Source organism: Diabrotica undecimpunctata, chromosome 7 (assembly GCF_040954645.1).
Source record: "Diabrotica undecimpunctata isolate CICGRU chromosome 7, icDiaUnde3, whole genome shotgun sequence".
Taxonomy (NCBI): Eukaryota; Metazoa; Arthropoda; class Insecta; order Coleoptera; family Chrysomelidae; genus Diabrotica; species Diabrotica undecimpunctata.
Genome location: NC_092809.1, coordinates 346,428 through 418,516, shown reverse-complemented (window position 1 = coordinate 418,516; position 72,089 = coordinate 346,428). Strand labels below are relative to the sequence as shown.

The window sequence follows — 72,089 nt, the reverse complement described above, 5'->3', positions numbered from 1 at the left end:
TAAATTAACTTAAAAAATGGTTGATATTGGTTTGAGTAAAATGACTGCTCTAAATATATTACAATTATATTTCTCTCGATGTGTATATGTCAAAAACCATAGAAATGTATTACATTGTCTAAGAATTGTTTATCATGGTTTGCCACAGGGATCCGTACTTAGTCCTAAATTATTTTATATATATTCTTCCACAGGTATTTATTTGTATTTATCATATAAATACCTGTCATTCATCCCAGGTTTTAATTTACTTAATTGCATAACAAAACGAAGTTGAGGCGCAACTCCTAGTATAGCTTTAATGTTATATAGAGCCTATGTGTTATCCATCATTGACTAGGGATATTGTTTATACGGATATACAAGTAATACCAACCGTAAAAAAATAGATAGAGTTCAATATAAATGTCTTAGAACTTGCATCGGTGGGATGATATCCTCGCCAGTGAATGCAATACTGTCAGAATGTAATTTCTTTGGATTTACGCCGTCAATTATTATCACAAAAATATTCGTTAAAACTAAAAGCCCGGGAGTCAAACATGATCAACACATTGAAACACAACTTAACAAACCAGTATTACGAAATAAAAAATTCTTTCCCGCTCGCAGAAGCATATTTGATTGAGACCACTACAGTCCAAAGTTTGTTTGGTAATAACAAATTTCAATACATGTACACCATAACTTTTAAATCTTTAATAAAAACACACAGAATTATAATTCCCAAATATGCTGAATCTCATCAAATCCATACTAGGTGATTTCTATAACAAAACTCTTATATTTACAGCTGGATCTAAGATGAAGAAAGGTGTTGGTTGTGGGGTATTCATTCAAAATACAAACCAATCATTGATATATAAATTACCACCTGTTTTTAGCATTTATACTGCCCAGCTTTTTGCAATTATAAAAGGTGTTACCTGGTTAACATCCAATAACATACTCGAAGGAGTAATATTAACAGATTCTAAATCTGTATTAGACTCTATAAAAAATACAAAATTTGAAGGTATGAAATCTATGTTATGTTGTTTAAAAAACATAAGAGCAAATTTAAATATAACATTTATTTGACCATTTATATATACCAGGGAATGAAAAAGCTGATACTCTAGCTAAGGAAGCAATACAAAGTGGAGTCTTTTGCAATATTTATACACTAACGGATATATTTAACTTATTAAAAAATCAAATAAGGCTGAAATGGGAACAGAAATGGGAGAATATTTTTGAAAACTCGCAAGATATTTATTTTCATATACACCCCACTTTACTTACTACCACCCCAATACATATTCAATTACTCGAGTACCAAATTCTTCTCGGCAAGTGTATTTCGCCTAAAAACGAGTCATGGTCGATTTCCGTCACATTTATTTAAGCTTGGCATATTACTGGCACCATCCTGCAGTTGTGATATAAGTTCTTACGGAGATTCTAACCATATCTTTCTTTGGTTACAACAAATATTTAGAAAAATCTAATAAATTAGTTCAAACTCTTATCGAAATGAAATATTTGTTTCCGTTAAGTCTAGCACACATTTTGTCAACAACTGCTAATAAAGAAACTTTAGAATTGCTAATAAATAAGTAGAAATATAAATTAGTATAACTGTGACTTATATCAACTATAACTGAGCAGTTGACATTATGCACTGACAAACTTTGTGGTGTCGCTAGTCCTTAGACGAAGTACCCTACGCGGAGCCCCAGTGAAGTACTACATTACTTTACCCATGTATTTAGTGGTTTCAAACATGCAAGTCCAGATAGCACTGATGATGGAATAGTTATTCCGAAAACGTTCTGTAATGTAGCCCGATAGGAATATACCTTTTATAAAGGCAATTTTTTTATATAACAATGTTTGTGGTTCATGGTATTGATCCAACTACAGGAATTCAGTTTCCTTGTGGATTTATTAGTTATTTACTTGTGATCATCTTCATACTGATAAAATTTCTAAAATTGATGATTTCTTATAGTATTTACTTTTCGCGTTTACATATATATTTCTATAATTGTTAACCGAAAATTAATTTACTCCTTACTAAAGGATAAATAACTCGAATAATGAAAATAATATACTTTTATGCTTAATTTCTACTATTGTTCTTCGTTCTATTTAAATGCTACGACTTATATTTTCCCTTCTTATTAATGCCCAAATGAGAAATATTTCTATTATTCCCACAATTCTAGCATTGTCTCAATACGCAGTCGTAGCATTTTAATAGTCCAATATTGCCAATGTATTTATCAAATGTGAGGACAAAAACAGCCTCCCAAGATCTTTGCAGTGACAATATCATTTATTATTCACATTCTTGACCACTAGACTATCAGTTATATCGCATTTCGGAACCTATCAACCGTATTTACTACCTTTGGTCTGCATAAAGGTAACAATGTCAGTCCTTTTAAAGTCATTAAATTGATGATTGATGATGCTTCGTCAAATTGAGTCCAGATGTTTTCGTTGCAAGTAGTTTTTTTCAGTTAACGGAAATTTCTACAAAATCTGGTAAACTATGGTTCAGTTTGTGTTGATACAATCTGCGATTTAGTAAATTTTATATTTTTACCATGACAGTACACTATGGATAAAAGTATTTTTGGTTAATTTAAAAATAATTATTTATAATTATAAATATTGAATAAGATAAGTACGACAAAAGTAAAGCAATAAATTTTATTATTTTTTTTTATTTTATTTTTATTTTAAAAACTATTTTTGTTGAAAATAAGCCACAACTTTACTTTAAAATAAGTTTATTTGTCTTATTAGTGCTAAAAACACTGTCCACGATCAGAAAAAGGCCTAGAGTCTAAGTCAACTCCCACTGAGAAAGTCTACATAGTTAAGCTCATGAAAAAATTTATATTTGTAATGTGTATACTGCAGAAACCAAACAAGAATAAGCTTCTAGCTAATAATAACAAGTTTCGTTACTGCATGTGTCACAATCAAAGGACACTTTCATACAATATTGTTGTTTATGAAGACTTAAACTGCACATTTTGTAGCAGAGAACCTAAAACTGTCAACCATATTTTGCCTGACTGCTCACTACTAGAACACAGACAACAAATACCAAGAGACTCCAAAAATTATTTGGTATTCATCCACAAGACCTCTACAAGCTGATACAGGGCTCCAGAATTCTAGAATATAAGCTTCTCGAGAAGAAAAAGGATCCAAACTCAAGATAGGGTTCTTTGAATTAGAAAATACTATTACATTTTCTCCAAAATTAAATCGAAAGACAGCTTATGGTTGAGTGACTTAGAAAACCAATATGTCTTCAGTATTTCAGAGAAATTTGCTTAGGGGAACTACGTAATAAAAACCATTTGCTGTTTTGAGTGTTCGCCAGTTTTTTTTTTAATTTCGTTTAAGCAGTGTGAAATTTGGCCCTTTTTTTTTATATATTATACCATTTAGGTTTTATAAAAAATATAAATCTGATTTATATATCAACCAAGTTTTGTGACCCAGATTATATTACTAAAGAAAAGTCGCCTAATATCGAATACATTTTTTTCAATCGCTACTTTTTACAAAAAAATAATTCTAATGTTGTTTTGTTCTAGTAATTTATGAAAAGACTGATATGTTTTTATACACACTTATGAAAAATAAAAAAAATGAAAAAGAAAAGAATTTTTGAAGTCTGTAAAATTTATTTCCTAGCTGAGCGCTTTCGTCTTACAAAGCCATCCTCAGAGCTATGGTCAGGTTTAAAGAGCAAAAGAGATCCCATTTTGGTGAAATAATCTACAATTTTTTCTTTATAAAGGTTAAATTACTTCTTTGAAAAAACACGTAAAAGACACAACATTGGACTCGATAAAAAACACAATAAAAAATTCGACTATTCAAGAAAAGAGATAAACAACCAGAAAACTACAGAGGTATAAACTTGTTAAAAACCACCCTAGAACTTACAACTAAAATTTTACAAGTGGTAATAAATCAGAGGATAAGTTTAGCAGATGAACAAAAGGATTCTCGTAGTGGAAGATCGTGTACAGATGCAATATTCGTTATAAAGCAAATTACTGAGAAATTGGTAGAGTATAGTAGACCAGCATTTCTGTGTCAGATTGACGTAAAGAAAGCGTTTTACAGAGTAAGACTCACAGATGTTATCCATCTTCTGTATAATAGAGAAGTTCCCCTAAATATTATAAAAACTATCGAAAAGATTTACCAAAACAACAAAATGGAAGTCAGAATAGATGAACAACTTACAGAACGGAGCGGAATAAGACAAAGGGATTCATTGAGCCCAATGCTCTTCAATTTGATCATGGATGAAATCATCAAAAGCGTTAACAAAGAAATAGGATACAGAATGGGAAACAAAGAAATCAAAACACTCTGTTATGGAGAGTAGATTATAGCCCAAGATTAAGATAGTCTGCAAAGACTGGTCCACAGATTTAACATAAGAGCAAAAGCATTTAATATGACAATCTTATCTTAGAAAACTAAAAACAATTGTCAGCAAAGAACCTACCAGAAAAAATAGAAATGGAAATAAAATACCTGGGAATTACACTGCCTAGCTATGCAGACCTAGACAAAGAAGTGAGAGATCAAGTACAAAAAGCAAATAGACTGGCAAGATGCCTTAATGACACTATATGGCGAAACAGACACATTAACACTAAGATAAAGTGAAGAATTTATAAAGCTAGTGTAAGACCAATAATGACGTACGCCTCACAAACAAGACCAGACACATCATCATCACGTAGCGCTACAACCCTGGGTGGGTCTTGGCTGACTGTACAACTTTTTTCCAATTTGTTCGGTCTTCCATCAACCTAGGGTCAAATGGAATGTTCATTTTCCGGAGATCTGCTTGGATGTTATCTCTCCATCGCATTCTGGGACGTCCAAGTGGTCTTTTGCCTGTGGGAATCTCCTCCCATACCAGTTTTACAAGTCTCTCGTGATGCAGTCTGTGCACGTGGCCTGCCCATCTTAGTCGCTGTGATTTAATTTCTTGGATAATATTGGCGTCATTGTAGCTTTTAATTCGATATTGGTTCTGATCTTATACTGGTTTGTGGTGATGTCATGGTGAGGTCCGAAAATTGTAAGTATTTTTTATTCAAAGCGTCTGAGCTTTTCTTCGTTTGCTTTGGTCATGGTCCACGTTTCGCATCCGTATATTATTACAGGTCTGACGATGGATTTATAGATTTTGATCTTTGAACTTCTTGTAAGATTTTTTGATTTTATGAGCTTATCCAGTGCGAATAGACAGCGGTTTGCAGATTGGATTCTGTCTTTTATTTCTTCAGTAAAATCGTTGTCAGCTGTGATTACGGCCCCCATATACTTAAAACGTTGTACTCTTTCGAAATTGAAGGTGTTGACCGTCACATTTTGTCCTATTCTGTCTCTTCGTGTCGTTCTATTTATACACATATATTTCGTCTTCTCTTCATCAATCTTCAGCCCTACTTCACTTGTTGCTCCTTCCACCTTGTTGAAAATGTCTTTCGTGGGTATAAGACCCTACACAGCCACAATGCAGAGGCTACTGGAAACGGCAAATATGAGAGTACTGAGAAGAATGACAGGAAATACGCTGAGAGATCGAAAGAGAAATAAAGACATTAGAAGAAAATGTAACGTACAGTAAATAAATGAATGGACACAAAATAGAAAAAAAAAAGAATGGAATAGCCACATAACCAGAATGAAGGAGACCCGTGTCGTCAAAATAGCAAGAAATAAGTCATCAATCGGCAGAAGTAGTATCGGACGACCGCGCAAAAGATGGAGTGCAACATTCTATGGAGGTATTAATCCGCCAATGAACAAGTAGAATTGCTTGTAAAGAGGAAGAAGAAGAAGATGTAAGCAACTTAGAATCGATTAAGCATAGGAACCTTGACTACATATTATAATATATATTTCCAACTCAAGAAATAGATATTTAAGATGACGTGGATACTTACTGAGACAGAAATATTGTAAGCAATACAAGAAATTTTAACTTTATTCTTTTTTAAGAACTAAAAGTTAATTATTGGCAGTCCGCCATCAACTTTGCGACTGTTGCATGTTTAAGACCCTAGTAATAAATATTTTGTAATTACATTTTTTGAAAATACCACATGTTTCATAACCACCGTGACAAAAGGGAAGTAAATTAAAGTAAATTTGGAGAAATTAGCACTTTGACTGCTGTGTTCGTCATGCATTCGCTACACATGCTCACCAACCATGGGCGTGCAAGCGTGCATGTTCAAAATTTATCTCTTCACTAAAGAAACTTTATATAACTTCCAGAACCAATAACTGAGGAAAACATGGGAAAACGTATATTCCGCTTAAAGATACAAATAAATATTACTGAGGTCATAATTTTAAATTATATTATCATTAGCCGGTTTGGAGTCCACTGCTGAATATTTCTCGAAGTCCATCCCTTCTTGAGGAGTAATTACTATTTTTATTGGGAATCAGCCACAATTTAAATTTAAAATAAGTTTATTTATGCTTTAATTTCCATTTCAGAAATCGTTCCAAAATACAAATCATTAATAAATTAAACAAATTTGGTTTTTTTGTTACTTGGTGAAAAATTCTTCACGAATTTCAGAATATTAAAAACGTCGCAGAGATGCTGGTGTCGTACGTTTCGTCCGGAGAAGTACCCAAAGAAGCTTTAAGTTGACCAGATGAAGTAAGTTAAAGTAATCTAAACTAGTTTCATGTTTTAAAACAATATTTATTTTGGGTGCGTATTTGTAAATGTAAACAGTCTGCTCCGGGTTTTTCTGCTGAGTTATTAGTGGACAATTATGCAACTATTCAAAACGTTTAGAGAACTGAGTTACAATGGCCAATCAAAATTTTTATTTCGGTCACTTTCGCTGCAAGAGCCAAAAAGAAGAAGGATTGGGGAAGCAACATCTCGTCGTTAGTGTACAGTGAAATATAGAATATAAAACATGTATGTAAAGCAATGTTATTCTTCTTCTTCTTCCTTTGCCCTATCCGTTTCGGACATTGGCTATTAACAAGGCTATTTTGACTTTGTTTACGGCACCTCTGAACAGTTCGGTCGATGTTAGTCCGAACCATTGTCGCAGGTTATGCATCCATGAGAGTCGTCTTCTTTCCGGTCCTCTCCTACTGTCGATTCTTCCTTGGACTATTAACTGTAGCAGCCGGTACTTAGTATGCCTCATGACATGTCCGAAGTACTCAAGCTTCCGTTTCTTTACGGTGAAGATTATTTCTTTGCTTTTGCCTATTCTCTGCATTACTTCCACGTTAGTGATGTGGTCTGTCCAGGATATCCGAAGAATACGGCGATATATCCACAGCTCAAAGGATTCTAGTTTCTTCAGGATGGCTTCCGTTGTGGTCCATGCCTCTGCTCCATAGAACAAGACCGGGAAGACATAACTATTGACCAGTCTTAATTTTAGTTCCATTGAGATTTTGCTTGTGAACCACTTTTTCATATTGTTGAACGCGTTTCGCGCTTTTTCAATTCGTGATCTTATTTCTGTTGACTGGTCCCATTTTGTGTTGACTGTGGTTCCAAGGTATGTGTATGTCTCCACTTGTTCTATTTTTCGGTTGTTTAATGTCAGTTGCATCGGAGGTTGTTGTGTTCTGCTGATGAGCATGCATTTAGTTTTGGTTGTATTGAGTTCTAAACCATATTCTTGACTTGCTGTGTGTATGCTTTGCATGAGTCTTTGAAGCTCGTTGCAGTCATTTGCGATAATAACTGTGTCGTCAGCATATCTAATATATAAGCAATGTTATATATTTTCAATAACCGCTAGAAAACTCCTATACCTTATTGATAAATTGAAAGCAGGGGTAAATCTAAATGATCAACGAGGCAAACTAATAGTCCCAAAAAGCTCATGATAACAGATGCAGAGAAAATTTGGGAACATATTAGGTCGTTTCCGCAGCAAAAAATCATTATAGTAGTAATGCTGCTTCTTAAAGTTGACTTCCAGCTGATTTAAGCATCTCAAAAATGTACAGATTATTTTTAAAAATATACCCTGATACAAAAATCTCTCTACGAACCTACCACGACATTTTTCAAAGTAAATTCAACTTGCTTTCCCAGACTTCCCAGATCAGATATTTGTTTATATTGTGAAAAGCTCTATCAAACTTTCTTTCTGCTAGCGATAAATGTGAAAGAAAGAAAATAGAAATTGAAAGTAAAATTCATCATCTGCGAGCGGAAGCAGGTTACAAAACATTAAGACAAGATACTGAAATAGCAAAAGTAAATACTAATTAAGTCGATTTATGTATTGATTTGCAACAAATTCTTTTTTGTCCTAATCTAACTCACTCATCAATCTTCTACCAGCGAGGATTTTCTTCGTGTAACTACGCTGTTCATAATATGGGGAGTAATATTGCTACAATGATGCTGTGGAACGAAGTAATGGCGCATCGAGGCTCCACTAAAAACTTCTAACGTCTTGACCCAGGCCGTAAAAGAAAACTTGTTATTTGGTCAGATAGATGTGTCTCCAAAATAAAAATTGGAAAATCATAACATTACTGCGACTACTACTGTTAGAAAAATAATTTACAGATATTGAGCAAAAATTTCTAACTAGTGGGCACAACTTTCTGCCCTGTGATAGAGACTTTGCCCTCATAGAACGCAACAAGAAACTTTCATCGGTTTATATTCTGTTTCAGTGGACAGATGTAATGCAACAGCTTAAAAACCCATTTAAAGTTATCTAAATGCATCAAATATTTTTTTAAAATTTTATCAACGCTGAAAATGTATTATGGAAAGATCTAAAGTGCAAACTAACTCAGTCAGTGTGGGTACAAATTAGCTCAGATGATCTAAACACTATACGGTTAGGAAAATTCCACAACAATATTCAACCATGGTCACCTTTTCTTTAAAGTCAACTAAAACGCCTATAACTGAAGTCATTCTTGCTGAACTTACAGAATCCTATGAAGGGCTACTACCAATTAAAAAAGAAAAATATGCCAATTTATTAAATATTGCCGAATATATTCCACTACAGTGTTTAAATTGTTGATTTAAAGTGACTGGTCGCTGGTTAATCGTAGGGGTAAATAGTTGATCGATAGGGTGAAGAAATAACTTGTAAAATGAAATCTCTTCACACGTTTTTTACTGTGGCCTTATGGCAACATATGGAAACATACTCTTATTCTTCTTCTAATGGCGCTACAACCCTTTGTAAGTCTTGGCTTGCTTAACAATGTTCTTCCATTCTGCCCTGTCGGATATTTTCCTTCGCCACTGCCTGATGTTCATTGTTTTAAGATACCTCTCTACGTCATCTATCCATCTTTTACGGGGCCTACCTCTTGTTCTGTTTCCTTGGAGATTCCCAAATTTTAGTATGGGAACATACTAAAATTATAAAATTGTAACGACTTTGCCTAGGGCTGACAGGGTTGCCGTCTAGGCAAATTAAAATTTAGGGCTAGGAATTTACATATACATAGAATAAATTTTGAAACAATTTTAAACGCGTTTGGCGTTTACAACGTTGTTCGAGTATAGCATTATACTTAAAGTCTTTTCTAATGGCACATTTGTAAATAAACTAATGGTTGGATAATATTTAATAAAAATTTTGGCAGTTCACCACAAGATGAATTTATAGTACTACAAATAGGTCTAAGTTGTGTATTCGTTTTATGAACATTGGGTACTCCATAAAAATTAGGTGTCTTACTGTAATGAGGGGCAATTCATCTTCTTTGATAATTTGTTAAATAATCTTTAAACTTTAATACAATTCTATATATTTTGTTTTCCAAAGGCTTCGTTGGATCCTTTGTTAATTTTGTATAAGATCACAGTTGCATTCTCCTTGTCTGCTGGTTGAATAATTATGAAGTCTTAATTTTTTCTTGAGGCGTATTGGGTGCTTATGCGTTTCTTGGAAAAAATGTAAGATTGCCGACGGACCGGATCAGCGTATCTTCTTTCTTGTTTATTTTCTGGATAAACTGTGTACTAGTTCCTTCCATTCTCTTCTACTTATTACTCTGTTTTTAATTTTACCCCACCTTAGGCATATTTTTTCGTGATTTTTCGTTATAGTTCTTTTCCAGCTGCTGTCTAGTCGTTTTCTCTCGCTTTCTGCCTCTTTTTGGTATTCAAGTGCTTGTCTGGTTATGTTGCTTTTATCTTTTCTCAAGTTATGGTTAATCCATTTCCATTGTTTCCTTAACTATAGTAGATATGTTTGTTTGCTTTGTTCTTTCCCATAATTTTTGTTGAATATAATGTGGACAAAAAAATAATACAAAAAGAAACTAACTTTACGCATCCAGAATTCACAATCCTACAGATGTGAGAAAAAAGCCCTAAGAGTTACAAATATCAAATAAAATCTAAATCTAACATTTACGATATAATAAAAAGTCGTAAGAAATATTTTTTATGTACAAAAAAAACAATACATTTTAAGTTCATTATGTGAATACTATTGTTTCTCAATTAGGCCTAGAAAACACACAGTATAAAACTTTCAGAATCTTGACACAATTCTCGTAACTGAATAACTCCTACGAAATAAAGATTTCGAACTCTTAAACAATAGTCTACCGCTAACAAGTTTTCTACCCTTTTCATTCACTAATTGCTTCACGGATGTTCCAAATCCCCCGAAGTAAAGTCTCGGATTCAAGAACAAGTAAAAATAAGCTTCTCGCCAGCTGGAGCATTAATTGGTATGCTAATCAAGCATTAGTTGAGTAGGTTGGGTAGTGGTGAAGGGCCACGTGGCTGCTGCAATCGGAAGCTCATCTCTTCCTAGGGACGGTAATGACGAAATGTTACTTAGCAACGTATATTTTGTATTCGATACTTTGCATTTTTACAGGGAGACCTACTTATTAAATGTCGATGGTTTCAAGCGAAAAAGCTTTTTTTAAGTGTAGGAATGGTCACGTTAGAATAAAGAGTCAATCATTTTTATAGATATGTGGATACATCTTACAATTTTAATATCAAAATATACACAAACGTCTAAAGAGAACAAAACTCTTTAGGGGGATTTGTATACAGAAGAAGAAATGAAAGAGATGTTCTATTATTTGACTATTTAGCCTATTAAAGTCAATAAAAATATGTTTAATTATTTCTTTGTTTAAGAAAAAGCCTGTTACTTCATAACGAAAATGCCACTAAATCTCTTATACAAACAAGCTGAATTTTGCTGAGAATGTCAATTTTGTGACCCCAAAAAAGTTACAAAAAAAGCTTCTCCATAAAACTCCTATGGTTGGAACGAGAGAAATGTGAAACATTGATTTACCAAGACCTTGTACGCCGGAAAAAAATATTTTAAATAAAAACTGTAGCTGAGAAAATTTTGAACAAATGTCTAATTACCACTTTTTCTGTAGAATGAACTGTTTTCTCAGAAACAACTCTTGAAGCGACCGGCGATTTTGAATGTCAGTTACGCACGAATTTTTTTAAATAAAATTTGTATCAGGTCGACGGTAAAAATTTAATATTTATTGATCATAAGAATCGGTCATTTCAGAAACAACGTGAGTCAAAAATTATAGTTTTGAGTAAATCTCAAAAAACTGTTTAAAAGCGCTGTAGAAAAACTGCTTTAAGATTAATTGTTGCAATAAAAATTGTCTTTTCTTAAGTCATATTACGGTTTTAAAAACAGTGACTTATGTTGTTTCAGAACAGAAATAAAAAAATATTTTTTTTGGAAATTTTATTGTCTGCCAAACAAAGTATAGTAGTAGGCCATTGCATAATCTCTTTAAAAAATGATCTTTTCTCCTCTGGTACTTTACTATCCGGATAGGCCAGAACTGTTGGTAAAAAATTTTAAAGTTGTCGTCCCTGGTTGTGGCTGGTTTGAAGAATAAAAAAAATGGTAGTAGTTTGAAATCTGGAAAGTGATTTTTTATCCTTTTCTTTTCTGCCCATCGGGTCGGTAGACAAAAACGTTTTCTTGTAATGTTTAAGCCACCACTTTTTAAATTCAAAAATATTCAAAATATTAACAAGAAACTTTTTATGTCGCGTAGAATTTACTATCATTTCTGTATATTCTTTTTGGCGGTAAACACGGTCAAAGTGCTTTATCTGCTTCTTCTTCTTCCGCCTTCTTGTATGTAGGCTTTAAAGCCAGTTTCTTCTTCTTTATTAGCCTCCTAAATTGTATAAATTATCGCATCATCTTCTTGGTTTGCCAATACTTCTTCGTCCATTTGGTGACTTATCTCGTGCTATTGGTACTATGATATCCTCTGTCATTCTACAAATGTGTTCGTTCCACTCCTGTTTCCGCTTTATCTCCCATCCATTTATGTCTTCTATATTGCATGCTCTTCTTATGTTTTTGCTTCTCTCCCGATCCAACAGACTTTTCCCTGATATTCGTAGGAGTATTTTTGTGTTTCCACTGTTGTTTCTAGTATTCGTCTCGTTTTATATATGTCCGGTCTTGTCTCCGCCGTGTATGCTAATATAGGTCTAATTGCTGCTTTATAGATTCTTGTTTTCGTGTCTTGTCTTAGGTGTGTGTTCTTCCAGATTATGTCATTAAGAGATCCCGCAGCTTTACTTGCTTTTAAGCTTTGTTGTCCTATTTCTTTTTCAACATCTCCGTAACTAGTTATATCTATTTCCAGATATCTAAACCTTGCTTCCTGCTTTATTATTTTCCCATCAATTTTGATTTTACATGTGGATATTTAGTTGTTGTCACACATTTAGTTTTTTCTGCTGATATTATCATATTGTATTTCTTGGCTGTTGTATTGAAGATGTGTCTTAATCTTTGGAGCTCGTCTTCTGGCTCGGCCATTAATGCGATGCGATCGAAAGCCTTCGTTAGGTCTATAAAACATAGGCATGCTGGTTTATTGTACTCGATAGCCTTTTCTGTGATTTGTTTTAGTACAAATACAGCATCTACGTAGGATCTTTCGGATCTGAATCCTTGTTGTTCATCTGATAAAGTTGTTAGCTTATTGATTTTGTTGGTTATGAGCATGATAAAGTTTTTTATGACTCTTTTTATTGCCGCAAAGTTTCTATCGTTCGGCAAAAAGGAATGGCCACGTTGTGGAAAGTTTTGGTTTAGGGTTTTAAAACTTCCATTATCTAATAACGAAAGTAGAATTCTCACTACAGTATGATTCCGGTCTTGACCGGCACAGCTGTCAGAAAATAAGTGAAGGTGTTTCACAGCAGTAGGTACTTAAGACTTATATAATCCATAAGAAATTAAGCAACTTCATTGGGGCCCTTTCTGGCTTGACCCTGGTGGTAGGTGTAAAACATCCTTTGTTTTTTTGCATATTGTGAATTCCAAAGACTTTATAGGTTAGTTGACGTAAGTAAAAAGTCTTCTGTACAGGAAAAAGTGGAAATCGAAGATTTTGTATATAATCAAACGTTAGGCCACATACAGTGGCATCTGTCTTGCATGTCTCTGCAATTTCTGCCATCTTATTGTAGAACTTCTTGCACGTCTTTTATGTACAGACAATTCCGCAACGGCCACGCGCTTCGCTGTCTCGTTTAAAGATGGACACTTAATTTTTATTTCTAACTGTTCACATTCACAGCAAGTGTCTACCTGTGGACGTCCAAAAGATAGAGAAAAATGTTCCTGGAAAATCTTTAAATACACGTCACTCAATTATTATTATTATTATCAGGAAATTTGGCACAAAATAGGTCATACATAATTCGCATATTCAATTTTTTGTCTAAGTAATGCTTCTCTTTTTCTGTGTAATGTAAAATCTTGATGGGAAAACTCTCAATATGTGTCTTAACCTGTTCTATTAAATTTTCAGATTTAGCATTCTCTAAAATATTTTTTCCACGTTTATCTAGTGGTGCTTTTTCTTATACAAGAAGTTTAAAAATTCTTCGAATTCTTTCATGACTCACAGTGTGAATTCTCATGAAAGCTTTTTTGAAAACTATAATTTTGCCACCCGAACGTGTCAGGGAGTAACTAATGTTATATCTTCCATTCTTTGGATTTTCATTTCGAGATCGTCTCTTTTTTTTTCTTCACACTTTCCTATAAGCCCTTGTAATTATGAATCTTGTGCATTCTTGGTAAGCATGCTCCTGAATTTGGCAAGTATTTCAGTCCTTACATCCGCATTAACTTTTTCAAAGCAGTTCAAGCGACAACTACAAAAAATATAAAATAATTTTACGTTTTAAAACTATCTTAACCTTAAAACTTACCGACAATCTCCTCCTAGGTTTCTTGCAGGTACAACATTATTTATCCATTATATATAATCTTTATAATTTTCATATTCTTCCTCACACAGCCTTGCTTTCTTAATAATTTCTGACTTAATTAATTATTTTTTACCTCTCTTTTTAATTTTTTCCAAATCGAGATCATTATTCGCGCCATTTATTGCAGGTCGTTTTGTTTGCAAATGTCAATTTCGCGCCGAAACAACATCAGACGATGGCTCATGTGGTTTTCGAATGGAATGGGCTGTCGTTTATTACAGCAGAATTGGCGTTTCTGCTTAGAATGGTGCGTTGACGTATAAAAAACGAATTTATGAAGAAATGTGAATATTGCCAAAAATTGACTCATGGAATTTCTGAAAAGACCGATTTAATTTGGAATAATAGAAAAATGTAAAAATGCAACACTTGTACAAATAATTAATAACAGAGCTAAAAGCATAAATTCGCTTTATTTTTTACCTAAATAATATTAATACTCTAGGTGTATTCAAATTGAACAAAAAGAGTTAATAGAAAACAACTGAACGTCCATTCATTATTGCATAAAACCGTTGTTCCTTATTTTTATAAACCGTCTTTCCCAGTGCTTCTCGCACTCGTGGCACCTGTCATGCCAGCGCCTCCCGAGATACATTTTTACTAAGACGGAACGTAAAACAATTAAGAATCGCCGCAGCTTTGATCAATAACCTTCTCGACCGTAAAATTGGGTTATAAACGTTGCTTGCTAATTATAATTATATTATTCTTCTCTCGTCTCTCGTTTACTGTTTTTCTTTTTCGATGATGCTGCTACGTAGGTTTTTTAATTTCGGAAACCATGTGAAATCTGTTAACAAGCTAAATTTTCCGTCTGTTTTTTAATTGTTTCTTAGTGGATTTGTACACCAAGGCAGTATGCAATACGTAACATGAAACACGCACTATCCAATAAATATCGCCGGTTAACACATTCGCTGCTGACTTTTTTCGAGAGGTGTTACCTAGAAGCGGCAATAACTTTTTTTATAAAATATCATTGTAAAGAGTGTTTTTTTTTCGAGGTATAGAACTTTGAAATGGAATAAAATAAAGATGATTTTTATAAATTGACATGAAATTGACTTATATTCGAAAGATAGTCTTTTGGCATTATAATTTAAATATGATTTCTGGCATATGACCGTCATGGCTGGCTCTGATGTAGTCTAATCTGGAGGTCCAATTTTCGATCACTTTTTCCAATATTTTTCGCCATATATCGGCAATAACACGGCAAATGTTGTCTTTGAGTGGTCAATCGTTTCCTGCTTATCGGCATAGACTAGCACCTTCACATATCTCCACATACAACAGTCTAGCAGTGTCAAATCACACAATCTTGGAGGCCGATTCACGATCCTAAACGTGAAACTATGCGGTTGCTAAACATTTCCTTCAATAAATTAATTATGGCATGAGCTGTGTCAAATTTTGCGCCGTCTTATTGAAACGACAGCTCCTGCACATCCTGGTTGTTCAATCGGGGAATGAAAAAGGCAGTAATCATGGCTCTATAGCAGTCATCTTTGACTGTAGCGTTCTAGCCAGCATCGTTTTTGAAAAAGTACTGTCTAATTATTTCACCAGACGATAAAGCACACCAAACTGTCAGTTTTTCCAGATATACCTATATTTGAGGATTATCTTAACTCCAAATAGGGCAGTTTTGTTTGTTGACGTAGTCATTCAACCAAAAGTAAGCTTCATAGCTATACAAAATTCGCTTATGAGAATCGGAATCAACGTTAATCTCGTTTTGGATCCACTCACCTAATCTAGAATCTACGCCTTGGTAGGTGTTGACGTACTTTCAATTCTTGCATAAGTTGGATTTTTGAAGCACGCAAAGCAAGATCTTTCCGCAAAATCTTCCATAAAATGGATAGACACATATCTAACTGCTGTGCACGATGACAGGTAGACTGATTCGGCTCTTTCTGTATGCTACGCTCTACAGCAGTAACAACTTCTTCTGTACGCACTGTAAGACTTGTCTGTTCATGCATATTATCAGTTAGAGTAAACGTGGTGCAAAAACGTTCCATGGTTAATCGAATTACTTGCTCTGATGCACCATAAAATGGTGACCATAACGTACGTTTTTAACCATAGAGGTTTTAAATTTTTGATATAAAACAATCATGGATTAATTTAAGTTGATAAAGAGAGTTTCAAACTTCATTCTTCCATGACAAAAATCATAAATAAAGCTAGCATAAAGGTGATCTTTTAAAATTTTCTTATACGCAGTCAAGTGTAATTTTAAAATTCTTGTACCCTTATTTTTTCCGCCGAAAACTATCGCTCTCTAGCCGGCTTGAATACTACTTTAATCCAATCGTAGAGAGTTTGACCTTTAGGTTTTTTAATAAAACTGTGTGGAACAACTGACCACCCAGAGTTATCAAATCAGATCAAGATTTAGATGAAATAAAACGTATTTTTTGAATTTACTTTTTTAAAAAATTTTGAAAACAACTAACACGAGAATTACTACATAAAGTTAAATATCATAAGTTTTTCATGTCCAGATTTTAATTTTCTTGTTAAATACTAATTAAGTTAGATAGAGGGTAAATTTCCAAATTGTACCTGTTTAACAAACCATTTAGGCAAACAAATTTTGCCCACAACAGTGGAAACTTTCTGACTTAGTTGTAAAATTTACAATTTTTTGTCTTTGTCATTTTCTAATTAATTACATTAACTAATTACATTACATTTTGTGTAGGTATAGTAATCGTAAAATATTTCTTGCATTCCAACCATATAAGTTGACCAATAGTAAGTATTATGGGATTAAATTAATATCTGCTAATAATAATAAAATGGTAAATATTTCTATATTCTTTTTTGCTCTAATCTCCCCCAGCTAAGCTTCAGTTGTTGGCGCCATCTACAAAAATATGGCAGTATTAAAGTAGCGACAAAATCCTAAAATTTATTGATTTCTAAGTAGGTACTTAAGTAAGTATTTTTAGATTTTATTTATTTACTAAAAAATTAAAATACCGAATTAATTACAAAATAAAAATGTAATTTGTATATGTATAAATGTTATGATTATTATCTAAATATTTTCTAAAAGGTTTCTTTGCTGCAGAGTTATAAATACTGGTAGATGACAAAAGATGGCGAAACTATGTATATAAAATCTAAAGAATTATTGAGGGTAGTAGGGGAATCATAATAGAATTCATTTTGTTTTCTTACTACTTTTGTGTTGTATGTTCAAAAAACGGAAAAATAGCATTATAAACCAGGGAACTAACTATTTTCTAATGACACTCATTAATACGTAAACAATGTAAGATTGTTATTTGATTTTAAATACTAAAACCATTGTTAAAGACTAGTACATACATTATATTATGGAAAAGTGACGAAATTTTACTATAAAAGGAAAAAAATTACTTAAAATGAGGGTTTGCAAAGTTATTTTTGTTAATTATTTATTGCTTAATTATTGCAAAATGGCTGCGTAAGTCCATTTTTCGAAAAATTATTAATAGTTTTTTAAAAATGAACAAAAAATTGACTTTGCATGAGAGTAAAAACAATATTCAGCTCTAAAAATTTCAAGAAGTTTGACTTAATACATAGTTATTGCAAAATTGAAATTGTTTATTCCAAAAAGCTTTTGTCTACAACGTTATTATGTGCAAATTAATGGGTTGACATGAATTCTGAAAGCACCAACTTAATATAAAGGGCTTATTTTATTTAATTAAATTATTTAACGATTAAAAAGTTATATATTGTAAAATGGATTTGCAACATTTATGTGAACGTTAAGCTTCTCAGTAAAACTCAGAGGCAATAACATCTCTTTCTTCTTCATCTTTTTTTATAGACAAGAATGTTTGTTTTTCAATGTGCCTCCAGTAAATTGTCGTTCCATCGTTTTCGTGGTCTCTCTACTAATCGTCTTCTTATTGGGGAATCGTCCCCTGCCGTCTTTACTACTTTATTCGTTCTCATTCAGCTTATATGATCGTTCCATTCTACTCTTCTATTTCTTACCCAGTTCTTGATGGTCTCCACCTTGCGTGTACGTCGTATATCTGCACTTCTAGCTCTATCCCATAGTGTCTTACCATCAATTTTTCTAAGAGTTTTCATCTCTGCTATTTCTAACATCCTTTTTGTCCTCTCTGTGTCAGGTCATGTTTTTGCCGTGTAGGTATGTCATTATTGGTCTAATGACTGTTTTGTAAATTCTGCCTTTCATTTCTTTCCCGATATTTCTATTTCTTCATTTTGTCTGTCTTTTTAAAAACGAATCACATGTTATGATATTTCTGACATGTATTGTCAAGTTACCGATGATTTCATGTAATCGAATGAATTATCTTACAATAAAGTCGTCCCAGGAGCGCAACTCAACAATATTGGCAATATCATTTTAAACTCGTCGACTTTAAAATGTATAATATATATCTGAATTGTTAATACGCATGAGTCAGATCAATTATTAGAAGAATTTTTCACCGAGTATCAAAAAACAAAATTTGTTTAATTTATTAATTTTTGTATTTTGAGAATGATTTTCGAAGTACTAATCGAAACGTCAAATATTTTAAACTTAAATTGTGGCTTATTCTTAATAAATATAGTTATTGCTTTAAGATGCCACAAGAAAATAGCTTCAGAACAACATTAATGTAGGAAGTTAATTTTTATTCACCCTATTGACATTTTACACGAATTAAAAAAAACCTAATGTCCTACGAACCTTAAAACCCAACTTCTTTAAAAATGAGCTACTCATGATGCGCCAAAGATAAATGGTTTAAAAGCGAAGTAATCTAACTATTTCAAAAATTGAGTAGTCGAGTTTCAAAAAAAAAACAAAACCTAAACAATATAGCATTTTTTCTAATAATCATATTTCCATTGTTTATCAACACTAATAGTTAAAAATGGAACGGATTCTAAATGAAGATCTAAATTTTGTGATCCAACTTATTGATGGCATATACAGTAAAGAAGTAAAAAGTTATAACCCGTTAAAGTGACCCATTTTAAAAGGTTATAATTTTTTACTTCTATACTTTACATGGCATAATATATAGGTTGGATCATAAAATTTAGATCTTCGTTAAGAATCGTTTCAATTTTCAGCTCTTAATATTAATCAATAATCGATATATGATTTTAAGAAAAAAGATGCTATCTTGTTTCCAATTGGTCGTAGAAGGTTTTTTTTGGAAGTGATTTTTTTCACCAGCTTTTCATTCAGCCTACTTACAATTGTGTGACATTAAAAATGTCAGTTATTATAAATGTTTATAAGCTAAAAAGTCACTCCTTTTTTGGGAGTGTTTTTTATTAAAAAATTTAATAAACTGTTAAGGTTTTTTAAATGTACATCTGGTTCCTAAAAAAACTGATACGACTCTAAAAGCGTATTTTGTAGAAAATTGAGGAGCGTATTTTAAAGGATAAATACTTATTATTTACATACTGTCACTGTCACTGCCAAATCTTAAAATTTGTCAGGTAACTTATTCTGTTCAACCTCAAAAATGACTTCACATGCTAGCAAAGAACTAAAAGGAGGAATTGTAACGAAATTACCGAAGATGGTTGGTCACTATCTGCCGTAGCGAACCATTTTAACGTAAGCAGAACAACAGTTTTTAATATTAATATAAGATGGAGAGAACAAGAAACTCTCGAAAGAAAGCAAGGTTTTGGAAGACCAATAATATTTACCGCTCATAAAGATCATGCGGTTTTGGAGAGATTAGAAGAGAATCCTTTTGAAGATGCGAAAACTGCAAGAATTATGTTACAGTTTTCGGGAAGAAAGACAACGACTTGGCGCAGAATTAAAACATCGCGTCTTAGGTACAGTTATATTAAAAAAAAAGGGTACAAGTATTAGAAAGAAAAGTTAACGTCATCCTATTTGTGTAAAACCGGCTGGGATTTTTGGAGGTTATCAAATGTGACAGGTTATTAAAAATATAAATCATTGGCGTTGAGCATTAATTAGACGAAACCATTTATTCAACAATTATATAAAGAATAATTTTAATGACTGTTACAAATAGAATTTAGTATTTGGTGATAGAACCGTCTGCTTCTATAATTTTATTTAGTCTATTTGGCATACTTTGAATTATATTAGATATCATATTTGGATCAAGATCTTCCCAGCACTCTAAGATTTTATCCCACAATTGATCTGAATTTTGTGGCATAAAATTTCTTTTATATATTTTTTTAACAATTATGCCCCAAATGTTTTCAATTGGATTTATATCTGGACTGTGCGCAGGCCATGGCAATACTTCCAGGTTTTGCGTTTGAAACCAATTCCTTACGGCATGGGCAGTGTGGACTGAACAATTATCTTGTTGATATATAAAAGTATTATTAGGATACAATTGCTCAATAGAAGGGAGAATTACGTTTTCCAGAACGTTAATGTAATTGTCGGTAGTAAATCTTCCCTCTAATCGCCAACAAACACCAGGTCCATGTATACTAATCCAACCCCATACATTTACAGAAAAACGTCCAGATTTATTATGAGAATGAATATATCGTTCTTCAAACCTAGTATTGGCTGGACGATAAACACGGATTTAACCGTTATAGGTCGACTGAAAAGTCTTTTCATCAGTAAAAATGACGTTGTTCCAAGATTGTGGGTTGCGGTAAATATAGTTTAGTGCAAATATTACTCTTGCTTGCCGATGTTCAACAGTTACTAATGGTTTTTTAGCAGCTGGTCGTTTTTTAATTTCGAATTCATTGATCCTTACAGTAGGTTGGGCACCAGGAAATCCCGTATGAATCCTTGAATCCTTCGACGTCGCAAATTGATTATCTCTTAAGAATTGAACTAAAGCAGCATCTTGTTGAGGAGTGGATACTTTGGAACGCCCTGAACCAACTTTTCTTTTTAATGATTGTTGTTGGACCCATCGTTGCTTAATTCTGAAGATTGTTTTCAAATTTCTATTATAGAAATTTACTAGCGCACGAATTGACCATCCTTCTTCCATTTTCGTAATTATTTGAGCCTTTTCAATCTCACTTAAATGACGAGGCATATTAATTTTTTATTGTACGTAAAGTTAAACCTTCTATCAAATTAAACGTCTTTGACGTCTATGAGTTGCATTTTTGATCACTTATGACATTTGATAACCTCCAAAAATCCCAGCCGGTTTTACACAAATAGAATGACGTTAACTTCCCTTTCTAATACTTGTACCCTTTTTTTTAATATAACTGTACCGAACTGCAGCAAAAAACAAGCTCTTACACCACAAAAGAAGCAACCAAGACTTATATTTGCTTTAAACCATCAGCTACAAAATCAAGATTTTTGAGACAGAGTAATATTTACAGATAGGAAAATTTTTGAATCTTCTAAAAAGGGCAAAATTTGGATGTATAGACCAGATAATAATAGATTTAATCCACTATATGTTGATAGATATCGAGCAGCTGGTCATTATAGCGCCAATGTATGGGGATGGATTTCATCTAGAGGAATGGGAATGGTATGGCGTATTGATGGCAGGTTTGTTGGGCAGACTCATCTGAATATGCTAGAAAACATCATGTTTCGCAGTGTAAAACTAACAGTGGTATCCAGAAAATAATTTTATCTTCCAACAAGATAATTGCTCTGTTCACACTGCAAATATAATAAACCAATGGCTCTAGAATAACAACATCGAAACCTTACCATGGCCCAAACTACAGTCCAGATGTAAACTAAATCGAGAATGTGTGGGTAATGATTAAAAAACGATTGTATCGGCGTAATTTTATACCTCAAAATGCTGAAGAGCTGTGGCACGGTATACAACAGGTTTAGAAGACAATTTCATAGTACCTTTCACGCAGATGAACCGAAGACTATAAACTGTTATCAATACTGATGGAGATATTACAAAATATTAATTTTGTTTTTACATACCTAAATTTAGTATAGTTTTGGTCTTCAAGACCATCGCTTTCTTTCGAAAGTTTCTCGTTCCCTCCATTTTTTATTAATAGGAAAACTGTGGTTCTGCTTATGTTAAAATGTTTTGCTACCTCTGATAGTGCCCAGTTAGCTTTTAAATTGATTGTCATTCTTGCTTTAATATATTGTTGAGTTAAGTCGTTTGTTTTATTTCTTAATAATAATAATAATAATAACAGCAACCCTATTTTATGTAAAAACTATCATTTATATACTATTTATAAAATGCAGGAATTTAAAATAATATCAAAATTTAGATCTTAATAATTATTACAATTTATGAATTAACATTATGTAATTAATTGTTTGTTGTTTGTTTGATTTTTTCCTGTCATAATGAATATAATATAATGTCAGATCAAACAAATACACTGCTCAAAATGATCAAATCTTACCAAGAGTCTTATCAGTTTTTTTAGGAAGCAGCTGTACCTTCTACCTCTAGACTCTAGAGTGACTGTTTGGGCAAGTACATTTATTTAAATATTCGCTCCCCGGGAAAAATAAATTGAATAACCTATAAATTATTTGGAGCTACAGCACTTTATTAACTCATTGACTGCCACAATTTTGAGTAGTTATCTAACATGATATTATGCAAAAAACAAAGTTATTAACAATTACAAATTATTGAAAAAATTAAGATTTTTTGAAATTATCTCGCCGAATTTTTTATATATTTTAATTTTAAAACACTCAAGATCAAAGAGCTTTCTATGATCTGTGATTTTTAAATCAATTATTTTTTCTGAAATGTGTAAGAAGTTTTAAGGATAAAAAATATTTTCATATTAATATGTTTACTTTTTAAGATTGTTTAATAAAAAACAAAGCAAAATTAGTTGCACTTTTTCACGGACTTGTCTGTATATACCTATATATTCTATATGTATATATAGAAATACCTGTATAAGATTTTTCAGCTTTTTTTTTTCTTGACTGGGTCACCAGTCTTCTTTTCTTCACCAGTCTAATGTAAAAAACTGTAAAAAAATCATTGATTTCACGTAAAAATCTTATTTGAATGATCTAGAAGGCATATGAACTGTAGCTGATGAGAAATTCGGGAAGACGAACAGCTTTGATTTTTTTTTTTAAAGTCTTAAAAAGTGAAAAAATAGTTTTTGAAAACTTTCAAAACTAAAGAACTTTTTATGATCTACAAGTTTTATTTGAATAATTTTTCTCAGGAATGTATAAGACATTTTACGTTTTATAGACAAAAAATATTTTTTCCCTTTTAAGATTGTTTGAAACAAAAAAAACATAATCAGCTGAACCCTTTAGCATCTTCAAATATCTGTATAAGATTTTTACGTGAAATCAATGATTTTTTCATAGACAAACTGGTGAACTATCATTACATTCATTTTATTATTGTACCAAATTTGCCCGGTAGCCAGAAAGTTATGGATTTATTGAAAACTAAAGCACTTTTTGGGCGTTCTCCGCTGGCCTAAATAGTAGACTATTTAATATTTCTTTTGTGTATGATATCTGCTGCTGTTTTGTTAAATTATAAACGAGTTAATAAAACTTTCCAGTGTTGCAATATTTTTAATTACCTTACGTACATATTCAAAGTTTTCTCAAGCTTAATTGTTTAAAACATTAGAAAATAATTTAATAAATATGATCATTTCTTGAATGTTGCAATGAGTGAGTTGTTAAATGATGTTGCAGAGTACTTTGAAAATAGTAATTAAAGTTCTTTAATTACTTATATTATTTCGTTTTTTAAACGAGTGTCTAATAAAAACCGTTCATTCTATAGAACAACGTTATTATGCTAAAAATGAAGGTGCTAACATTGACTTTTGTGCTGTTCTTACCTTACGTAATTTCTCAGGTATGTATCAATGTTATTATTATTGTCTATACCATTGCCATATCTATAATTTGTCTTACCTTATACTCCAGTAAATGACCGTTTTAGGCTGTAATTTTCCTCGTTACAAAGGAATTGGCTTAAAAATTTTAATTTAGATTCCTCACCCTCTACTTCACTTTTGGGCTTAACCCGTGTTGCTTTTACTTGGATAGTGAAAGCGAGCTATTCTCGGGAGTGAAAAAACATTCGTTTAAAACAAGCAAAAATGAATAAATTGATTAATTCTAAGCAACTTTCATTCTAGAGTTTTTTCAATAAGTCAATACTTTTTGAGTTATTTGCGAGTGAAATTGTTCGTTTTATAAAATAAAAACCACGTTTTTAGATTTTTTTACAAATAACTCAAAAAGTAAGTATTTATCAAAGAAAATATTCTATAGAAAAAAATTGTGTACATATGAAGTCTACAAACCCAGTAGAAGCAGAGTTTTCGCTAATGAAAAGTAGGTTCTTATTTGTCAAATTCCAAATCGATTATTTCAACGTGAAACTTTCATTAAATTTTTTGAAAGTGTGTAAAAAAAGCTTTATTTTGTTTAGAATAAAAAGTTGATCACTTTTTTTTGGTAAAAACCTCGTGACAATTACCCCTAGTTAGCACCTCAAATAACATTAATCATTACTGCTTTAAAATTTGTTTAACTTATGTATCGTTTATATGATCTAAGTTTGGCCGGTTTAAAGTTATTATTTTTGAAAAAAAAAAATTGGTTTTAAAGTAAAGGAACAATTTTGAAATTTTGAAAACCATTTTTTTTCAAAATAACTTAAAAAGTATTAGTGATACGAAAAATCATGAAAAATAATAATTATAGGTTTTGCTTTTCTGAACATTTTGGTATTTTTTTTGTTTTTCTGTAGGGCAAAAATTGATTAAGATATTGCTGTTCAAAGTTTGCATACACTCGTGATTAATGACTCGTTCAAGCCCTTTCAACTACAACCCTTTTAAAGATCAGGGTTTGAAAAGAAATAATTTAAATGATTTTATTGCCCTTAAAAAAGCTAGAAAGTTAGTTTGAAGTACTTCATAGCTTAAAAGATAACCGATTTAGCAGTAAAAATCCAATTATATATTTTTCGAGATATATTTAGTAAGATAGACATAACGTGCTATTAAGGCACAGACATACATTCAAGCATCCTTACAAACTAATAAGGGTTGATTTTTAAGATGAAATTTAATAAATTCATACAATTTTGATTAAAAAAATCATTGTATTTATAATTTCAATGAAAATAACATTCTACAACTATTCGAATTTCTTCGCAAGGGGTGATTTTTATAAGGGTAGAAATGATGTGGTAAAAAATTAAAACTAAAATAATTTTTTATTAAAAATTAAAATAATTTTTTGTTATCTCCTATAGTAATAGATGTATCAGATTTCAATTAACGCACTCTTGCTGCACCGTGTATATAATTTTTTTCATATTCCATACCTATATTATTTTCTGTTCAGAATATCGCCCAGTTTACTCCACTGATAGCTGCTCATCAAGCATGTGCAGCAAGAACTGGAATACAACCCGATTTAGTTAGTGGAATGCTACAAGGAAGATTTCCAAATAATCCGGTTTTAGCACAACATTTGTTTTGTATACATCAACGACTTGGGGTCCAAAATGGTGATGGATCAATAAATAGAAACAGAGTAGAACAACTGGCTGGAACAATCGCTCCAAGTGCGTCTCCAGAAAGGATCCAACAGGTACTTAATATTTTTTAATACAAATTATGTGCATATTCACTTACTAGCATTCCCCTCGTTCTTAAGTAATCTCCATCCAATTCGTCACGTTCATAACTCTAGAGGAATTGGTATGACGTGGATACAAATTATACAACAGTTGGTTGTTTTTACTCAGCGAGCAAGGATCCTTTTTCGAGCTGGCAATTTGTACGTTCCCTTAAAAAATGTAATCCTTTATCATTGACCTAGTGTCTTAATAATTATAACATTTGTTACTTTACTTATGTAATTTAAGGATCTACTGACCTCATTATGTGGCTAGTTCCAATTGCTTTATAGACTGATGATGATCTCATAGAGTCGAAAACGTTCTGAAAAATTATAAATATTTTGGATAATTTTAAAATTTTAATAAAAATTTTAAACCATTTTATAACGGAAGGCTACTTTATTGTAAATTTTTTGTAAACTATGGTATACAGCCAACCACTGGGAATGTCCCTTTTAAAAAATAAGATAGATGATGATAACCAACGTTCTAAAAAGACATGGTATATGAAGAAGAATAGATATAAGTTTTTATTTACCAGCATTGCGTATGGAGCTCCATGTAACACAAATTAAAATATTGGTAAACATTTTTTTATTTACAAAAAACCCGCTTCAACCTAATAAAGTTATTAGCGAAAAAATAACTTTGCTTAGTAAATTAAAGTCTTTTAGAAACAAAAAAGTAGGTTATATATAGTGTTTTTTGAGTTTAAAATATCTTTAAGATTGTTTGGTAAATGGTATTTAATTCTGTGACGATTGAACTTTTCGCACTTTTCAACTAGCACACGTTTTACCGTAAGGAGTGAACCGCACTCATCACAAATTGGAAGTTCTTCTTTCTTAAATAAATGTTCATGAGAAAACTGGGTATGTCCAAGCCGTAAACGGGAAATAATTATTTGCTTTCGTCTGGATACCTCGGGTGGTTGCCATGGTCCAATCTTATTTTTTATCTCCTGAAGCTTTGATGGTGTGGATTTCCATTTATTGTTTCAGTTCTCTAAGTGGTGCTTTATAAAGTAGCTTTTTAGGCCCATACTTACAGATTGAGATAATATGGGGATACTGTTGTCGTTTATAGCTTCTTTAGCATTTTTGTCTGCTACTTCATTACCTGCTATTCCAACATGGGATGACCCCCAGAGAAACATGATGCTTGTATCTTTAGTATGCAGTTTATTTTCCATTCATCCCTGTTGTGTGCTAGGCGTTTCCACATTGGTCCTGCGACTCTTTTGATATCGTCGCTCCAGCGCATTTGAGGTCTTCCTCTTGGTCTCTTCGCATCGTACAGTCGCCAGTTTCCGACTTCTTTGTTCCATCTACCATCTTCGAGACGTTCGTTGTGTCCAGCCCATTTCCATTTTAATTTAGCTGCTTGTTTCGCGGCATCCTTTATTTTTGTTTTGTTCCGGATTGCTTCGTTCGTTTGCCGATCTATTAGTGAGATACCAAGCATCTGTCGTTCCATGGCTCGCTGAGTTTTTCGAATCTTGTCCATGTTCTTTTTTGTGAATGCAGTTTATTTAGTTCTTCCTTTATTAGCTGGTGCTATTTTTTTGAAATTGTAATAGACTGCAATTGACTCTTGGAATTTTCATAATTCAAGGTGAAGATGAATATATTTTTTTTTATTGATGCAAGGGTGAAAATTGCTTCCAGTTAAGTAGGTTCATTGCATAATAAATTCTACGGGAATGTGGGAGTTTGAACTTTGAAAAGTCATTAGTCATGGATATGTCTATAATGTTATTTGTTAGAATTCTTTTATTTCTAATTTTTAATTATACATCTTTATGTAGATTTATTCAATTGCATAAACATATTAACATGTTTAGTTTGTTCTGTCTGAATGAAAACAATACGTAACTAACTATTTTTCTCAATGTTTGAATGTGAAATTTTGTCAAAGTTTATAGAATTAAAAGCTTCCGTTGTGTCACAAAAACCAATCTGAACGTATTTAAATTTGGAAAAAATGTTACTAAAGATAACTTTGAACCCCGCGTAGAGATAAAGGAAGACAGAATGATGATGAGCCGTTTTTTGCTATGTTATTAATTTTATCCGTTAACATTGCAGGAACTGTACACTTTCTGCGATAAAATATATCATATTGGGGAACACACCATCGTCTTAACTTATGTAAAAGTTTTCAATAAAATGTTGCATTCCAGCCTTTTTCTTATATAAATGTTAAAACCCTAAGCTCTCTAAGTCCTACAAATGTTTAGAGAATTTTTAATGCAGCCTAATATGACACATAAACTGTAACATATATTTTTCTCTTGCAGGTTATCAATACTTGTGCAGTAGATAGAGGTAGCCCAGGAGCTACAGCCCTTGAAATGGATCGTTGTTTATACAACTCGGCAGGTGCAGCTCTGGGATAACTGTGATCTGAAATTGAGTCGTTTTTTCTTTTATATTTTTACTGTTACATTTAAGAGATAGTAAACTTAAAAAGAAATAATATCTTTTTTTATTATGAACTAGAAAGTATAATTCCATACGTCGTTGAGTTAGTACATTAAATGCGAATATTGCTACTCATGTGATTATAAAATTTCTAAAACCAAACTGGGCTTTAGTAACATCTTGTTCAAGCTTCTATTGGATAATCTAAGATATTTTTTGGATAAGTATCCAAATGGTAAGTATAATAAAGAAAGAGAAAAAAAGATTAAAAGAGTCAAAGCTGACAAAACCAGAAAAATATATGTCGGAAGGAATAATTGAATGTAAGAGATATATAATAATAGAGTTTATACCAGTATCAAAAGGCATTCAGATCAAGGAAAAATAACAAAAAATCACTTATTAATATACATGCTCCATTCGAAGAAAAAGATAACGACGTAAGAGAATACTTCGACAATGAATTAAACAAAATAATCAAAAGTATTTCAACATATACATATACAATATAATTTACAAAGGAGACTAATAAAAACGGGCAATTCCTAACAGATTTCGCCAGAGAAAATATGATTATAATGAGCACGTGGTGTCAGAGAAAGTAAACAAAGCAATTGTAAATTTTCAACCAATATCAGACAGAATACGTTACTTGAGAGTAAGAGGAAAGTATAAAAAGTATCATTAAACTACATGTGCCCACTGAAGATAAAGATTTAGAAACTAAGACAGAGTTTTATGAAAAGCTAAGCACCCTAAAAGGGAATATACAGAAATACGATATAAAGATAATCATTGGTGACATGAATGCGAAAGTTGGAAAAGAGGAATTATATAGAAGAATAACAGGGGGATGAAGTTTACATAAGGAATCAAATGACAACGGGAAAAAGTTAATACAATTTGTTACAGAGAACAAAATGAAGATAGCTAGCACAAAGATAAGATAACATGGACTTCTCCCGATGGAAAAATAAAAAATCAGATAGATCATGTCCTAATTGAAAGTAAAAATGATAAGGCAATAATCGATTGCAGAAATTACATAGGGGCATATACCAACAGTAACCATACACTAATAATAGCAAAACTAAAACAAGCACTACCAATAATTTTAAAAACTGTCGCTTTTAAGAGAAGCAGGTGTAAACATACTAGAGAAAGAAAGAAATAAATAACTAGAGAATCCAGTTAAACAGGATATAGAAGAAGAGTGGCAGACTATACACATAGCCATGTCGGAGCAGCGGAAAAGTGTATAGGAACAGAGCATATAAAAAAAGGCAAGATTGGTTCGATGAAGAATGTAGGGGTGCTTTGGTAAGAATGAAACAGGGCAAAACTACAAAGAGATAATGAAAATACCCGAAATGCGATCGAAAATTATGTGGCAAGAAGAAGAGAAGTGAAAAGAATTTGCAGAAAAAAGAAAAGAGAACAGCTAGAAAAGCAATTGAAAAACATAGAAGACGCCTACATAAAGAAAGAGGTAAAGAATTCCTACCAAGACGTTAAGAAATCCAGAGAAACTACAAAGAATATTCCACAGTATTGCAAAAACAAAGAAGGCTTACTTCTAGGAGAAACAACAGAAAAATTTAACATGTGGGCGGAATATTTCGAAGATTTATTAAATACAGACCCACAAGAGGAACTCGAGGGAAATGAGAATCGGCAAGAAGATGAAGAAGGGATGAGGAAGGGAAGAAGGCGAGAAACCAACCAATCCCTGCTATTTATAACTTTAGTTGTTATGGTAAAAAGTGTGTTTAATAGGTATTAATTAACATTAGATACTGAAATTAAGATTTATTAACACCAAAGTTATAACAATTATTAGAAAATTTTAAAATGTGCCTTATTCGTAACTTAAACTATAAAACTAAAGAAAACATTGCATCAACAAACGTTTTTATCAAAAAGTGTGTGTAAAATAAAAAAATTATAGAATTTTTACAAAAACAAGTCATTTACAACGTACACAAATGCTAAGGCATGTTCGGCGCATACACTTTTATGGCAATGTTCACATTTATTTCAAGCCTTTCTATTCTTTTTTCGGGGACAGAAGTCACATCGACCTAATAAATCATTTACGTTTTGAGCAGTTTCTTGTTCTTCTTCGCAATTAAGAAATTTACGAATACTATTCCTAATTTATTTTGGGAGGCGTGTATTGGTCATTATTTGTTTCAAATAATCTTCTACAAGGGAATATGATAAATCTTTCAGAAAAGCGGACCGTTTCTGTAATTTTGTTTTGCAGTTACATTTGTATATCACATAGGAATTGAATCCAGCAGTATCAATCATAGCATACAAAATTCGAAGTGGCCACCTGCGAGTTTTCGTCGAGACTGTCGTTAGATGACAAAGTTGATCAAAAGTATCAACGCCGCCTTTTGTTTCATTGAAGAACAAAATTATTTCAGTCTTGTTTTTCTTAGGCACGTAAGAAACTAACGTGCTGTTTTCGTCAAAAGCAAACAAAGATCAATAAATATGTTTTCCGTTTTTTGGTAATTACTTTGAAATATCAGATTTATTTTTTCTGATTGTTCCTACCAGCGTTAAATTATTTTCCTGTAATTTTTCTGCGGCTTCGTACGAGGCAAACCAATTGTCCATAGTGCAATTTCTATTTGTCCCATGAATATCTGTTGTAAGCTCAAGCACGTAGTGTGTTGGAATCCAACATTGACTTTTTCTTTTCTTCTTTCCAATATAAGGTTTAGCAGAGCACGTATAATATGTTTTCGCATCACACATCGTAACGAGTTTGAGACCATATTTGTCGGGCTTATTTGGGATATACATCTTGAAGGGACAACGGCCCCTAAATCCTAAAAGCGTCTCATCAATTGTTACATATTCCGATGAAGTGTACATTTGTCTATAGGATTTCTCGAACATATCCCAAATATCCCTGATAGCTGCAAATTTATCAATCTTTCTTCTGTCTTTTCTCGTTTCCTTATTATCAAACCGTAAACAGTTGATCAGAAGTTCAAAACGGGGTTTCTTCATGGTTGTCCCAAAGAAAACAGATCCAAAAATTGGTGACCATAAATCACTCAGTGTGATATGGGCATTTTTTAAAACACCGCTCAAATATAACAGTCCAAACAACGCTCGTATTTCGACACTATCAGTTGCTCCAAGATACCATTGCTCGCTCTTATATCTAATTTTCTTTCTTTCGATTTCCTCATTAGTGTACTTTACAATTACATCCACCAGTTCTTTGCTAAAAAATAAACTCCAAAATTTTTTTGGATCTGCCATATCTTTTGCTGCTCCTTTCGGTCCTGACAAGTGAAGAACCAAGTTTTTTTCGAAACCCTGGTATTTTTGCTATGGAAACTACTCAGACACCACCTACGCCCATTTTTAGCATATATATAATACTTTTTATTTTGGACTTATTTGTACTACTTTCTACTGCAATTTCCTAAGAGACATCAGGATTTTCTGGAATTAAGACATCAAATTCATCATCTTGCTTATTCTTTATATGTATGTTGTCTTCAGTTTCACTCTCATTGCTTTCTACAAACTCATCTGAGTCGCTAAAACCTTCGTTCGCCAATTGTTCTAACTCTAATTGAGTCAAAGGCCGTCTTCTTTTATAGCCATTGCTGCAACCGGGTGTAGCTACATCTAATTTAGGCCTCTTTGGGCCGTTTACTACCTCTCCAACACCAAGTATGAGATGCATTAGATAAAAGCGAAAAAAAAAATAAAAAACTCAACAATATTAAAAAATCATTAAATTTTCCAAGTTAAGCGTTTCACTTATTTCTTTGAAAACCTATTCAATTTTGTTAGAAAAGTACACGATATTAATGACACAGATTATTTACACCGTTGACATAATTTTTGATACTTATAGAAAAAATATTGAAGAATCAATTTTACTTATGAATAACTAATTAATTATTTAAATATTGTTATTTTTAGTTCGGAAGTGAATTTTCCACAGTACACTGAAAAACAAGATAATAATTTAGAAGCTAATTTTTCGAATAAATTAACTAATTATTTGACAGAAATAATTTCCGTGTCACGGTATCTTGAAGTTCAAAACAACATTTTCCATAACACGGATAATTAAAATCAACTAGCGACAATTGATTTCAGTAATATGATTACAATCATCTATTCAAGGATTCCCACTCACAGATTAGAGTATAATAATCGTATGTGTGCACTTGTTAGATAATACTTTAATTATATACATGCAGATCCGTTCCTAGCATTGTTATTAAATGCATATATCTTTAAGTGATCCAAAATCAATAATATTATTTGAATAGGATTGCTTATACAGTTCTCATCATACAGAAGATTAATCAGATCAAAATTAGATTATGGATCTACTACTGCTAAAAAAACTTGACAGTCTCCACAATCTCTGTGAACTGTGAAGTTGGTGAACTGTCCCTAGAAGACAGAAGACTTTATTTCAGTGTACCATACGCCGCAAAAATCAGGTCTAACTCAAAAAACCCTACTATTTAAAATTGACCAATGTAACCAATAACCCCGAATAGTAGTTTAATTGATTTTAAATTCTATTCAGAGGAATATCTTCTGATCGCTGACGCCTCTTATTTGGAATTAACGTCCAACCTGTATCGTAATACTGACGAGTTTGCTCGGTGGCTTCTGTGTGTTGTTCTGTTGTTCTGTTTTTAAGTAAGTGACGGTGAAAGAGTTTGGGCCAAACTGGACTTTCTTACAGGTGGATTCTCATATGCTTTATCTTTTAATGTGGGAGAGTAACTCTGTATATTATCTGATTTTAGAATTTGGTTTTCCCATTCTATGTTACCTACTTATTTAACATGTTTTTATTTTACAAAAATATTTTATTGACATTGACTAACAATGACATTGAGAATTGAAAAAGTAAAGAGATGATATAAATATATGACAGGATAGTACACATTGCCACCTGGAACGTACGCAATTATTTATGTCTCGAACATTTTTAAACAGTAAAAGTGAGTGAAGAATGAAAATAGACATTTTGGGGATCAGTGAAGTAAGATAGCCTAGATACATCTATTGTACAGGAGAAATTATTTGCACCTGTAAACATATAGCAGCTTTGAAAAATATATAATTGTATGACAAATATGCCTCAACACCAAACGCAACCAAAAAAATAAGCACCACAGTTAAAAATTGTAAAATATGCATTTATTAACGGAGAAAATCTGAATACGCATATGTGAATATGCAAAAACACAAATATCCTATCTTCTTTTTCTAGTGCTACTGCACTAATAAAGGTTGGCTATAAACATTGCAAATTCGTCTCTATATTCTGCTTTTCTTAAGAGCGTCTGAGTGTTTAAATCGGTCCAGTCGCGAATGTTTTTCAGCCAGAATATTTGTCGTCTACCGGGACCCCCTTTTCCTTCGATTTTACCCTACATAATCAGCTACAACAACTTGTACTTCTCATTTATAAGTATGTGCCCCAAATATGCTATCTTCCTTCTTTTAATGATGCTCAAAAGTTCTCTGTCTTTTCCCATTCTGTGTAACATCATTTCATTCGTAATATGATCGGTCCATGGTATTTTCAAAATTCATTTAAAAAGCCACATCTCAAAAGCTTCCAGCTTTGTCATCAAGTCAATATTTGCAGTCCAAGCTTCGACACCATAAAGAGGAATAGAGTGGATATAACATTTTACTATCCGATATCGGATTTGCAGATTGAGTTTTTGATTACTCAGAAATTTTCTCATCGTCAAAAAGGCTGCCTATAATACTTTGATTATAGGCATTTGATTTGGTGATTATCAAAATGGATTCAGACCAAATAGAGCCACTACAGATAACATATTCATACTAAGAACGATACAAGAAAAAGCTTATGAATACGATATAGACCTACATAATATGTATATAGACTTTAAACAAGCTTTTGATGGTGTGAAAAGAGACAGAATGCTGGAAGACCTTTGTAATCTAGGTATACCTAAGAAATACATCAGCCTCATAAAAATGACGTTGAAGGGTTCAAAAGCCGCAGTCAGAGTAGATGGAAAACTGACTCCCCTGTTTAACATTGGAGTAAGACAGGGAGATGCCCTATCAACCATGCTATTCAACCTAGTTCTTGAGGCAGTCATCAGAAAAACCAATATAACCGGCCATATAAACACCAAATCAGTACAAATTACTGCATATGCAGACGATGTAGCCATCATTAGTAGGAATAAGCCACGACTAATGGAAGTGTTAAATCAAATTGATCCTGAAGCAAGAAAAAGAGTATATTACAGTCAAAAGAATAACTGACAATGAAAATAATATCACAATAGACAACTATACTATCGAACGAGTGGATGCCTTAACATATCTCGGCACAGAAATCAATCAGAAGAACTCCGTAAGTAGCGAAATTAATGCACGTATTTCCAGCGGGAATCGTACATACTATGCTAATAAAAGATTGATGACATCGAAATTATTAGACAAAAGAACCAAAATGACTATCTACAGAACACTGATTAGACCCGTAGTAACCTATGGATGTGAAACTTGGGTAATGACGAAAAAAGATGAAGCCCAACTCAGGACATTCGAGAGCAAAATACTGAGGAAAGTATATGGCCCGATACAAGAGGAAGATGGCACATGGAGAATCAGGAGAAACGACGAGGTTAATGAGTTAAATGAAGGTTATGACATTGTAAGATTTGTGAAAAGTCAAAGACTGTCATGGCTGGGACATGTGCAGAGACAAAACGATGCAAAAACAACAAAGAAAATGTTACAATGGAAGCCCATAGGAAGGCGAAAAAAAGGAAGGCCCAGAACGAGATGGTTGGATAACGTGGAAGACGACCTGAAAACAATAAACATAAGGCAATGGAGAAGAAGGGCACAAGTGAGATCTGAATGGAAGGACATAGCCAGACAGGCAAAGACCCATCCAGGGTTATGATGCCAAAAGAAGAAGAAGATAATACTTTGATTATTGTTGATTGCTCACCGTTGTTGATTGCTGTAGTACCGTTGATTGCTCTATAATACTTTGACATAAATGTTGTATTCTCTAGAACTGTTAAAATTATCCTTTTTAACAACTTTTCTTAAAGAATCCTTATATGTATTACCGTAATATTACTTCTATATAGAAAAAATTAGAACCGGCCCTGTTTGTATTTGTGGCTTATCCAATCATATCCTGCGAATTATGATTTTCATCAAACCAGAACAAAGTGTCTTCATTAATAATAATTTTAATTGATGGTTTCATTTTCAGAATGACAATGTTTACATATAAAAGGTGTTGGAAAAAGAACGAAAATACATTGTTTTGTTAAATTCTATTGCTATTTCTTCCTGCTATTGCAAAAATGCTCCGATTTACTTGCTTCTTGTGTACTCTTATGGTATTCTGCAATGCTATGGTAAATATTTGGTTACATTTTTTTAAATTATAATTACCTATTCTTTATTTAGTGTATATTATTAAAAAATAATAAAAATTAACTAAACGAAAGAAAACAAAATTTTTTATCTGTTGAAATAATTTTAAAAAAATATTCGTTTTTTAATAATAACTTACTTATTTTCATTTACTAAATCTTCTTAAACTAACAAACCGTTTTGCTGTGTTCAGATTTCATCTTTGTGGTCTTTCTCTTTCCTGTATTTCTTATAGGGCAGTCACATAAAATTGTAGTACATATAAAAAATAAAGTAATTCGTTTCACAACGAATGCTTAAAAAATTTAAGTTTTGGTATGAAAATATGGATTTATGTCAAAAGTATTGTATATAATATCATAAGAGAGAAAATTTTGCTAGCAATATTTTTGACTTCTTCTTCTTCGTTTATTTTTGGGTTTCGATTATATAATCATTTACCCAGTACATGTAAGGTTATGCTCGTCTTGCTCTAGGCAATGCACAACCAGGGATAAATTTCTACTTCTGTTTACTTTACTGCTAATTGACAACTGGGTGATACTGAAAGATCAGCTTTTCCATTTGTTTATCTTCTTCATTTAAGGTTACTTTTTACTGCTAATTGACAACTGGGTGATACTGAAAGATCAGCTTTTCCATTTGTTTATTTTCTTCATTTAAGGTTACTGTTTACTGCTAATTGACAACTGGGTGATACTGAAAGATCAGCTTTTCCATTTGTTTATCTTCTTCATTTAAGATTACTATTAACTGCTAATTGACAACTGGGTGATACTGAAAGATAAGCTTTTCCATTTGTTTATCTTCTTCATTTAAGGTTAGATTAGACTTTTCTCGTTTGGGGGTAGCTTCCAAACATTGTCACATTAGGTATATGGGTAATGCTACCTTCGGTTAGGATTAAGGATTTTAAGGACGTACATTTTTGTATGTTAGGATATTTCCAGTATTTTCTAGATTTATTTTGTTATTTTGACAAGTTAAAGTTTGAAGTTAAAAAAAAAAGAAAAAAAATTTTATATATCGATTTGAAAAAATTTGATGAATTTAATAATTATTTTTATAACTTTCTTAGAGGGTTTATATAGAATACTATGTAAAGATATTGGACTCTATTCCTGTTTTTATTAGTTCTAAATACAGATCCATATTTTTGTGTTTGTTTATGGGACATTCAAAGAAGATATGGATCACTGTTCCAATGGTTCCGCATTCACATATCGGTGTTTCCGTTTTACCTATTTTGTAGAGATAGCAAGGAGTTTTGCAATGTCCACTACGTAAACGATTAATATTTGTTATGGTATTTCTGCCCATATACTCACATTTGGCATACCATGGTTGGTATGAAAGTTTGTTGACTGGCAATTTTCGCGAATTAAATTTTGAAAGTTAAATCACGGAACGTCAGTCGAGTGATTTTGTCAAAATTTCATAAGCGAAAAGTGCCAAAAGGCTACAAACTTAAACAAAACCAGAAGAAAATTTTGCCGGTAGGTAAATAATTATCTCTCGAATGATATTCGACAAGATTATTTCACGAGACAATTAATGCACCGTATGAACGAAACATAATCTTTATTAATTTTTTAACAATATTAAATGTTCAATTATTATAAGTTATAATAATTTGCCCATTCTTTTTTCCCAAAGCATGATTTTATGTATTATTGACCTGTAGCATTTGGGAACTCGAAGGTCCAGCTTTATTTGTTGTTCTGATATTTTCGATCAACTTCTGGTGCCGACTGGAATACAGCTGCAGATATGGTTTTAGAGAGCTTGCATTTGAGTGACCGGTTAATTTAATTACCCTCTGTTTAGAAACACCTTGAGAAACAAGGCTGACACAGCTGAAGATCGATGAGAATGGTTTGTTATTTTATGTTTTTTTAAGTCTATTCCAATTTTTTCAGCTGACATTTTTGTCCACTGAGATACAGTGATGAGATCTTTAAAGTCTTCGCCATTGCCTTTTTTCATTTTAAAGGCATAATCCTTGAAAATTTTTGCTAGTTTCCTTATGGTAGTACATCTTTCAAGCGTAAAATTTCTCACTCGAAGAAACTCTGAAAATTGGGTCCAAATAGAGCTTCTGGACCTCTGCGTGTTTAATGGGACACTTTCCAAAACCAATTTTTTATATCTGTCTTGATTTATTATATCTGTCCAAAATTAATTACGCCTTAATGACGTTTGTCAAACTGACAACAATAGAATTACCAGACACCTTCGTGACGGATCTGTTATAATTTTGTCGCTGAGAAATCAAGGGCAGGAAGGAGTTTTGTCAGTAGAAAACGTGGCGTTGCTATGACGTTTTATCAGTTAAAAATAGTCTAGTGAAATAGTCAAAATTATAACCCCTAAAATAAAGTTTAAATAATGGCATATGTTTATAAAGTTTATAATGTTTATAAAGTTTTTCGTTAATAACTTTACGAGAAATGAATATGAAATAATACCACTTCGATATTCGTTTAGCTGGCAAATTTTTCAGAAATAAAAAAAAAGTTCTCCAGTACCATTTGTGACCGAAATGCTTAGTTGATAATGATCAGTTAAAAAACCAACTGTCAAGAGTAGGTTTTTCCTGGTCATTCGCAAGTACTTCTTTAAAGTTTCCTTTTCAGGATTACTTAGTTTTACCCTGGCAAGTCTACTTCCTTGCTCTTCTTCCCATCTTTTTACTTTTTGTTCGTGCGAGTGACATTTGACAATAAACGCTATTGTTCTAGTTGATCAACCAAAAACATACCCAGATCCTAAGACTCTTAAGCCAACCGCCTTCCCAGCTAATTGGTTAGCAATGCGGTTGCTTTTATTCCTATTGTGTCCTTCACACCTCAGGACGAAATTATTACCATCAGAAGCACGCGGTTTATTTAAGGTTAGGCATAGTGTGTAAACATATGTTTTTGGGTATCACTATCGTAGTACTCACCTACAATAATAATAACGTATGGCATTTTTGTCGGGAAGATAATTTCAGAGAGGTTTCGGCGCCATTTGCATCTTTAATCCTGTTTCAGGTAGCTATTGTCGATGCACACACAAGCTCAGGGGGACCGACAGCTTAACGTGTTCTGCGAAATACGGTTTATGGTTCATTTCATTATTAAAAATGAAAATGGTGCCGAGATTTTATGTTAAATCAACGTGGCACTACTAAAGTTATCTCAGGCTTTAATTATTTTAATTTGTTTTTACGTAGTGATTTTTTTGCTTCCATAGTTTTTCATATTGTTCTAACATCTTTCTGGCTATTTTTTTCTCGTGTATCTTTAATTAATGGATTCAATTCAGAGCACGATCTTTCTGACTGAATAAAATATGCTGATTTTGCTATTCTATCTTTTTTTATCACACTAGAATCCCCTTGTGGCATACTAATTCAGGATAGTGATATAGTAAAATAAAATAAACTTTTTTCTTCTTTATTGGCGTCAGTATGTATTTAAAGGGTTGGTTTCCATTTTTATTTATGCGCAGTATTGTATATATTTCAATTGTTTAAAATATTCTTTGTTTTATATATATTTTTTTTTCGATATTTTAGCATAAATCAACCATGAACTTCAAATCTCAAATTAAATATATTTTATATTACAAAAAATTCTTTAAAATGTATTTTATACTAGTTTTTTTCTGTAACCTTTAAAAGACAATAGTGTAAACTTAAGTGATTTAAAAGTGATCCTGTATTTGATATAATGTAAGTAATAAAGCTTTATAGTGGTAGTAGAACTAGCAAAAGTTATAGAGCAATCATAGAATAGTTTGTAGAATAGTATTTAACACCTTATTATATATATATATATATATATATATATATATATATATATATATATATATATATATATATATATATATATATATACATAAATTTTGGATTGTTTTGGTATCGACAGTATATTATTTAAAATGATTTTCTTTTGTATATTTCAGGTTCTGTCTGTCTGAAATTAAAACAATTCTATTTTTTCCTCACTTGCCATATTTCGCCAACTAGTTGTTGGCTTTATCAGAAGTGCACTACAAATTTATTAAAACAACGAGATAAGCAACATTAAGATAAAATTACATAAATATTTACTCGCAGAGGTAGAACTGTTAAAGATAAGACACCAGTAATGTACACTACCAATACAATTTATAAACTACTGTGTTTAGGATGCGAAAGTTACTATATTGGACAGACAAGTCAATGGTCAAAAGAACGTATTACCCAGCACAAAAGTGGCTGCTATAAAGGTAAAAACATATACGCTGTAGTCGAACAATTCGTCAACACAGGACTCTAGTTTTACTATATTAATGTTGAAATCCTACAAACAGTAACTAATTATAAAAACAGGCTGTTTCTCGAAATGTGTTATATTACCAACACAAAAAATGTAATAAATTACAAAGCAGATACGAGTCAATTAAGCAGCATCTACATTAATATTCTTCAATCCATATATATATACAAATACAAAGAAACTCCTCTATCCTACTGTACACTTTTTGTTGTTTTATGTCAGTCTAATTGTAAAAGTGTAGTACAAATTTTTGTCTTGCTTTTTTTGTAAACAGTTCTATCTCTGTGAGTAAATATTTCTGTAATTTTAACTTAATGTTGCTTATCTCTTTATTATAATAAATTTGTAGTAAAAAACTTCTGATGAAGCCAACAATCAGTTGGCAAAATATTAATTAACGAAAAAATAGAATTGTTTTAATTCCAGACCGACAGAACTTGAAATATACCAAAGAACATTATTATATATATTCCGAAAGATTTTCGCGGATAGTACAATTAAATCTAAAGCTAGGATTAATAACAAGAATTAACAGCGGACTGTTAATTTATACCGTCGATGGTGACGTGGTTTGGATGTTGGTTGGCGTGTGGAATGGCGTGTGGAATGGCGTAGGGGTTGGCGGGTGCTGGCGCGAAAATTTCTGACAGCAGGATTTTGATAGAGGGTAAAGCAAACGATATTGTTTTATGAGAGTCATCTCTTTTATTGAGTCTATTTAACCTTTTTTTAATTTCTTTGGTTTCACGGATAGTTCTTGGTTTATAAGAGCGGATGCTCTGGTTCTGGAGTCTTTAAAATTTAAATCTGTGATCTGCTAAAATTAAATCGAAATTGCCAATAGAACTGGAATGTTCATAAATCCTACTTTATGAACCATTATGTAATTGCCAATATCTTTATGGAAGAGTTTGAGATCAGAGCTTTATCCACATTAATCTTTAAACCCTTATGTTGTCAAAACATTCATCATTTGTTCCCATGGCCGGAATGCTTTAGTGTCTTTTCAAACCCATCTGAATAGTATACATCCTAGTATACAGTTCACGATAAGGGTTGAAACGTTATCATAAAAAAACCAATCCCAAGGTTTGTATCACTTTGTTTATCAAAAACCCACCCTTACCAATCGTTACTTGCATGCTAACTCTCATTATTTACCTTTACAAATTAGTTCAGTTATTATTACCCTTGTCTTCAGATAAATATACCTTTAAGATGATGCAAGTAGACCCGCTGAGTTCTCTAGTTTAAAACAAGCCCTAATTCAAAACGGCTACCGCAAAAATCACATCAATAGGAGCATACACAGACATCAAACCCCCTCTCAATCTAAACCCAAAGACTTAGACCCTTATCATACGAAAGCTTTTTTCCTTAAATCAAAAGTGTCACTGACTAAATCGACAAAATTCTTAAATCAAAAGGAATAAAGACAATATTTACCCTTTAAAAAAACTTTTATCTCTAGTTCGATTAATCAAAGACAACTTTCCCAATTAACAGCACGGAGTTTATGAAATTCCTTGTGCAGACTGCCCCCGATCTTATATAGGCCAAACAAATCGTAGAATACAAAATAGGATCGTAAAATACAAGATAGGAAAAAGGGACAAATTGTCTCAACAAAAGAGATGACGACATCTGGTTACCTTCGACATGGAGACCTCAGAAACTTTCGCGCCAGCCAGCACCAATTCTCACACCATCCCTCACGCCAACCTCCACCCAAACCACGTCACCATCGACGGTATAAATGAACTGTCCGCTGTTATCAGTAGCAGTAGTGCACTGATTAGGGATCAGTGTAGTAGTGTATGGGACTCGGGAGACTGAGACCTTGAAAGCTCTGAAGAAGACATCAGGAAGGATGTCGAAAGCTCGGAGCAGTGCTTATCAATGTGGTTCAACCCGGAAGCCTGTTGAATTTAATATTATTTCTTGTACATACTAGTATTAATCTTAAATTTAGGTTTATATCTTTAGGGATCTTAGATTTATATAAATATATATATATATATATATATATATATATATAGCATTAGCGAGAAATGCTACTACCTGACTTGATAAATGGCAAGTGCGACCTTGCCGACTTTTTGTTAACAATACTTTAACAAAATACTATTGTTATAAATTGTGAACAACTGTTATATCTGTTTATATATATTTTTTGACGTTCCACACTTCACTAGACATTCCAGGATTTTTAGATGACATTTCGATAAATTCTTGGCTTCTTCATTACTTGTTCTTTTACATCAAGAGACTTATTCTATTTCAAATAAATCTCACAGAACTATTTCTCCTCACAGAACTCCTTTATAGTTATTCTTCTTAATTAATTAGTATATCAGGGACCGATTAAAGCCAGCAGAGTGGATCAATCCCTTGGCATGGAGCTAATCTTTCAATATGAACTACCTTGGGTTTGCATTACAGTCGCCCATTATTATTAAGATGTCATTTTTTGCGATATTTTCACAGGTTTTTCTTGGATTTCATGAAATGCTACTTTATCTTCTTGGGCTGATTCTTGTATAGGGACATAGCAGTTGAGTATCGATATATATTTAAATCATGAATCTTTTACCTTTTACTTTTCGATATATATTTGTTTTTTTGTTCTCTATTCTGATATATGATATCCTTTCATTAACTGTCTTGAATTGTACTACTTTTTCTCTCAGTCTCCTATCCACCATAAAGGCTATCACATTTTTTCCTGAATAGTACATAGCAACATTTTTTTCCCAATTTTTCCCTGATTTTTCCATCGTAGTTCCTGAAGAGCTAAAATTTGTAGTTTATAAGTTTATATGTTTTTAGTTATTTCTAGGATTATTTCTTGCAGCTTACCTATTGCTAACATGGTTTTAATATTCCAGGATCCGATTTTAATGCGATTTACTCTTTTCCTTCTATTAAATTACTTTTTTGCTTCTGTGTGTCTTGTTTTATTTTCGTTAGTCTTTTCTACTGCGGTGTTTGTTGTATTGGTCGTCATAATTATAGGTATCGTCTCTACATTCTGTATAAGTTTTTTGACATAGTCCTCTTTAAGTTCCATCTTCCATCGAAGGTTGGAAATCCTCATAGATATAAAGATCCTGTTGACTGTCGCTCTAAATAGTTCTGCACTACTGCATTCAAACCATTCCCTCAAGTTCTTAAGCCACGATATTCTCCGTCTTCCCACATTTCGCTTTCCTCGAATTTTGCCTTGCATAATAAGCTCCAATAATGAGTATCTTTGCCTCTCATAACATTGCCAAAATACTCAAGTTTTCTTCTTTTGATAGTCAATATTATTTCATCATCGTGTCATATTCTTCTAGTAACTTTTGCGTTTGACATTCTGAGTCAATGATATTTGTAGGATTCTTCTGTAACACCAGAAGAATCCTACAAGAATCCTAAGAATCCAATTCAAAGGCGGCCAACTTATTTAGATGCAATTTTTTTAATGTCCATGCTTCCAAGCCATAAAGAAGAGTAGTGAATACGTAACATCGAAGCATTCTTAGGCGTAGTCCCAACCTTATATCCCGACAACAAGGAAACTTTTTAAGTTTAACAAGTGATGCACGTGCTATTTCAATAAGTGTCTTAATTTCTTTGGTTTGGTCTACGTTTGATGTTATCCATGTTCCTAAGTATTTGTAGGTATTTACACTCATAATTACAGTATCCTCAACAATCAAATGGATGTTTGCATCTGCTGATTTAGTCATGATCATGCATTTAATTTTTTTTTTTTTCAAATTCATCCTTAGTCCGTATTCATGACAGCATTCATTAAGTCATTGCATTACGTTCTGTAAATCATTGTTGTTATTCGTCAGTATTACTATATCATCTGCAAAACGCAAGTTATTCAAAACTTCTCCATGAATAGATACACCTTCTATTGAATCTGAGAGCGCTTCTTTAAAAACCGCTTCACTGTAGACATTGAAGAGTAGTGGTGACAGCACGCAACGCTGGCGGACTCCTATTTGTATTTTGATATCTCGGGTGTTCTGGTTGTCAACTCTTACCTTGGCTTAGGTTAGATATAATTTGCATTTCACGAATATCAATATTTTTGCTTTTTAATATATCTACAAGCTTTTTATGTTAAACCTTATCAAATGTCTTCTCAAAATCTATAAAACATAAGTACACGTCCTGATTCATATCCATGCATCTTTGGGCCAGCACAATCAAGCCGAACAAAGTATCTCTTGTGCCCGTATTATTTTTAAAGCCAAATTGTGTGTCACTTATTTCATGTTCAAGAGTTTTAACAATTCTGCTGTGTATTATTTTCAAAAATGTTTTAAGTGTGTGACTTTCTAAAGCTATTATTTCTGTGATCTGAGAGGGATATTGCGCTTGAATTTTTGAGTATTGCCACAAAGGATCACATTGTCTGGGGATTGTGGCAGTCTAATATATTAGATTAAAGAGTTCATAGTTCAAGAGACATAGTACACAAGTATAAATCGAAGGAATGCATAATTCCTGTTATAATACAAATCTAAAAGTAATATTTCATTAAATATTGGTAAATTATTTCTCCTACTAGATATTGGAAGTTATAAAAAACTATATGAAAATTAGTTTTAAATAAGGAGAAAATATAAATGTAATTATATTATTGCCCAAAATCCATTTAGCTGGGCTTCATCATTTTCATTTACTATAACTTGTACTTCAATCCATACATTGCGTGGTATCACTCTTAAACGTATAAATTTTTCATTATTTTGTCTTATATTTTCAGCCTGAAGAAAACGATTTAAAACAGGAACTCGAAGTCCTAGACATAGTTCATCAGCAATGCAAAACGCAAACTGGTGTTAAAGATGAAGACTTAGAAAAAGCAAGACAAGAAGGTGTAGGCAGCGATCAAATAGGAGACTACGTCTTATGTGTGGCAAAAAAGACCGGATTGTTAACTGAAGACAACAGAGTAAACAAAGACGTAATAAAAGAACGTTTTGGAAAGAGAGATCCACAAGTCGTTGACGATATTCTCAATAACTGTATTAATGATGAAGAGGTGACCAAAACAGAAGTACTAAAGATAATTAATTGTATTATGGAGACTACTAAGGGTTCTAAAAAATCGCAAAACTAAGTGGTGAATGAGGTGCTTTACAATATTTGTTAAAATAAAGTGTGTTTAATTTATTAGTTTTGTTTTAATATAAAAGATTTTTTATTTACTTTTCAACACATTTTTATTTGGACATTTTCATAATTTGTTAAATATTTTAAAAGGATTAACTATTACTGCTTTCTGTTAGAATCACTATCAATAGTGTATCAAAGTAGATATTTCACTGTATCAAATGTTGGCAATTAAGATCTCTATATTGGCAACCGTTACCAGTTTTTCGCGCCAATTTTCACTGCATCCTAGATAGATGGATTTAAAGAGGTGGCCTTTGGCCTATTTCACTGGAATCTTTTCAGATTTATTATGGTCCTCTAGTCCTAGATAATATTCTCAAGCTTGACCCTTTTTAAAAAGTCTAATAGCTTCAAGACTGTACCTTCCATGTAGCTATTTGCCGGTGTATTTTCTTCTCCTAATACAAAGAGCACGTTTGCCAGACTGACAGTGACAGAATCTGCATAGGTCATCATATGATAATCCCATCAGCTTTAAGTGCTTATTCGGCTTACAGTGCCTTGTTAGAAGACCTACTATGGCTTTGACTATTTTCCTGTCTTTGTTTATTAGGTCTGCCGTAAATTTTGGCGAATGTTCTGTAACGAACTGTTTCGCCTGTCTTTGTCCTGGTGAATTTCTCCACCATTTCAGAGATTTGTGAGCTACCTACTTTCTTGTAGCCGTTCTTGTTACTGTCTTTGCATAGCCGTAGAAGGGTTCCGATCCAATAAACGCCATTGATGAGCCTTGTTTGACCATTTCATTAGGACCCTCGTGCCCCGTTATCCAGGCTACCGTAACCTTGCTACGGTCTCCTAGTTTATTTAGGGCACACACATAATCCCATACTAGCTTAGAATTGACCTCTACAGAATTGAGTGCCTTAAACGCTGCCTGACTATCTGTGAAGATGGCAACTAAACAGACCGTTCTTTCCTGCCCTTCTATTTCTTCCACGCAGTGATGGATTGCCGTTATTTCCGCCTGGAAAACTGTCACATTCTTAGATAAACTTACCGGAAAATGTTTCCCTTGATTTGTTCCTACTATGCCGGCTCCCACAACCTCCGATGTTTTGAGCCATCCGTGTACCAGGTAGCAGCAGTTTGTATGGGTACACCTTCACTCCAGTCTTCCCTGCCTGGTATCTTAATTGTGAACTTATTGTTAAAGCTATATCTCGTAGCTATTGCATCGATAGGTTGCACCATCACAATATCGGCTTTTAGTTCCTTGATTAGCTTTCTATTGTCAGATCCATGCATCTAGCTTATATGTCTCTGACTATAGATTAATCTGTGCATCACTGATCTTGCTTCGCCCTGTAGACCTGGCTTCCAACGCTGCTGTAGGAGTTGTTTGTATGGTCCTGTAATACACATTCATGCTAGCCTTTGTGTATTACTTACCAGCCTTATTGCTCCCACTTGCTGCGTATTTGTCCACGACTTCACTGAGCCATAAGTTATAATTGGTCTAATAACCGTTGTGTATAACCGTAGAGTTATTTTGGAGTTAAGTCCCCAATTCTTACCGCGCATTCTTCTACATCTGCCCAGGGACATAGTAGCTTTCTGTGTAGTTTTCAGAATTTAAATATTCCATGTAAGTCCATGATCAAAATACACCCCAAGGTATTTTGTTTCTTTGGCAAATGAAATCTTTGTTTCTCCCAGCACCGGTGGTTTTAGGCCGTGTAGTGCTGTTTTTTTGGTGAAGTTGACGATTTATGTTTTCTGAGCATTGACTATCAGTCTTTCTTGTTTACGCCAGTCGTCAACTATATTTAGGACTGCTTGCATTCTCTCAGACACTACCTGGGTAAACCTTCCCTTGACAACGACAGCATATCCTAGACAGTAAAAGCCTTCTGTTGACAGATTTCTGTTCAGATCATCTACCAAGGTTACCTAAAGTAGAGGGGACAGAACTCTTCCTTGTCAACAGCCTCCACCTACTTTTACTTTGATGGCTGCTTTACCCAGAGTTAATATTACTGTCTTATTCTCCAGGGATGCCCTTATCCATCTGAATATTACCGCAGGTGCGCCTCTTCTACTCATAGCCCCTATCAAACAGCTGGTAGTAATAATATTAAATGCCCTTTTTATATGTAAACAAGCGACCATTGCTATCTCTTTGCTATCACTGCATTGTAATACATACCATCTTTTCATTCCAATTTTTTCATTTTTTCCTGGTTGTGATATAAGAATTCGTCTGAAAGATGTTCAGTTGTGGTTGTGTTCTCATTTTTATAAGAGATAGTTTATTTTATTTAACTGATGTGGGTTTATATTTGCTATAAATATCAAAGAACGAATGGAGTCGAATCTTGCTTCAGAGACTGGGACGACTCCTTATTTCTCCAGTCTGTTATTCGTTTCTCTGACGCCTTGGACATCAGTTACTGTTGTAAACTCAGAAGTTTTTTTTTCCACGGGCTTTTGCAATTTGCACGTGTATTTGGCATTGTATTCTCTTGGGGTTGTATGTTCCCAGTCTTTTTGAAAATTTTGATTTACTCGGGTCTTTTCTTCTTTCATGGCTCCATATTCCTTTGCTACGTCTTAGTTAAATCTTCAAAGTCTCGGCAACAAACATAAACCTTATATTTCGGTAATATCCACTGGGATAAAAAGCTTTCTTGAAATCTTCGCAGAAGTTTGCCCACGATTTCCAATTTTTGCTGTTGTTTTGCTACCATAGCAAAGCATGGTCTCCTAGTAATGCTGGCAGTGCTCTTAGAAGATATTGTTAGGCTAGGGTTACTTTATCTATCCTTTCTATAAAGTCTAGTGTGCCCGAATGTTTTGTATCAAAGTGCGTGTTCTACTTCCGTACTTAGTTTAATAACGCTGCTTGCGATATTTGTCTCGGTATTGTTAGGTATTGTAATTATGATCTGATAATTAACATTTATTGGGTTAGTACGTCGAGTTCTGATACTTTGGAAGGCTTAACTTTTGGAATCGTGCCTGTCGGTTCTTCGCGATCTTTAAAAAAGTCTCTTAGCCTTGATCTTAGATCTTCGGCAGTTCCTTTGGAATCTAAACCGATCTTTTCGGCCTGGAGCTGTATTTCCTCTTTGGACAGGCGGTATATCCATAACGTACTTGTAGCACCTACTACTGAGTCTGTGTCTGTCGTTGCTGAATGAAGCGGCATTTCTATTTTTGCTCGGGTACCAATTTGTAAATAAATATAATAAATAACAACAGGATTTATAACATCAAAAGGATTAAAACAAGGATGTTGCTTGTCTCCCACTTTATTTAAAATATACCTCGAAAGTGCTTTAAAAAGATGGAAACAAAAATGCAGGACAATGGGGATACCGCTCACCAATACTATGGTATATACGCTTAACTTTGCAGACGATCAAGTAATAATGGCTCAAGATTATGACGATTTAAACTATATGGCACGAAAATTAATTGAAGAGTATGATATATGGGGTCTAGAAGTAAATAAAAAGAAAACCGAATACCTGTGCATTGGAGCAGAACAAAAAGATCTCATATTAGACGATAACACTACGATAAAGCACTGCTGTGACTACAAATACCTAGGTATCACTATTTCACAAGATGGAACATTAGACAAAGCCATAAGAGAGAGAAATACGTCAAGGAGAAAAGCCATCACAATGTTAAACACCATTTTATGGGACCAATCCATCAGCAAAGAAAATAAAAAGAGGATATATGAGACTATAGTAAAAAGTATCACTTTATACAGTTGTGAGGTATGGCCACTGAAAGAAAGAACACTGTCAACGCTGAAAGCGACGGAAATGGATTTTTGGAGAAGAGCCGCAGGAAGATCTAGAAGAGAAAGGATTACCAACGAACGCATTAGAGAAATAATGGGAATCAAACGAACAATCACAGATGACCTAACAACAAAACAACTTATCTGGTTCGGACACTTACAAAGAATGGACGAACAACGAATGCCAAAAGAAATACTAAAGTGGCAACCAGAAGGAAAGAGAAAACGAGGTAGACCGAGAAAAAGTTGGAGCGAAGGAATAAATAAAGAACTGAGAGAGAGGGCCATAGAAGAAGATCTATGGAACAACCGGTCTAAGTGGCGATTGGAAGTCGGAAAACGGCGGAGAACGTTATAAACCGACAAGTAGTAGTAGTAGTAGTAGTAGTAGTAGTAGTAGTAGTACCAATTTGTGACGGGTAGCAACAAAATAACATTATATTCAAGAGGCTATGTACATAATTTAAATGCCATAAATGCCGAAGAGCGGAAAGTGACTTATCAACACTTCAACAAGAAAAATAATAGGTCTGTCTTAGATCAACACTCTAAGACCGGGTAAGCAACTGCCACTAGATCAACATTCTAGCAGAAGTGGTTGGCCTTAAGTCAACACCCTAGATCCAGTGGAGTTGTTCCCAGATTAACACTTTGATATAACTCGATTCTCTTGTGCAGCGCCTTCTGTGCTACATGGTCATCGGCCATCCATCTCCTCTAGCGCGAATTGATGGAAGTGGAACTCGCTGGTGGGGGTGCTTGTATACGGTGACGTTGACGGGATGGCGGCGATGCACATTGTTACAAGATATACCTTAAGATACAATCTTTATATATAGCTCAGGGAAATAACCTTTTTTTCAGTAGGAACTCTAAACGGATCAGGTACTTTACAAGTTTTTTTTAGGTACCGGCTTCTAGGACAATAATATACTTTTCTTGAAATTAATTTAATTATTGGTTTTTAACGGTTAACTACAACAATACATGAAGAACAAGTTAAAAAAGTTGAAAAATATAAATATCTGGGTACAATAATTAACGAAAATAATGAATACACAGAAGAGATTAAGGCAAGAATAGGACAGGCAAGAAATTCTTTTAACAAACTGAAAAAAGTACTCTGCAGCAGGGACATTTCAATTTCTTTAAAGATAAGACTTCTAAGATGCTACGTGTTCTCCGTATTATTTTATGGGTTGAAGGCTTGGACATTAAAAAAAGATGTTTCGGACAGATTAGAAGCCTTCGAGTTATGGGTCTACAGAAGGATATTAGGAATAAGTTGGGTGGATAGATTCACAAATGTCGAGGTGTTGAGAAGAATGGGAAAAGATAAAGAGGTTTTAAATACAATTAAAGTCAAAAAACTGCAATATCTGGGACATGTCATGAGGGGCGAGCGTTATAACTTGTTGCAATTAATAATGCAAGGAAGAATACAGGGTAGAAGGAGTCGCGGATGAAGACACATCTCCTGGTTAAACAATTTGAGAGCCTGGTATTAACTGCACTTCTGATGACCTCTTTAAAGCAGCGGTATCGAAAGTGCGAATTGCCATGAAGGTTGCCAACCTTCTTAGAGGAGATGGCACATGAAGAAGAAGAAGACAACGGGTTAAACAACGTACATTTTCCAATGTTCTAAGTAAAAATAAATCAAAATTCTTTATTTTTAGTTCATTTACGAATTTGTTAATTAGTTCTAACGGGTTAGTAAAATTAGAAAAGGACCTCGGAATCTTAGTCTTGGAAGTCTTACAGTAAGGATATGGAGTAAAAATTGCTTGCCTACAACAGACTAGGTGGAAAGTACTGTGTTTAAAGTGTAGCACTAGATGTGCTAGAATAGACGTGATGTTTAAATAGATGTGATTTTATCTAATCACTACATACTCGTAAATATGTTTTATTGGCTATAGATTAACTTAAAAATTAACAGCGGTTGAAAGAAATTAAAAAGATTATGTATTAAGTTTAAAAGTTTGAACTCTAATGTTTGCTTTTGTTAACTCTTTTAATATGATCCCTACGAAAAGCAAGGATAGTTAAAAAACATATGAACCACACTCGTACATTGATTTATAATAAATATTGTGGCTATAAGCACATAAACAAAAATCAAATAAAGTCAGACTATATTATATGTAGTAGAGACTTCTGTGGGAGTAGGTAAGAATACATAAGGACACAAACCAGTCTGGCCTAGGATAAGTTATTCTCAGTAGATTTTAGAAATAATAAATAATGTGGGGGTCATGCCAAATATGTTGAGTTACACATAAATTTATATAATTATAAAAAACAAAACATATATTATTAAACAAAATTAGCAAACAAAATTAATTAAGTCTAATTACCCATCTTCTTCTTCTTCTTCGTGCGACTAGGATTACTCCTGTTTGTCTGCCTCTTATTCTTTTTTAGTCGTTGTTGACTGTACATTATTTTTCCACCTTTTTGGCAGCCTTCCAACGGGTCTTCTGCTATACGGCTTGTTGTTTTTACAGATGTTAGCTAATCTATCTGGTCCCATTCGGTTTACATGTTCGTTCCAGTTTTTTTTTCTTGTTTTAATCCACCATTCAAATGTATTTTGAATTTTGCACTGCTCGCGTATACTTCTGTTGGTTTGTTTGTCTCTTAATAATATGCCCGCTATTGATCTTAATACTTTCATTTCGATATTGTTGATTTGTTGTTTCGTTTTTCTTGTATCGGTCTTTGTCTTGTATCGGTCCTTGTCTCCACTGCTTATGTTAGGATTGGTCTTACTGTTGTCTTGTATACTTTAATTTGGCTTTCCGTGGTCTCAGATATTTGTTTCTCGATATGGTTTATCAGAGGCAACCACTTACTCTTGTCGCTTTTGATGCTTGCCTTGTGGTCTCTGTTCTTATATCCCTGTCAGTAGTGATCTCTACTCCTAGCTAATTGAATTTCGTTACTTGTTCTACAATCTTGCCGTCTATTTCTAGTTTACATCTACGCGGCTCTTTACTGATCACTATACATTTAGTTTTTTCTACTGATATTCTCATATTAAGTTTGTTTGCTGTGATATTGAAGGTGTGGAGCTGCCTTTGTAGGTCATCTTCGTTATCAGCAATTAGTACTGCATCATCGGCATAGCACTTGTTTCTATTGGCACTTTCTTTCCCTTTCTTTTTGTTTCGTTCGGAGCACATATATCAATTTTATGGAGCTCCAATTCCTGCACATTTGGTCTCTTTGTCCTTTTTCTTGCGTGGTTCGTCTGTGTATTCGTACAATTCCGAGGCTTCTGTTCGGTTCTCTGAGCATTGATTTTTTTGACAGTAGGTACGCTGCTAACCTTGCTCACCAACCCCCTTTACGGAGGACCATTTCTCCTTTCCTCATCAGCCCTAACCCTGCCTTCCATTAAGGTTGGTTACCCAATCTCCAGCAAGGTTGCTCAGGTTTTCCAGGGTTCACCCGTGCAGCCCAAGCCGCACTTCGAGGAGGTGAGGATAGGGATTGAGTAGGAGAGGCTAGAGAATGCTAACTTTTTATATTGCACTTCACTACCCCTTTGAACCATTAATTACCCATTAACGACAATAATATAAAAAAAATATAAAAAATTACCCTTGAAAGGTTTAATGTAGCTCCCTAAGAGTACTCTTTTTAAAGTTAAATAAAATTATAAAACAATTTTGATATGATTTGATATAATAGAAATAACTAAATGAACAGTTATTACTTAATCTAAAAATATTTATTTATTTGTTTCACAGCAAACACATTTTACAGAAAAAAATGTAATTACAAGTATGAATTTTACATGCACACATATAAAAATATATATACAGACACACACATACATGTAGATAAAACCATCCATATCTCGGTGTATCTATGCCAGATTTAGAATTATAGAATTAGTTATTGTATTTTTATTATTTTAGGCATCCAACATGCCAGAAGAAGAAATAGAAAAGATGAAGAAGTTTCACGAGGAATGTAAAGAACAGACAGGTGTCGATAGTGATGAAGTCAAAAAAGCAATGAAAGAAGGTACACCAACTGATGCCATCAAAGAACACACATTGTGCTTTGTACAAAAAACTGGTATGATAGGAGATGATAACAAAATTGACATGGATCTAGCCAAATCGCATTTTGAATCATTATTTCCTGAATTAGCCGATGATATTATGGCAAACTGCATATCGGACGAGGAAGTTACGAAAGACTCTGTTTACAATATGGCAAAATGTGTAGTTGGCAAAATAGGGCATTAGATTAAACTGGAATTTATAATTGCGTAATTAAAACTGTATGGAAAAAAGAAATTAGAAAATTTTTTTGTTAGCTTACTAAACCAAATTTTGATACTGGATGTAGCGTTGAAATTTTTTTTTACAATTTACTTAGTATTACTTCGTAACTTGATAATGTTTAGAAAATTAAAAATGTCCTGGGTCATTTGAAACATAAATTAAAATGTTACTTTCGTATTATAAATTTAGTTAAAAACAGTTGAAGTTGTAATTTCACTACAAGAAACGATAAATGTTATCGACTAATGAAACTTCAATATATATTTGTTAATAAAAACTTTTATAAAAGCAATTATTACTATCCAGTTTCAGAATTATAGGGAAAATGTAGAGTAGAAGAGAATTTATGTTGATTTTAATAAAATTTTGTTGTACATATTTAATTTCTATTTAATTCAAATAGTTTACACAAATTTTAAATACCTATAATAAACACCCAATTGATTAAGACTAATAAGAAGAGCTAAAAGAAATTGATTCAAGGACAATGCAACGAAGCATAAACACTTTACCAACTTCACATTTTCGTAAATTGACTCTATTTGTGGTTCCAGATAGTTTACATAGAGTTGGGTGTTGGCTTAACTGATCTTCTTTGATTTAACAATAAAACACTGAAAACTTTTGTTTTCAACTGAAAGAAAAACTGTTTGTCTTAAGTTGATAATTTGTTACTTTCCATAGATTCTAAGAAATATTGCTTGAGGCTTTTATTTTGAATGTAAAGAATTTGGAATTGGCAATTAAAAAATCTTTTGTGTTCTGCTATACGTTTGTTAAAAGTTTTACCAGTTTGACCAATGTAAGTTTTTCAACCGTCGCCACATTTAAATTTATATACAACACTATGTAAGTGCTTTTTCCTTTTGGGAAAGTTGCTTGTGCCTGGACAGGGCGATCATTGATAAAAGGAGTTTTAATATTTTCCTCCAAAACAAGTTTTTGTATTGAACTCAATAACCCGTCTTTATCAATTGGAAACGCCATCTTCTCACAAGTTAATATCAACTCAAATAGGAAGACTTCAGTCTCCTTTCCCAAGTGAGAGTTGAATTTTATCTTCGTCCCATTTTTGTGTGTCGGCCTTCCGTTTATATTTTCAACTATTATGTCGTACTAAAAAAATAATTTGACCTATATTTTGTACCATAAATATTTTACTAGAGAGAGCAAAGTGATCGCGGAATAATTTAACCCGTCACCATGGGGGGATCGTTTTGCACAAACGAGCACTCTTTTCTAGCAGCCATGTTTATTACGTAGCCAACAAGGTTTGGTATTTCGTAAACATCTCAGATTATCTGCCAAATTTTGGACTTCCAGCAACTATATCACAATTGAACATTTCTACTTGTATAAAAGTAACATTACAATAATTTCAAGGCTCACCCTATAACAAACTTATATAAAGTTACTGTTTACGCGAAATTAGGGAAATAGGGTATGGCATTACCAGTCCTAAAACTAATGTGAAGGGTTGTTTTGTCAGCAAGGATCATTTTCGGCCACTCGGGTAAGTACTCGATATCTTGGGTAAGTACCGAAGATTTTTTTAATAAAAATTATTCCTATTACGGGTAAAAATTAATAAAGCGTTAACTACAATCGGTATTTACCAGATTGACTTCCATGAGTACTTATTTTGTGCTCATGGCCACACGAGATCAGTGTGCGCCATGAGTGCCACCTCTGGTACTCACAATAAAATACTGTATTGTAATATTTATCGATCTGCAGATTTCTGTAAACTAAAATTGAGAATATTGCGGGTTGCTAACGATAGATGTCTATCCTATTAGTAGTGACAAATATAGAAAAAGCTTTTTACAAGCTCTAACAGGTAGTTTAATTGTCTGTTGTTGCTTTCCGATATAGTCGCGATTGTAAATTGTAATAATGGATTCCAAAGAAGAGAAGAGATTACTGCATTTGTTTGAGACTGTAGAAATACGAAGCGGATCATCGTCTATTTCCGAGTTTCATGGCAGTGACCCAGTGGACCCAGAGTATGGCACTAGACAGTGAAGATTTGGACAGAGATGAAACTGGTGAAAACGAAGTTTAAAGAGTTAAATAGTGAGCAAGAACCAGCACCTGAGAATGTTCCCATATTTAAAGATTGGCAAATACCTGATCAGCAAAGGATTAAAAATATAAATTATAATACGAATTCTGAAAAAGTAGGCGTAAACCCCGATCTAATAGATACAATGCAAGATGCCAGCCCTTTTGATTTCTTTTGTTTGTTTTTTGATGAAGAAGGGGTATTCCTGTTAGTAAATCAAACAAATAAAAATGCTCAACAATCTCTTGGAAGAAATGCAAGAATTAAAAGCTGAGTACTGACAAATCGACAAGAAGTTCATACGTTTTTAAGCATACTCATCTGGATGGGTTTAGTAGATATGCCTTCTCCCAATTTGAGATGATTTTGAGGTATTATTACAACATTTTTAATTACTAAAATATATATTTATTTTCAGCATGTTTCTTATTTCGGATAATTCATTGAAATCTCACTGTGTATAGAAGAGTCGACGGTACCATTTCAAGGTAGGCCAAGTTTTAGGCAGTACCTGTCAAACAAAAAGCATCGATATGGGGTTAAAATTTTGAAGTTGTGCACCTTTTTACAGTTTGCAATATAAAGTTTATGCTGGAAAGGAAGCTCAGCCTGGTATATCTGTATCCTCGAAAATGTTTATGGAATTAATAGAGCGATATTTAGATTTTGGTAGAGCCCTATATGCGGACAACTGGTATAATACAAAAAAGATACAACTTAGAACTTTACAGAATTTACCACGAAACTGATATCGTCCAACATATCAAAAGAGGACGAGTGGTGTGGGTAAACCATTAGAGACCAAAAGATTCAGTAAGAAAAATCTCGTTTGATAGACACATTGGGCAGAGGAGAAGACGAAGACCTAAAATAAAATGTCTTAATAATACCAATGAAATTATAACAAAAGAGCAATTCTCATAAAATCAAAGAATTGGAAGATTTTTGGCTAGTTTAAAAATATATAATACTATAATATAATCATAAAAATGGATGCAACGTTGTCAAACATGTCTTGAATAAGCTAATACAGCGTAAAATTTAAAAAACATATTTACTGTGAATTTATGTATATTTTGTAATAATATTATCAGTTCTTAAACAATTGGTAATAAAGATTGATTAAAATCCACACTTATCACATTTGTTGTATTTGATGTGAAATATATATATATGCACATACAGAAAACATTTATTTGAAGATCGTTTAATATTCAACTCTACCATGAAATTAGAGATTCTATTTATTACATTTACTTTACTTGGTGTACTGTCTCTCGATAAAAATGTAAGTCTAATGATTTTTTTAAATGTTTGTACCTTTTGCAACTTTTCAAGTACTCATGCACTCTGAAAACTGCTTTCCAAAAAAAGATTATTGAAAATTTCTGGGAAAATGTATAACCAAAAAGTTGTTGTTGTTAGTAAGTTGTTTTAAGAATAGATTTTTTTTTTATTAAACACCTACTGTGTTTATACCATTGTAATCTGGTCAATTGTCACTGAAAACTGTACAACTTTATGAATAAAACTTACAAAAATCAGAAACTAACAATAACAATTATAATTTACTGAAATTACATACATCGTCACAAAATAAAAGATAATAAAATAAACAAGTTATTGCAAAATGTAAATAAATTGCAAATTGCATAATAAAACATAAGTAATAGTTATTTGAACATAAATGTACTGTAATTTCTTAGTTATTTATTAAGAAACTCTTCTATTAAATAATAATATGGTCTTTCAGATAGATGCGCTTCTGTCATTTTACGGAACTTGGGGAAAGATGTTGCAGATTTAAGTTTAAGTAAACATTAAAGTTTGGATGTCTGGTGGAGAAAGAGTTTTTTGGAGTTCAAACAGATACCATATTGCTCTTTTTTGTAATTTAAATATAACATCAGATTGAGACTCAAATAAAGAAAAATATGTTATTTTCGAAGATGCAAAATTGATTTGCTTAGAAATAGATCTTATTGCATAGCAGGTCTTATTCACGATAAAAGAGAGTAAATTAGAGTCTTCTTTTTCTTCCTCTTTATAAGCAATTCTGCTTGTTCATTGGCATATTAATACCTCTATGGAAGGTTGTCAGTCCATCTTTCGCTCGGTCGTCCGGTACTTTTTCTGCCGATTGGTGACTTCGACACGAGTCTCTTTCATGCTGCTTATGTGGTTATTCCATTCTTTTTTCTATTTTGTGTCCATTCATTTATACACTGTACGTTACATTTTCTGTAATTCTTCTTAGTACTATCATCTATGCCGTTTCCAGTATCCTTTGCGTTGTGGCTGTGTCGAGTCTTGTTTCTCGGGAATAATATGTCATTACTGGTCCTACACTGGCTTTATAAATTCTTGACTTCATCTTAGTGTTACTGTGTATCCTTTGTTAACGCTTTTGATGACTTCATCTATCATCAAATTGAAGAGTGTGGGGATATTTCTGTAAGTTGTCCATCTATTCTGACTTCCATTTTATTGTTTTGATAAATGTTTTCGATAGTTTTTATAATAATTAAGGGAACATCTTTATTATACAGAAGATGGATTACATCTTTGGGTCTTATTCTGTCAAAGGTCAATCAGACAAAGAAATTAGATTTGTACCAGGTTTTTATTGTAAGTAGATCAGAAGTTATAGTTGCTTGAAGAGTAGCAGTATTAGAGTTACTCCAGGTGATACTGGTATCATCAGGAAAAAGAAAGAATTTTCGATTTTTTCAGATCTCCTTCTCAAAAACACTTGGGTAAACAAACTTTAGGTCGCTGTGACGTAAGATCCAGCGGAGTTGAGGTAAACAACTTTAGATCGCTGTGTAACTATCAGCCAAGGGCGTATCAAATAAATTCTTTTTATATATTTAAATATTCAAAGGAAAAAATTCATGCTACAATTTGGATGGGAAAATCTTTGAGCTGTGTTAGTTTTATTTCGGAGATCGTTTATTATGGACTAAGTTTATTTTGCTTTCACACTTTTAGAGCTTTCCAGACAATTTTTATAGTAGGATTTTTTAGCTGTTTTGATAAGTTTTAGATAAGTTTTTCTGTACTTGATGATATATTCAGTGTCAAAGACGTTGGTAATAAATTACTTGATGTACAGTAGTGTACAGATATTCTCGACTAATATGTGGAAAACTTTGGTAGTCCAGCGTTTGTGATATTTCGGCTTAATTGTAATTAGAAAATGCCTTATTGAAAATACAAACAAGCGTATTTAAAAAATCATTAAAATTTAGTATATTAAGTAAATGGAAAATTAGTTGGGATTCATCTAATCCTATCGCTAATATACCAATGTATAAATATTAAATATAATGTTAAATTTTAAATGTTAATGCTTTAATTTCTTTAACTGTGTGTGTTCATGTACCTAACTTTTTTTATAAAAATTGGTATTATAACTCTAATTTTCTATATAAATCGGGATATCTCGTATAAAATTTGTACAGTCCTTGGCCTTAGCACGGCCCTTTTTTTTTAAATTCAAAGCTAGAACCTTTCTTAAGGTGTTTTTTGTTTGATTTAGCGCTTACTGCAAAATTATGTAAAGTCCAGGTACTATATTGTGAAAGTTCCTTAGCTTATTATTTGGCTATAGTACTCGCCATAAACTGAAAATTTCTGGTGGGCCAACTGACTTGGGAAGGGATTCGTAGATCTTAAAAATATTACATCTCATTTTGTTGCCTTATATTTTCAGTCTGCAGAAGAAGTGATCGAGCAAAGTGAAAAAAGAGAAAAATTTCGTCAGGATTGCAAAAAGGAATCTGGCCTTAAAGAAGTAAAATTTACAACATCAGAAGTAGCTGACGAAAAGGTAGAAGACTACTATTTCTGTTATTTAAAAAAGATCGGACTATTAAATGATGATGACAAATTCGATAAAAATCAACTGAAACATTTGAGTGACGAATTTAATCCAGAATTATTACCTAAAGACATCGGTGAGCGATGCAGTACCGATGAAAAAGTAACTAAGAAAAAAATTTTGCCGCTACTTAAATGCATAAAAGATGCGTATTTAGAGTTTAGTAAATATGTATTGAGGAAATCAGTACTCCAATGAAGAACTTAAGAATTTGGTTTATTTTAAATAAAGTTTAAGTAAGTCCTGTTGTTTTCTTTTTATTTAAAATAATTTTTATTGAAGTGAAAACTTCTTTAGCGACGTTATGCACTTTTTGGACGGGGAAAAAGCATTGAATTCGCGACCGTCACCACTATCGCGAGATATATTATGTATACATATATGTGTATGTATATTGTATATATATAAAACTGTCGTATATATATATATATATATATATATATATATATATATATATATATATATATATATATATATATATATGCAACGTAAAATCAAGTATAAAAGATCCATATGAAGACGAAAGAATTTCCTGGCTAAGAGAGAGTGGTATAGTTGAAGCTTAGTAGATATTTTCAGAGCAGCCGCCAATAAGATACGGATAGCTGTGATGATAGCCAACCTCCGATAGGAGACGGAACTACAAGAAGAGGATGATGATGCAGGAACAAAAGGATGACTCAGTAATTGCTGAAAATACTAAAATTTTAAGACTCTTTCGTGTTAGTGAAATTTGAGAAGAACATCCATTATGTAGCCAAAATTTTGGAAATTGTGAACTCATGAATTTAAAATTTTATATTTGAAAAGAACATCCATTATGTAGCCAAAATTTTGGAAATTGTGAACTCTTATGAATTTAAAACTTTATATTTGAGAAGAACCACCAAAGTTTCCAATTCATTTTACTTTCATATGGCTTTGAAATGTGATTTTGTTATGTTATTGCTAGCACCTATATATGTGCAGAAACCAAACGACGATCTTGCTATTATAGATTTGGTTTGGAGTTTAACAATTTTATTGTATGGTAACTTGAAGAAATAATAAATATTGTTTGTACTTAATCATTATTTATAACACGTTGCATTGTGTACTACCCTATGTTTCAAACTGTACCATCGGTGGTACACATTAAAACAAATTCTGTATTGCATATTTCTGAAAATGTCCAAGTTACTATTTTTACTTTACATATAATAACTATCAAATTTTATGGACAAATGTACACAGATAACAGAACTCTAAATGGAGATTTTTTCGAAAGATTGGATTCCGATTTTAGGGTACATTTCCTAAAAAATGTGTCATTGTGTACCAGTCTCCCCTAACTTATCGAAGGAGCTTAGTGGTTGGCCGTATACCATAGATTAAATAACAACATGGAATAAATTTAGAAAATGTATCAGAAAGGTCATTGCAAATACATTTCCCTATATCATACTTAATTAAATTAACGCAAAATATTAGTCTTAAATCTTACTTATTTGAAAACAATACAATTGGTAATTATATAAAATTAAAAACTATAAAATCAACGCCCTACTTCTAGCTTTTATTTCAATATTTTGATATTTTTCACGTAAAACACAATTTATCGATGAAAATCTGTCAATCTCCATCTCCGTCATGAATCTAGAGATTCTGTTGATTGCATTTACTCTATTTGGTGTAAAATCTGTCAATGTAAGTCTACTGAATTATTATTCCTACACTACAAATTTTAGATTGTTTTAGATTAATCTGTTACTGCAATTTTACTGCATTTCAAAGATGTAATAATAAAAACCAAGTTTTTAACTATCTATCAGTTCGTAATACACAAAATAATCGCTATTACTTTTTGTTTATTTAAAGAAATTCGTAATAACTTTTCAACACATTTAATTTAACATTCACACAAATAAAAGGATTTATTTAAAATCCACAAGGAAACTAAATTCCTGTAGTTGGTTATGTACCACGTATCACAAAAAATTTATTTAAAAATTCCTTTATAAAAGGTATCATAAAAACCCTATCGGGCTACATCTCAGCACATTTTCGGAATAACTATTCCATCATTAGTACTATTTGGATGTACATATTTAGACCCACTAAATACCTGAGTACCCTTTAAATATTATATAATTAACTTTGGGTTACATTTACAATATGAATTGATTACAAGGCATCGTAAGACTCCACTGAGGTTACTAGTCCTTACACTAAGTGTCTGTGAGGACTTGTTGAGTTGCTATCATGTCAACGACGACTCATATGGCCCATAATATTTATAAGTTACAATTACGTTATTATATATTTTTTGTTATATATTCATAGTAAGAGCACATTTTAGGCAAAATAAGCTTTATTATTATAAAACAAAGCGTAATAACATATTAAAATTGTATGTATGGTACTAATTTAATTTTTCGTCACGGAATGTATGACAAAAAAACAGCCAAGGCAATAGAATTTTTTACAGCCATCACGTGTCAATGAAGTAATGGCTGTTTCCTCTGTGCTACTTGCCTTCCTTCCTTTTCTACCATTTTTGCGTAACACGCTATACATCGTCTTCTGCCTGCACGACCAACATAGCTGAGTTTGTGACTATTTTCCATAATGACTGGTGTGACAATAAAATCTCCCAATAGGCCCCGAATTACCTCTTCCTCGAAATTGGTAATGGTTATGCTTTCATTAGCAATTCTTTGAAGCAAGCAAGGAAGCAATTTGATTAAACCCAGCCTGTGAGAAATGTTCACCCCTCAGAATTACGTTCGGGTGTATGAGACTCTCTTTCAGACCATCTCTTTCCCCTTATAGCACTCTGCTCTTAGGGGAAGCCCAACATGGTTTCCTAACAGAATGCAAAACTCAGGACAGCGTATTGTCGCTATAATCTTGTTATCTTAACGTGGCTTATCCGCGAACTAAAATTGCTTACTTGGGCCTCAAGTCTTCGCTCTGAGCCAGACCCAGTTCGGCGACTTGATACTCAAGAGGTTGGGCCCTACGTGCCCGGGTTTTGGGGTTTTTGTTAATTTTTTTGTTGGCTTGCGCCGTTTTTTGTTAGTATTTTTTAAATTTTTTTGGTGGCCGAGGCCGGTTTTTTGTGTTTTTTATAATTTTTTTTGTAGGTGGCCCTGAAACAAAAAATCAGAATTAGTGTAAAATCTATACTATAATACTGAAAAATATATCAAATATAAAACAATATGATAATATAGAGTTTATCCTCTTTAAGGAAACCGGGCCCACTTTGTGTTTGCCGATAGTCCTTGAGTGTTTTTGAGCTACGAACTGTCTTCTTTGTGCGTTGTTGTTATTTTGAAGTATATTCTCTCTAGTGTTTTGTTTTCTCTCTGGTTTAGCGATGATTTGATGCGCCACATAGACATTTATAAGCGCTGTGCCATTCAAAAGCTCCATCGCTAATTGTCTGTACCATTTTATTCCTTTACGTAATGGCGAATTATAGCTTTCCATTTGATCTGATATATCATTGAACCTTTTATATTTATTATTTTCGATGCCATTCTTTGGCTTTACAACATCACCGCGTCCCTTCTGCATTGTCACCATTTCGTCAGCGAATTTTGTATTACTCATCAGCACATCTCGCTGGTCCCTCTACTTTTGAACAACGGTGCCCGAATTACTTTGTTCAGCTTCATGTTAGCCTACTGTTAATTTTCTGAAAATAACGTTTTTGGGGTTATATTTGCGGTTTGTACGTAGCGTACCAATCATATAAGTTTTTTGCTGTAAGAGCACATCTGGAAGTGTGATAGAACTGTAGTAGTTATCAATCTTAATTCTTCCTTTGTCAAGCAGCCCATCCATAAGTTTCATCACTACATTTGTTGATACGGTGCTACTTTCAGCATGTTCTTTTCCACAATATACGTTAAAATCGTAGGTATACCACATTCCAGACAAAGTTTGAATAATTTTATCCCAAACGATGGCAGCCTTAAATTTATTATAATCTTCCAACCAAGGGAACTATCTTCTGCAAACGGTCATCTGCTGTTACAGAATTATCGTTGAAATGCAACGTTTTCCATAATAACTAGAAGCGATTCCTTAATATTATTTTGTTGATATTATAGATGTAAAATGGCATAATCTCATTCATATAACTATTCCCAGGAATTGTTTTATTTCAGAGACATCAGTGTTATGCCACGCGGTGACACGTATGGTTTTTTTCTAATTTTTTTCCTAATGAAAAGTAAAAGAAAAATCAAAATCAGTCGAACAAATTAAATTAGATATTTACCATCATAGATAAAAGACCATCGTCTACAAAATGTTTGTAGAATTAAAAGGACGAAGTTTTCGTATAATTGTGTATGAAAACCTGCAGAATTATAGTCATCAAATGTAAATTTTTGTAAATTTTCGCTGTTGACCGGCTCCCAGACAATAACTTCATTCATTGCATTGGATAATATAGGTTCTTCTAAAATGTCCTAATCGGTGATTTCAGAATGTTGGGCAATGATAGATTCTATAGCAGCATCAACATGTTCTTCGAAAGTCGTATATTTTTTTTCTTTACTGGTGGACGCCCATACATCTTGTCCCAACGATTTAGTATTTTCGGCCAAACGTTCTTTTTATTCTGTTGGTTTATCAGTTGGTTGGTACTCATCCAAAAGATACGTGTCGCCAAACTCATCCGATTCTTCATCTGCCAGAATTTCTGGCCAATATGCCAATATTTCAAGCTTTTGTTCCTCTTTCTCGTACGACTGCATTGTACCGCTCTAATCTAAATAGTGACAAAAAAACGCAAGCCATGGCGACGGCGCCTTCGCTTGTTAAATTTGCCGATACGTTATCAACCGGAATAGACAAGTCAAGGCGTGATGTCACGTTGGACTCTATTGTCTGCTGGTGGCCGTGAAACTCCAACGTGGACTCACAATTTGAAAAATTTAATTTTAACCAAAATTCGCATTTTAGAGTGTTAGATTTTGATTTGAAAGTTGAAGAAAGTAATAGAAATACTTTTAACAAAAATTATCGGCCAATTAAGACCTTACAATTTTCAATACAGTGGCACTTAACCTGTTAAACTTTCCAACTGCCATACACTTTGTCTTTAAAATGTTAATTTTAAGGTTATTTTGCGTAAAACTTAGAGGTCGCTGATAGTGAATAAATTAGAAATTAATTTAAATATTACGAACATTAGCTGGCTTAACTCAATGCTGTTATCTGTACAAAGAAAATACTTACCTTTTGAAATATGGTATATGAATTATTATAGCCAGTGGAGTAGAGTTGTGTCTGGCCGTCGCGGCGCCAGATGAGGTACAAAAAAGGAACGTCCCGATCTACTGGATACGTTTCGTTCGCTGTCTCGATAGAAAGTGTCTCTTAAGATGGTCAGAAAATACTCTGGCCACACTTCTAGGTGGTCCACAGGGTAAGTGAGTCAAGTGCCTGCCCATAAATCAACTCTATTGTATGGCGCTTTTGAATGGCAATAATTCAACTAAATTTTCACAGAAAAACAAAAGAAAAATCAGTTTCTTTGAACTTAAAAGCAGACTACATGTGTCTAAGCCAGTTTAACAATGAGATTTTACTGAATAGAAGAAAATAATATATTTCAAACCAAATAAGTAGTTGAAGTAAAAATAAATAGGTAACTAAATAAATCATATTATAATGGTACAGTAATAAAAGTAAAAAAATGTAAAGTATGCAAATAAATACTAAATACTTTCCCAAACAAAAGCTTTTCCGGTAATTTGCTTTACTAACTAGATTTAATAATGTCTGGAGATATTCAAGACCAGTTAAAAAACAAAATGGACTTTTGAATCTATATTGTTTGTTAATTATACTGCTTATAGCCCTTAAAGATTATATTCTGATCAGTTTGTCTTATATTTTACAGTCTATTGAAGAACTTATTGACCCAAGCGAACAAAGAGAAAAATTTAGTCAGGATTGCAAAATGGAATTGGGTCTCAAAAAAGTAAATTTTCCGACGTCTGACGTAACCGATGGTAAAATAGCAGACTACTACTTTTGCTATTTGAAAAAGATGGGCCTATTAACTGATGAAAACAAATTCGATAAAGACCTACTCAAAGATCTGAGTGACACGTTTAATCGGGATCTATTACCTAAAGATATCGGTGACCGATGTAGTACCCACAAAAAAGTAACTAAAAAAGAAATTTTGCAGCTACTCAAGTGCATAAAAGACGCTTACTTGGAGTTTAGTAAATATGTGTTGAGAAAATCAGTGCTTCTACGAGAAGCTTAAAACATTTGTTTATTTAAAATAAAGTTTGTTAAAGCTTGTCATAATATTTCTTTTAATTTAAACTATTTTTTATATCCATTTTTATTTTTATTTGCAAAATTTATTTAAATGTGTAAATCAATTTTAATATCTATCTATATAAAAAGCTCCGATGACAAGTCACACCGTTTGTCCAGTAAACTAACGGCGCCATCTAGGAAAGAAATTTGAACTACCACCATTTGGCATTTCAATCATATTTTGTTCTTAAAACGATACATTTAATTAATTATTAATTGATTACATTTTATGTTAGTTAAGATTTAAAATTCTAGCGTCACCTAAGAAAGAAACCTGAACAGATAAACTGACAGATACAATATAAAGTTTTTATTTGCCAAATAAAGTACTGAATAAAAAGTTACCTGGAAAATAAATTGTGTTTATTGTAGTTCGTTATTATGTCGTAGGTTATCGCGAAATCAAAAATATAACCTAAATATTGTTGTTTAGTGTACATAGGTTAGAGACATGGATATTAAAAGATTTAATGAAATCGGAGAGTATGATCAGTATGATGTTTAATGTTTATAAACTTAGTGCGATTATTTGATACAGAATTGAAATTTTAAATTTTTGTAATGATAAAGACTTTTTTAAAAGGTTAGGATTAAGTAAATCGATACTGATATCTATTCTGACAAATTATTGTAAATAGTTGTTAATAAATGATTATAAAAGTAGGTGTATACGTCTTTTCATTTACTTAGTCTAAGGATTCAATCATTTATAATTTTGATAATTAAAAAATGGATTAATTAACCTTTTTCAAGATATATTGGTGCTATTGATTTTATAATAGTAGTATTGGATTCCAAAATGAAAATATTTACATAGCACCTAGGTTGTTAAATTCTTTTACTAATTATAAAATACATTCAATTATCTCAAAAAATTTAAATTGCTACATACAACATTAGAACCATTAGAACGAACCACCATCTAGAGGAATAAGAGCAGGAACTAGGGGCTATTAAATGGGATATTGTAAGCTTATGTGAAGCGAGACTTCAAGGAGAGAAAAAGACCACCCTAAAATCTGGGCACACTCTATACTAATATAATTCAGACGAGAACCACAGCCAAGGAGGAGTGGCTTTCATGGTCAACCGAAGAATAGAACAACAGATTGTGAAATACTCAGCAGTGTCGGAAAGAATGATATATCTTGTATTAAAACTGAATAAATGATATAGCTTACAGATAATACACTGCAATGCTCCAACTTCTACTGCGGATGACGAGTCAATAGAACAACTCTATGAAGATATTACGCGAGCTAAAGACCTAAAAAAAGCACACTATGTTATCATGAGAGGAGATTTTAATGCAAAAATTGGGCGTCGAATATTAGGCGACTCAAACTACATAGGAAATTTCGGTTTAGGCGACAAAAACACCAGAGGAGAGACATTAGCAAATTACGTAAGCACCGAAAAAATGTTTTGCCTGAACACGTTTTATAAAAAACAAATACAAAGAAAGTGGACATGGCGCAGCCCTGACGGCCAGATTAAGAATGAAGTAGATTTTATCCTTTGCAGTGATAGATCAATATGTAAAAACATCGAGGTGCTTTGCGAAACTTTGTTGCAGAATAAGAAAACAAAAAGAAGCTAAACTAAAACCCGAGACTCTAGAACAGATAGAGAAAAGAAGAAGAGAGAACAGAGATGACCCAGATTATAAAGCGCTCAACAGAAGCGTTAAGAAAAATATTCGAAAATACCTCAGAGCTTATAGAACAAACCAGATTCTTGAAACCATAGAGAACAGTAAGAATATGAAAGTACTAAAAACATGTAAATCCACTGGCAGGAATAAAATCATAAAGATAAAAACCACCATGGAATATTGTGCTCGCATAAGGAAGAGATCGTTAGGATATCCGAAAGTTTTATGAGAAGCTGTATACTTCTATTATTTCGAACCGGTATACGGTTGGTATACCGGTATCGCGGTATACCAACAAAACATGTGGTAACATGTGGCAACACCTTAAATGTGGCCTCAGAGGATCTCCCTGAAATAATAACATCAGAAATTAGAGCCGCCCTAAAACAAATGAAAAATGAGAAAACACCAGGAGAAGATAAAATTACTTCAGATGCTAAAAATGGGAGGCAATGTATTGGAAAAGGCAATGAGAGCATTACTGAATTGGAAGGACAAATACCACTCATTCTTCTCCATAAAAAATGGGAATGCCGCAAATATAGAAAACTACCGACCAATAAGCTTATTGTCACACCTTTACAAACTACTAACCCGAATAATAACAAATAAATTGACAGCTAAGCTAGATGCATACCAAACAGTGGAGCAAGCGGGCTTTTGTAAGGGTTTTAGCACTATCGATCACTTGCAAACAATCCAGACAGTTATTGAAAAAACAATAGAGTACAACATACCACTACATCTGGCATTTATCGATTATCACAAAGCATTCGCCAGTATCGACAAATGGGCTTTCTAAACAGCACTTGACGACGCCAGAGTAGATTCAAGATATGCTGCCCTCCTTAAGAATATATACGATGATGCTACTTTTCCTTGAAAACCTTAGCCAAGGTGTGAGACAGGGCGACACCATCTCACCCAAGTTATTTACTTTGGCATTGGAAAATGTCTTAAAAAAACTAAATTGGACCGAAAAGGGATTAAAAATAGATGGAGTATATCTTAATCATTTGCGTTTCGCAGACGACATAGTACTAATAAGCACATATATCCATGAACTAAAATCAATACTACAAGATTTATATCACAAATTGAATCAAATAGGATTAAAAATAAATCTCGACAAAACAAAGACATTAAGCAACAGCCTAGAAAACATCACGATAGATAACATCAATATAGAAAATGTAGAATAATATAGAAAATATAGAAATATAGAAAAATCAATCCCTAGAAATTAAAAGAAGACATAATTGTCATGGGCTGCTTTTTGGTAAATTGAGCTTCATTTTAAAAGACAGAAAAATCCCAATGCACTTAAAACGAAAAACCTATCACACTTACGGTATACTACTAGTCGCAACTTATGGATTGAAAACTATGGCGATAACAAGAAAAATGGCAGAACAATTAAGAGTAACTCAACGGGCCATGGAAAGAGCCATCTTAAATATAAGCCTCAGAGACAAAATTCTTTACACCGAAATACGTCGAAGAACTAAAGTAACCGACATCATGGGAAAAATAGCGACATTGAGATGGCAATGGGTAGCACATGTAGCAAGACAAAACACAACAGATGGTCTCATAAAGTGACATTCTGAAGACCTCGAAACACAAAAAGAAGCGTGGGAACACCCAAAAAGAGATGGATAGACGATATAAGAGCTGTAGCTGGAAAGCAGTGAATGAGAATTGCAAAAGATACATTTTGGAGACAGCTATCACCGTATTCCCGTTTTCCTCCACCAATCTTCCCAGTCCAAGGCATGCTCCTCCTCCAATCCTCTCGATTCCATCGCTCTTCTAATTCCTTCATTCCATGGGGCCCCATTCTTCCAGGGGGCTCCCATCTGTGAAGTTTTTGGTCTTTCTTTCCTTGCACACTTTAAACCTTGCATCTGAATTGATAACTATATTCTGTTTTCTTCATGCTGACTTGTATGTATACACGCTATATTGACTGTATAGAAGCTTTATCATAAATTCTAGATCATAAGAATCTTGAGCTAGGACGACTTGGTCATCCGCAAAGTTCAGGAAGAACAGTACCTCATTTCCTATGGGGATTCCCATTTTCTGGCAGTGGTTTTTTCAATTTTGGAGGGTTGCCTCAATATATAAATTAAACAGTAAGGGTGACATACTGCACCCTTGTCTTGGTCCTTTAGTTACTTTTATTGGCTTTGATAGTCTATTTCAATAAATCTTCTATATATTATATGGAATATTGATATAATAAGATTTTCTTAGGGTAGTTTTTTCCTTTCAATGTTCTTAGTAGTATAGAGATATTTTCTTAGTCCGCTTGAGGAAATCAACTTCCAACAAATTTTCATGGACTTTATAAAAAATTACAAATTGAGACTCACTGAGTAACGAACTATAAAGTCAATGATAATAAAAAAAAATTAATTTTTGTTGTATAATTATTATTAAATTAGTGTGACAATATAAAAAAATATATCTTATTTGTTAAAAAACAAAAAAATTGGTAATTTTTATAGATAATTAAAAACCATAAAATCAACGCCTACTTGTAACTTGCATTATCATATAAGTGCATACATACACAAATAGATATTATATGACAGAAATCTCTTCATTACTATCTATCTATCCTCTTCATTATGAATCTACAGATTCTTTTGATTGTAATAGTTGCTCTGCTTGGTGTACTATCTTTCGATGTAAGTCTTTAATTTTTTTTCTTTAATACCATTAATATTTGACTAATTTTTACTGCAGTTATAAAAGACAGATATAAAAAATCAGTTAACTGATTACTAAATTACTGAAACTAACAATACTTTATTAACTATTTAACTGCCGAAAATTTTGTATTTTGCCTAGTAAATAAACCATTAATTTTTTAAAAGTGACTACTAGATGTGACAAAAAAATGATGTTAAACTGAATATTCATTATCAGAATATTTTCTGTAGCTACTAGATACTTTATTATTGCTCTGAAATTATTTGAAGCGGGAAAAAGTAAAATGAGGTAGCCAAGGTCTAGCAAAATAACTATAGATGATTACATTGAATACTACTCAGAAGAAGTCAGTTCAAAATACAAAAATGGTGAAGCAATAATTGTGACGATGGAAACAGATAAAGCTGTCGAAAACGTCGTCCTATTCTCAGACAGGACACTAATGTGACAAATATAAACAGAAACAATAAATGTATATGTATAACAAGCATATGTATACACACAAGCCTATGAAGAAGAAGTTGAATAATTCTATCATGATTTAGAAAAAGTATTAGCATCTACAAAGAAATACGAGATCAATATTGTCATGGGAGATTTTAATGCAAATATTGGCGAAAGAAAGCTGAAAGATATCATAGGAAAATATGGTCTGGGAGTGTGAAATGAAGGAGGAGATATATTTGCATCTTTTTATGTAGAAAAGCAACTCGTAATTACAAAGAATAATATTAATTAACAAAAGATACAAAAATTTAGTACTAGCAGTCAAAACATATCCAAGTGCTGATGTACCAACAGATCACAATATTTTGGTAGGATAAACCAAGTAAGACTAAGATTGAAAAGAAATCCAAGGGTAAATAAGCAAACAGTTATTATTGATAGAAAAAAATTGTCAAATGATACCGTAAAACAAAAAATATCCTCTATAGAGCAAAAAAATAAAGTTGACATCAAGTAAAGAGGAAAGTACTGAGAAAAACTGGAAGGGAATGAAAGATATATTAAAGACCGTTCAAGAAAAAAAAACAAGTGCAATTAAAACGAGGGAACAAGAGTGGATGACAGAAGAAATACTCATGGACTCAGAGACTCATGGACCAAAAAAGAGAGAACGGATACAAGAGGATTTACGCAATAATAAGGCAGAAGATAAGACATGCTAAAACAGAATTTCTTAGTAAAGAATGTAATGAAATTCAATACTACGAAAAGAAACACAAAGTATTTTAAAGTAAATTGTAAAGACTGCAATTCAACAAACATTGGGCAAACACATCAATATCTGCATAGAAGAGTTGTTGCACACAAACATAATTCACGAACTAACAAATCAAACACAAAAACCTTAGCCAAGCATTCTCTGTAAAATAGACATTCTTTTGATTTTGAAAATATACAGATTTTGGAAAAAGAACAAAATTACAACAAAATATGCATACTGGAGATAATTCACATAAAAAGATCAAAAATCTCTCAATAATAAGACTGGCATCAAAGATCTTTCCAATATATATCACAATTCACAATTGTTTTTTAAATGCACCATAGCAGATATAGAACACACAAAAATATTATTTGGTGATTTTTATAAAATAAAGTGCTTATTAAAAATGGCAAATAGCCGAAACTTTTAAACAATATTGAAGTATTTTTATTTAAGCGAAAATTTAACATTTCAAGGATTACGTCAAGAACCCTTCCTTGGTAGAATATTTGCAGTACGCGCATAAAATTTTATTTTATTAACATTATTTTGTCTTATTTTTCCAGCCTTCTAAACATTTACCGGAATATACACTTGACTTGATTGATAAAGAATGCAATGTACAAGCTTACATTAATTATATTCATGGACCAATTACAGAAGAAGAAGATGAAGAGATCACGATAGCCTATGCCTTATGCATATACAAAAAGTTTGGAGTATTAACTGATGATAATAAATATAATGAAGAGGAAGTAGATAAGATAGCTGGAAATGATCAAAAATTAATTGAACGTATTCGTAACTGTTTTACAGTAGAAACAGTAACTAAAAAAGAAATTA

At 32.7% G+C, this 72,089-nt stretch overlaps 3 protein-coding genes and 1 long non-coding RNA gene across 5 annotated transcripts; 3 read left to right on the top strand and 1 right to left on the bottom strand.

Moving 5' to 3' along the window:
- Positions 1-20,919: 20,919 nt before the first annotated feature.
- Positions 20,920-21,390, bottom strand: LOC140446139 (uncharacterized). Its single transcript, XM_072538669.1, has one exon. It carries the CDS (start codon positions 21,388-21,390, stop codon positions 20,920-20,922), a length of 471 nt encoding a protein of 156 aa, XP_072394770.1.
- Positions 21,391-23,971: 2,581 nt separating this feature from the next.
- Positions 23,972-28,422, top strand: LOC140444898 (B1 protein-like). The gene is made up of 3 exons (XM_072536582.1): positions 23,972-24,165; positions 25,671-25,919; positions 28,250-28,422. The coding sequence occupies exons 1-3, from the start codon at positions 24,103-24,105 to the stop codon at positions 28,346-28,348; spliced, it is 411 nt and encodes a 136-aa protein (XP_072392683.1). The 5' UTR covers positions 23,972-24,102; the 3' UTR covers positions 28,349-28,422.
- Positions 28,423-35,659: 7,237 nt separating this feature from the next.
- On the top strand, positions 35,660-53,755 carry LOC140444897 (B1 protein-like). 2 transcript variants are annotated; one of them, XM_072536581.1, is made up of 2 exons: positions 35,660-35,809; positions 53,003-53,755. In XM_072536581.1, the coding sequence occupies exons 1-2, from the start codon at positions 35,756-35,758 to the stop codon at positions 53,336-53,338; spliced, it is 390 nt and encodes a 129-aa protein (XP_072392682.1). In that variant the 5' UTR covers positions 35,660-35,755; the 3' UTR covers positions 53,339-53,755. The 2 variants fall into 2 exon arrangements, with proteins under 2 accessions (XP_072392682.1, XP_072392681.1); XM_072536580.1 differs by lacking the exon at positions 53,003-53,755 and adding an exon at positions 44,904-45,314.
- Positions 53,756-56,560: 2,805 nt separating this feature from the next.
- On the top strand, positions 56,561-59,566 carry LOC140446160 (uncharacterized). Its single transcript, XR_011951461.1, has 2 exons — positions 56,561-56,730; positions 59,158-59,566. It is a non-coding gene; the product is annotated as an uncharacterized lncRNA (long non-coding RNA).
- Positions 59,567-72,089: the final 12,523 nt, after the last annotated feature.

Excerpts from the sequence above, each read along its gene's own strand:
- LOC140446139 (XM_072538669.1), bottom strand. The coding sequence starts at position 21,390 with ATGCCTCGTCATTTAAGTGAGATTGAAAAGGCTCAAATAATTACGAAA.
- LOC140444898 (XM_072536582.1), top strand. The coding sequence starts at position 24,103 with ATGCTAAAAATGAAGGTGCTAACATTGACTTTTGTGCTGTTCTTACCT. Across the intron at positions 24,166-25,670 it reads TACCTTACGTAATTTCTCAG|AATATCGCCCAGTTTACTCC; the intron begins GTATGTATCAAT and ends TTTTCTGTTCAG. Across the intron at positions 25,920-28,249 it reads CTCCAGAAAGGATCCAACAG|GTTATCAATACTTGTGCAGT; the intron begins GTACTTAATATT and ends TTTCTCTTGCAG.
- LOC140444897 (XM_072536580.1), top strand. The coding sequence starts at position 35,756 with ATGCTCCGATTTACTTGCTTCTTGTGTACTCTTATGGTATTCTGCAAT. Across the intron at positions 35,810-44,903 it reads TGGTATTCTGCAATGCTATG|CCTGAAGAAAACGATTTAAA; the intron begins GTAAATATTTGG and ends TTATATTTTCAG.